Source organism: Lonchura striata, chromosome 22 (genome assembly GCF_050655825.1).
Source record: "Lonchura striata isolate lonStrDom1 chromosome 22, ASM5065582v1, whole genome shotgun sequence".
Taxonomy (NCBI): domain Eukaryota; kingdom Metazoa; phylum Chordata; class Aves; order Passeriformes; family Estrildidae; genus Lonchura; species Lonchura striata.
The window spans coordinates 3,852,199-3,923,027 of record NC_140724.1 but is presented as its reverse complement, the minus strand read 5'-3'; the positions used below and the strand labels follow the sequence as shown (position 1 = coordinate 3,923,027).

Here is a 70,829-nt window from a genome sequence, read left to right as displayed (position 1 = left end):
CCAGGACATCCAGTGGAAAATCTGCTTTGCCCTCTCCCTTAAATTCACCAGGTGGTTCCCCCACCCAGGGTAATCAGGAGGGTAAAACACGATTTTTCTGCTCCTGGGACCAGCAGGGTTTGGGTTGGGAAGTTCAAGGCTTGTGTAGGGGGAGGGACAGATCCTGGTTCCCACTCCCTGTTCTGGGACATGGGGGATGCTGAACATCTCAGCTGCAGCAAAATCCTGTGACCACACAAGTGCAGGAGTGGGTTTAGACAGAATCCTTTTCGTTTGGGCATTTCTGGAAGGAGCGGAGTGGTCTGGAAGTTGAGATCCACAGATGCTCCCAGTCAGGACGAGCCACTTAGGACAATTAAAGCAGAGTTTGCAAAAGCAGCTCAATTATGGTATTTTTTTCCCCCTGGAGAGGAACCAGACTGATTTATTTCCTTGCATCGTCTGAAAAATGAGAATATCACTCTCTCCAAATAATAATTAGACTCTGCAGTGCCTCGGTGTGGGAGGAATTCTCAGGCAGCTTTGCTGACATTTGGATGAAGGAGCTCCCAGAGTTCAGTGGCAGAAGGACACCTCCAGAGGGGACCTGGGGCAGGAATGACACCTCCAGAGGGGATTTGGGGCAGGAATGGCAGGAATGACACCTCCAGAGGGGACCTGGGGCAGGAATGACACCTCCAGAGAGGATTTGGGGCAGGAATGGCAGGAATGACACCTCCAGAGGGGACCTGGGGCAGGAATGACACCTCCAGAGAGGATTTGGGGCAGGAATGGCAGGAATGACACCTCCAGAGGGGACCTGGGGCAGGAATGACACCTCCAGAGAGGATTTGGGGCAGGAATGGCAGGAATGACACCTCCAGAGGGGACCTGGGGCAGGAATGACACCTCCAGAGGGGATTTGGGGTAGGAATGGCAGGAATGACACCTCCAGAGGGGATTTGGGGCAGGAATGGCAGGAATGACACCTCCAGAGGGGATTTGGGGCAGGAATGACACCTCCAGAGGGGATTTGGGGCAGGAATGACACCTCCAGAGAGGATTTGGGGCAGGAGTGTGCCTCTGGAAGTTCAGGACCCACGGGGTGGGAAATGTGGATTCAGCACCAGGTTTTGGTCCAGTTTCACCTTTCTCTGGGACGAGTGATGGTGCAGCACTTTGCTCCTCCTGATGGAATGGATTCCCTCCAGCAGGGATCCTGCCATCCAGAATAAATTGGGAAGATGCTTCAGGGGTGGAAGGGATCAGGTTTTAAGCAGAGGTGTCTTCTTCAGGGTTGGATTCCCATGGAACCAATGAGCTCCAAAGCCCCAAAGTTTGGGAAAGCCCTGGTGGTGTTTGTAACAAAGTCTGGGGTGTGGGAAAGGGGAGAAAACAAGGAATGCAAAAACTTCCTCAATTCCTGCTCCTTGAACACCTCTCTGTTGTTTTCATTCTGACTGATGTGGTGACCAGGAGCTCTAGTGACAGAAAATGTTGTTTACAGAGTGGTTGTGTTCAGAATTTATCCAATTGCCACTTGGCAGAACACAAATGACGAGTCCTCAGCAACTCCATCTTATCAGAATAAAAACAACAACCCAAGCACACGTTTCAGAGCACCCCATTGTGCTAAAAAATGGGATTTAGAAAGATGAACTCCCCAGCCGAGTGAGGCTGTGAGAGATTAATGCCAGGAAAGATGTTTCTGGTGTTACTTTTTGAGCTCAGTAACGTCCTCACACTTTGTGTTTTCCTTGTGCTCATTCCAACAGTTATTAATTTTGACTTACAGACAATTAATTTCTGATTCATTGGACTTTGTGGGGTTGCAGAAATGCTGTTGCTGCCCGTTTCGGTGAATGCTGCAATTTACCTTTTCCTAGACAAAGACTCATTAATCTCAGTATTTAATCCTTTGAAATAATGATATGAAACACTCTCAGTAATTATTCAAGCTCCCCCAGTCCTGGCAGTTGCTTCCCATATTTTCCAGATGTTATTGTGGGTTGTTTTTTTTTTTTTTTTTTTTTGCTTCAGTAAGTTCAGAATTTGGAAAACCTTCAGGTGGAGTTGAACAGAAATTTCATTTCTAAGTGAGTTTTATGAAAATTCACTTTCCATCACCCGAGTCTCAACACATGTCACTCACTGAAATTTGATTTTCAAAGCACCAAAGAGCATCATTGTGGGGAGGAACAGGATGTTTTGGAGAGGGGAGGCTTTGAAGGAAGTGTTTTCCTTGTTTGAAAGGAGAACATGAGAAGAAAGCCGAGGTTTTTTTGATGGGAAAAATTATTTACTTGGTTATCAGAAATAAAAACACAAGAAGAAAGTGGGTTTGAGGCACTCCAAGATCCAAAATTTCTTATCCAGGCTGAATTATTTTTCCATTTCATTGGGATTTGGCTCATTGGAGGTCACAGGGTGGTAAAGTTGGGAGTTCTGGGGGTGTCCTGAGGGCTCGGGTCAGGTTTGCTTTGTAGCTGGGCTTGTCCATCCCTGCAGGCTCAGCTGGATAAGGATGAAGGAACTTTCTGCCACCCTAATTAACACCTGGATTAATGAGGATTTCCAGAGAAGCTGTGGCTGCCCCATCTTAGAAGTGTCCAAGGCCAGGTTGGAGCATCCTGGGACAGTGGGAAGTGTCCCTGCCCAAGGCAGGATCAGAAAAGATGATTTTCATCTCTTTTCCAACCCAAACCACTCCATGTTTCTATGAATCTTCATTTCCAGGCAAAACCTGCTTTAGTTCCAGAGGAAATGCTGCTTTTAGTCTCGACTTTGGGGGGAACTGAGACAAAATAAAAATTTAACAGAGTAAAAATCCATTTGGATTTAGGGAAACTGTGCCACTTTTAAGCTTACTAACTATGCTGTTTAGTCTAGTTAATATGCAGCCCTAGCAAAACTAGAGAAAGAATGCAAATTTCCAGACTAAAAAATAAGAGATAATAACTATGCTGTTTAGTCTAGTTAATATGTAGCCCTAGCAAAACTAGAGAAAGAATGCAAATTTCCACACTAAAAAATAAGAGATAATAAAGACTCCTCAGACCTTAAAACTGACAGGGCAGAGTGACCCAAAGAGTTCTTTCTGTACTTTCTGACAAAAACTGAGTACAAGTGTAACTAGCTGTAAGTGTAATAAAAATCAGAAAAATGAATATGCATTACCCTATTGTGAAATTCTATGCATATAAAAATTAGTAATTTTAAAAAATCAAGAGTTCTCAGAAGTATGCATGTCCATTAAAAAGCAATGAGTCCCGACATGCGTCCACTATAAATAAACATACCCATTCCCTATAAATCTTTATTGAAATTGTGAGTTTTAATTTTCAGAGGCGTTGCAGGAACTCAGCGTTATCCAAAAACACCCCAGCCCCTGGGGCCGATCCCTGCACCAGCTCCAGCCTGGGGCCAGGAATTTCTCTCTGGCTTTCTCCAAGCCTGACTCTGGTGCCTGTGCCCGGGATGAAATGAAATCCTGGGGAACTCCACAGGGAAGGGATTATTTGGGTCACGATGTCACAGCTGAGGCAGAACTGAGGCAGCCGCGAGGTTTTTTCCGTGCGACTCTGGCTGGGGTTTTAGTTTTGATCAAAAGGTTTGGAGTTCTCTGATGGAAAGGCAATCTTTGGGGAAGCTGATTAAAGCCCAGGACTTTTTATGGCTGGCAGGGATGAGGCTGGGGCTGCTTTTGGCTGCCTTTGATTTCCCATCCCGAGGGATCCAACGCCCGTTCAGGGCTGAGCAATCCTGGTCCTGCTGCTGGGAAATGCTTCCCATCCTTTGCTTTACCCTCTTTTTTCCTTCAGAGGGGCCATGGCAAAGGTTTTTTGCAAGTGCATTGTGGGACAAATCCAATTCTGGGGAGTTTTTCCCCTTTCCCTGCTCAGACAAGGAGCTCCCTGGGGGTGGGAGCAAATCCAGTGCTGATCCTCCTCCTCCTGAGTTGGGAACGGCAAAATATTTTCACCACAATGACTCCTCGTCTTCCAAACCCACAGGACTTGTTCCTTGGATGTAAGAAAAAACAGCACCAGACTTGTGTTTTTTTCCTAATAACTTCATTTTTTTGCCACTCTTTAGATGAAAATAAAAAATATTTCACCCTCCGTTGTGTTGGTGGGTGGTATTTTGGGAAGGATCACTGGGAGATGATCCCTCTCCCATCCCACCCCTGCACATCTGGGTGTTGTAATTACAGGTCAGGGCAGTCCTTGTTGTTGTAAATCAAACACCCCCAGATCTTCTCACTTGGTTTCTGAGCAGAGATTCCCAAGGTTTTCCAGATGGAAACAAAGTCAGAGGTTTCCTGAACTCTCCGTCCTTCCCCATGGTTTCCATGATGAACAGTTTGTGCTTCTCCTGGGAGAAATGTCCCCAAAAGTGACATTATTTTGTCCTAATCAGGAGCTCCTTCTTCCAGCTGCAGTGCACAGGCCTTTAATTAAACACCATCCTCTTAATCAAAGCCTTGGCTTTTGGAGATGTCACCTTGCAGAGCTTGATTGGATTTTACTCTGCTGAGGATGGGATCAATTTTTCTCCTGGTTGTTGGCGGAGAGGGTTTTTATTAATAACACAAATGGAAATTGCTCTTGGAAGAGCTCCTCCTCGGGTGGATCTGGCAGCTCGTGCCAGGTCTGTGTTCTTGGCTCTGGAGCTGATTTGCTGATGGCTTTGGCGTGTTCTGGGCTTGGTTTTCCCTCCATCCCTTTCCTGTGCCAGTTCCTCCCCTGTGGAATGCCAGCAGCTTTTCCCTAAACTCAAAACCCAAAATTCTGGTGGGGTGGGTTAGGAGGGGCTTTAAATCGTCCAGTGCCACCCCTGCCATGGCAGGGACACCTCACATGTCCCAAGGGGTCCTCGGGCACTTCCACAGCTGCTCTGGGAATTCCCTCACAGCGAGGAACATCGCCCAGATATCCAATCTCCACCTCCCTCCTTTGCTTGAAAGTCCTTCCCTCTTGTCCTCTCACCAGGGAGGGACTTTAAACCAAAAGAGACACGGTTTTGATGAAATATTGGGAATTCACCTTTGCAAAAAGCCCCTCTCCAGCATCCTTTAGGCCCAGCAGCTTTTCCTAAGCCCCAATCCCATGGATATCACCAGGTGTCGAAACCTGAGGTATTGATGATGCTGAGATTGTAAAAGTCTCTGTCTGTCAGCCCGCTGCCAAAGCAGAAGCCAGAATTGGTCTGTGCTGGTTTCCAGGTTGTTTATTCTGTTGATCTCTCACATGTTCTGCTGCCCTGCCCAGCTCTGTCCTGCAGGGCAGCGTGTGGGGCTCTGCCCTCAGTGGGATGTGACAAACATTCAATACCAGAAACTCCCTGGGCTGCATTTACAAGAACGTGCCAATATCTGTCACCTCCGTTGGACAGTGTGTCCCCAGCCTGAACCAACAGAAAAATGCCAACACCACAGTGAGACATGGAGGGCATGAAGAAGGAGAAAAAGGACAAGGCACACCCAATTTCCTCCAGCTTGTCCCCTTTGGACCCCTCATCTAGAATCCTAAAATTTTACTTTTGCACCCGTGCCACACTTAATTATTGCTTGTATCAAACCCTCAGAGCTGGTAATTGATCCTGTGAGATTGAAAACTCTTTTCCATGGGCAGAGATCACAGCCAGTGTCTCTGGGGCTCTGTCCAGGGGGTTCCTGACCCCTGCCAGGGTCCCAGGGCAGCCAGAGGGAAGCTCTGGATTCCCAGAACCGGGCATCCCTCACAGGCAGTGCTGGGTGTGAGCAGCCCCATCCTGGCAGGGCTGTTTGGTTTCAGAGCTCACTGGGAGGTGGAAATGCCCAAGCGACCCCAAATCAGGCCATGGGAGCAGCGGGGTCTCCTTGGGTGAGGAGAAGCAGCTGCCCTGCACTAAGTGCCTCTGACACATTGCGTGACTCTCTCTTCCTGCAGCTCCCACTCACTCACGCCCTAAAATATTGATGGGTCACGGCAGCAGCAGCCAGCCTTGGGTGGAGTGAAGCTACTCAGGTAGAAAACGCGGCTCTGCAGCAGATCCGTGAGCGGATGTTCCTCAGGTGTCGGAACTCAAAATGTCCCTCAGACATTTTTGGAGGTTCTGGGCCCTGGTCAGAAGCATTTGAGACCCTGGCAGGCAGCTGCAAACAGCTGTGATTTTGGGTTTGAACCAGGGAATGAGTTACCAACCTTACAGGAAGAACAAGGAGTCACAAAAGTTTAGATATTAGAGTAGAAGTAGTCACAAAGTAGAGGGAAGAATTTTTGAGTGCTGTACAGGGGGGGTTTGGTTTTGTACACGGGGGTCAGAGGGTTTAAGATGGATTTGGGATTTGGGCCTGCCCTGTCCTCCCTCTTTCTCCTTCCTCACCTCCATGTTCTTGGTGATGTTGGCACTCACAGATTGGTTTAGAGTAGAAAAGCACCATTTAATATAGGTAATAGGCATTGGGGAAAAACTGTGAACATGTAACATGTAATGTACCATATAAAAGATAGAAAATCACCATTTAATATAGGTAATAGGCATTGGGGAAAAACTGTAAACATGTAACACGTAATGTACCATAGAAAAGATAGAAAAGCACCATTTAATATAGGTAATAGGCATTGGGAAAAACTGTGAACATGTAACACGTGATGTACCATATAAAAGAGAGCAGCAACCCTGGGTGGAGGGAGAAAAGAAGAAATTAGGGGACAGAGAGGATGTCAGGGTGTGTGTGTGCCTCTGCCTGAGCTGTGAGCAAACCACAGCAGCCCCAGGAGAAAATCTTTTAGATAACTTGCAATAAACTGCCTTGAGACCCAACAACAGAGACTGCTGAGCCTTTCTTTGGGAGCTTGGGTTGGAGGAAAAGTTTTTCCACCACATGGAGCCACCCTGACCCAGGGTGAGCTCTGGCAAGAATTGAGCCAATTTCAGCGTTTGTGGGGCTGACATCGCTGACAAAAATCTGAGCACCAGGGACTGCCCAGAGCTGGAGCAGCAGCGGGGCTGGGGCGGGGAGGGAGGAATTGGAAATGCCCAAATGCCCGAGGGTTTGTGTTTTTGTGCTTCACTGGGAACAGCCAGGCACAGCCAGGGCTCTGAGCAGCTCCTGCTGCCCCTCTGGGCTCTCAGAGGATTCCCACTGCCAGAGAGCAGGCTCAGGTGGGATTTTGGGAAGGAATTCCTGCCTGGGAGGGGTGGGATGTGTTGCTGTTGAGGCAGGATGGGAATGAGAAGACTTGCTGAGAGTAAAACTTTTGTTTGGTTGGTTTTTTTTTGTTTTGTTTTGTTTGGTGGGTTTTTTGTTTGGTTGGTTTTTTGTTTGTTTTTGTTTGGTTTTGTTTTGGTTTTTGGGGTTTTTTGGGTTTGTTTTTGTTTTTGTTGGTTTTTTTTCCAATTCCTTTGTGTCATCTGGGTGTTTAAAGAAGAAATATGGCTTTGAATCCTGACTCCAGGCACAGATGGAAATAATGGAATAGAAACCATCCCAGCTGGAGATCCCCAGTCTGGCCCCGGGGGAATGACTCAGACAGGGTCAAACTCCATTCCGCACCCAAAAATCTGCTCCTGCTCTGGAGTGAGGCAGGAAATTGGGGCTGTAATTCCATTAAATGGACATTTCCTTCCTGCCTGCTCCGCCTGGAGGAGCGATGGCTCCGGGGAGTAAAACACGACTGAAATTTGCACTTCAGTGGCAGCCAGGAGAGAAATGGAGCAAAGCAGCGCAGAGCAGGTGCTGAGTCAGCAGGGCTGGCAGGTGCGAAATTCTCTTTTCTGCTGCCACAAAAATGGGATGTGCATCTTCCGAGGGGCAGCAGGCTGCTAAAAATAAACCGAAATTCCCAAAGCGGAGCTGTCCCTCCTCTCTGCCAGCCCTGAGCAGGCGCGGAGTAAATCTGTAGTAGGATGGCTCATCCCCCCTGGTGTAAATGGCAGCGTGGTGAAGGATCAGCCCCGCAGCCTGCAGAGCTCGCAGTTGTGAAAATCGCCAATCGCTTGGTTTTTAAAATTTTAAAACTTTAATAATAATAAAATGGTTATAAAAATAGTAATACATTTAGAGTAATAAAGTTTAGAGTTAGGACAATTACAAGACAATAAAAAGCAAAGAATTACGGATGTCCGGATGCTCTCGGACACCAAGTCACAAAAATCATGATTTGTGAACAAAGGAATAACCTTAAACCAATACACTTGTTGCATATTCATACATCCTTCATGGTTATGCAGATATTTTATTTAAAACAAGAAACTCTGTCTGTTGTATGTCAACTGTTTCCTTTAATCCCCTGGCATCTTTGAGTCTGAGCAAGGCCTGAAAAAATTATTTTTTTCTGATAAGAAGCCATAAGTTCCTCTCCTTTGGAAGATTTTAGGTGTTCCTCAAAGCGAGTATCTCATCCCTAAAAAAAAACTCCCCCCACATACATAATCTCTATTTTAACATTATGTTGGAACCTAAAACTACACTTAATGCACTACATAAGAGAATTAATACAGCACAACTTTCTAACATCACACATATAATATTCATTGTAGCATTTGCGAAAAGCCAATAATAAATCTGCATTTTTCACACAGTTAATCTGACAAATCTCTTTATTCCCAGAGAATAAAGGCAGGGTGGGCACTGGAGTGGGAGCTGCGCTGTTTTCCCCGGGAGGACTGGCTCTGGTTTATTCTGGGACGCCAAACGCCAGAGAAAATGTCATTTATGAGCCTGCAGCATTACAGTTTGTACTCGTTGTTCAGTTCCTGCTGCTGATTTTCCCTCGCAGCCTGCCTGACCTTGAGGAGCAGCACACGGGCTCCAGGCAGTGCTTACCCAGGAAAATGGGATTTTTTTCCCACTGCCTGGGGAGTGATGCTGCACAGCCACAGCGGAGCTCCAGAAATTACCGAGCCCTTCATCAGCACCAGAGGCTGCAGGGTGGAGCCTCCCCTGAATTCCTTGGGTTGTTAAGATGGTTTGGAGTGGAGAAAAGAGCAGAGAGCAGGAATTAAAGGCACAGAAACGAGCCCTGATCTCCAGGGCAGGATAGGCAGAACCGGTGGGATGGAGCTTTTCCAAGGCTCCACACTGAGGTGGGAAAAGGGGAAAAAATATAAAGGAAATGCCTTTAACGAACCCCCAGAATCATCAAGTGAGAAATCAGTTTAAAGTGACAGAATAATCTTGGCGTGTAGATAAATTACTGCATAAAATGAAGTCCTGGGGGAGCTCTGCTGGCTGTGGTTTATGGTGTCAGAGGGGTTTTGTGCTCGCTGCAGCTCAGAGGTGCTGCTGGGGTGATGCAGCAGCTCCAGAACACGGGCAGGACAATCCAGGCTGCAGCTCCTCCTCTGCTCTTTGTGCCCTCAGATGAGGCATTAAAAAAAAAATTTATTTGGTGATTATTGCAATGAATGCAGCAGAAAGAATCAGTCCCAGAGGCAGTGATTGGTGTTCGTGACATTTAGTTTATTTATAAATTGGGTTATTTATGATGTCTGGATATCCAGAGCCTGGTGGAGATGAAGGGTGGTGGATTGAGAGAGAATTTTGGGAGAAAATCCTGTGGTACCTCTGCAGCCACAGCCTTGGGGCACTGAGCCTATCCCTTGGGCCAGGAAGCACGGGGAGGGTTAAAAATCCTTCTGGAAGTGCAAAATTCAGCCAAACTTCAGTACCCTGAGCCTGGGGATCTTCCACTGGTTTGCTTTTCCTCCTTCTGCTGGAACTCTGGGAGGGAGAAGCTGAATCTCCCTTTTTCCTTGGGCTGGGCTGGGAGAGGCTTTGGAGAAGGAGAATCCTGCAGGGCTGGGGCTGCTCAGAGCAGCCCGTTCCCAATCCAGGCTGGGCTATTGTGAGCCTTCATCCCAGGGATGCTGGAGCCAATTCCCATTCCAGCCAGGACTGTTCAAAGCCTTCATCCCAGAAATGCTGCAGGCAATTCCCATTCCTGCCACTTCTGTTCCTGATCCCTCATCCCAGGAATGCTGGAGCCAATTCCCATCCCAGGCTGGGCTGTTCAGAGCAGCCAATTCCCATTCCAGCCAGTTCTGTTCTGACCCCCCATTCCAGGAATGCTGGAGCCAATTCCCATTCCAGGCTGGGCTGTTCAGAGCAGCCCGTTCCCAATCCAGGCTGGGCTATTCTGAGCCTTCATCCCAGGGATGCTGGAGCCAATTCCCATCCCAGGGATGCTGGAGCCAGTTCTGTTCTGATCCCTCATCCCAGGGATGCTGGAGCCAGTTCTGTTCTGATCCCTCATCCCAGGAATGCTGGAGCAAATTCCCATCCCAGGGATGCTGGAGCCAGTTCCCAGTCCAGCCAGGGCAGCCAGTTCCCATCCCAGCCAGTTCTGCTCTCACCCCTCAGCCCAGGAATGCTGGAGCCAATTCCCATTCCAGGCTGAGCTGTTCTCACCCCTCATCCCAGGGATGCTGGAGCCAGTTCCCATTCCAGCCAGGACTGTTCAAAGCCTTCATCCCAGAAATGCTGCAGGCAATTCCCATTCCTGCCACTTCTGTTCCTGACCCCTCATCCTGGGAATGCTGCAGCCAGTTCCCAATCCAGGGATCCCAATTCCTGACCCCTCATCCCAGGGACGCTGGAGCCAGTTCCCATTCCAGCCAGTTCTGCTCTCACCCCTCACCCCAGGGATGCTGGAGCCAGTTCCCATTCCAGCCAGGACTGTTCAAAGCCTTCATCCCAGAAATGCTGCAGGCAATTCCCATTCCTGCCACTTCTGTTCCAACCCCTCATCCCAGGGATGCTGCAGCCAGCCCGGTCCCCATCCCAGGCAGGGCTGGGGAGGGATTCCCCCCACAGCCAGGGCAGAGCAGCACCTGCAGCAGCCTCAGGAGTGACTCGGCTGTGCAAGGATGAAAATCCTGCAGAGCTGCAGGAATTCCAACCTGGGAGTGGCTCCTCTGAGGAGAAACTTCGGAGTTTCTTGTTGATTCTGCAATTTGTTGCACCGGGTCAGGGTTTGGTGCTGCTGGCACATTCTGAGGGCATGCTGAGGGTGAAACCCCAAAATAAAAGCAAGTTTCTCTTGCAGGCTTGGCTCTGGCAGGGCCCCTGAGCAGCAAAAACCGTTCCATGTACATTCAAGTGAAATTTTACCCACGCAGAGCACTTTTCTTGCTGATCCCTGCTGCTGTGTTATTTTTAAATCTTCCTGGTGTCGTGGCAGTGAGGGAGAAGCTGCCTTAATTACTGCAGATAAAATAAATCAGGGGAATCTCATTGCAAATGCAGGGAGCTGAGACAGGCCCAGCTCCAGCTCCCTGAGTCATGCTGCCAATGAGATGATGAATCTCAGGGAACAGGATGCACATTCAGGCACTTTCGGGGAGGCACTGCAGGCTTTGGGATGCTTGTGCATCCTGATGGCTGCAGGAGCCAGACAGATGATGTCACCCTCTCCTGGACCTGCGCTGCCAAAAGGAAGAGATGTGCAAAGATTCCTAAGCAGATTTTAAGCCTGGTTTTACTTTGTGGTAAGACAGACTCCCTCCATCCACCCCGTGTGTGTATCTTTAGAAATCCTATTTGGGAAATGCAGTTATTGTTAGGTGGTCTGGCAGTCCTTGGGTTCAAAGGTGGTTTTTTTTTGCTAATTTGGGTGTGCAAATAAATGAACCTGACTGGAGCAGGGGTTCAGGGATAAGGGAATCTGTGTTCATTCCCAATCCTGGTGCTTGGGGAAGTCACCTTCTTTCTGATGGCCTCACTTTTTGCTCTTTCCCAATCTCGGGATCATCAATACCTCAGATTCTGACACCTTTCCATGAGGAAATTCCTGCTGGTTCCACCCTGAGCCTGCCCTGGCCCAGCCTGAGGCCGTTCCCTCTCCTCCTGTCCCTGGCAGGAGCTGTGCAGAGCCACAAGGTCCCCCCTGATCCCCCTTTGCTCCAGGCTGAGCCCCTTCCCAGCTCCCTCAGGAACTCTCCAGCCCCTTCCCAGCTCCCTCAGGAACTCTCCAGCCCCTTCCCAGCTCCCTCAGGAACTCTCCAGCCCCTTCCCAGCTCCCTCAGGAATTCTCCAGCCCCTTCCCAGCTCCTCAGGAACTCTCCATTCCCTTCCCAGCTCCCTCAGGAACTCTCCAGCCCCTTCCCAGCTCCCTCAGGAACTCTCCAGCCCCTTCCCAGCTCCTCAGGAACTCTCCATTCCCTTCCCAGCTCCCTCAGGAACTCTCCAGCCCCTTCCCAGCTCCCTCAGGAATTCCCCAGCCCCTTCCCAGCTCCCTCAGGAACTCTCCATTCCCTTCCCAGCTCCTCAGGAACTCTCCATTCCCTTCCCAGCTCCCTCAGGAACTCTCCATTCCCTTCCCAGCTCCTCAGGAACTCTCCATTCCCTTCCCAGCTCCTCAGGAATTCTCCAGCCCCTTCCCAGCTCCCTCAGGAACTCTCCATTCCCTTCCCATCTCCCTCAGGAACTCTCCAGCCCCTTCCCAGCTCCTCAGGAATTCTCCATTCCCTTCCCAGCTCCTCAGGAACTCTCCATTCCCTTCCCAGCTCCCTCAGGAACTCTCCAGCCCCTTCCCAGCTCCTCAGGAATTCTCCATTCCCTTCCCAGCTCCTCAGGAACTCTCCATTCCCTTCCCAGCTCCCTCAGGAACTCTCCATTCCCTTCCCAGCTCCTCAGGAACTCTCCATTCCCTTCCCAGCTCCCTCAGGAACTCTCCATTCCCTTCCCAGCTCCTCAGGAATTCTCCATTCCCTTCCCAGCTCCTCAGGAACTCTCCATTCCCTTCCCATCTCCCTCAGGAACTCTCCATTCCCTTCCCAGCTCCCTCAGGAACTCTCCATTCCCTTCCCAGCTCCTCAGGAATTCTCCAGCCCCTTCCCAGCTCCCTCAGGAACTCTCCATTCCCTTCCCATCTCCCTCAGGAACTCTCCAGCCCCTTCCCAGCTCCTCAGGAATTCTCCATTCCCTTCCCAGCTCTCTCAGGAATTCTCCAGCCCCTTCCCAACTCCCTCAGCCTCTCCTGGTGCTCCTGACCCTTCCCCAGCTCCGTTCCCTGCCCTGGACTCCCCCCAGCCCCTCCATGCCCTTCCTGAATCCCATCTCCTGTAACACCCACATTTTCTCCTTGCACAGCCACACGTGGCTGTCTTCTTGCCTGCTCCTGGTTTTTTATATTTTTTATATTTTTATTTCCACTGGTTTGTAAGTGTAAATTCTCACTAAGCATTTTTAATTTATTTTTTACTCTTTACTTGGTTTTTTTTTTCATTTTCTCCCCTTTCTCCCATGGCTTACAGGAAGTTCCCTCCCATCTGTTCCCTCCATATGTTTTGGAAGGCAATTTGCACGCTGAGTTAGAATGTGGGGATGGTTGGGATGTGGCATTGAAATATAAAAAAAAATTAAAAAAAAAAATCTTTTCTCTTGGCCAAGTGGGGTTAAGATGCACCAAAAAAAAAAAAAAAAAAAAAAAAATCAAAGAAGCAAGGAAAAAAGGAAAATTGGTGTTTTTCATGCACCTGCCTGGTTTTTTCACACATCCAGGGCCACCCCTGCCATGGCAGGGACACCTCCCACTGTCCCTGGCTGCTCCAGGCTGGCCCTGGACACTTCCAGGGATCCAGGGATTCTCTGGGAATTCCAGCCCAGCCCCTCCCCACCCTCACAGGACAGAATTCCTTCCCAAAATACCCCAAAATCTCTCCTCCTCCAGCTCCACGAGTCTCTGCATACCCGGGCGCTGCAAATGCCCCGCTGCAGCTGCATTAATTGCAATTATTGCATTAATTGCAATGACCACCACTTTTAAAAGCTGGCTGAGGGCAGGGAGAGCCGAGGAGCAATGGATGCAGGAGGAGCTGCAGCCTGGTGGATTCTGGCCGTGTTCTGCACCTGCTGCATCCCTCCAGCTGCAGCAGCAGCAGCAGCAGGGATTTTTCTGCAGCGGAACAAGAAAAGCCTCAATCCCCACCCGGCTGCTGCAGGGCTCCTGTTTGCAGCTTTTTCTGCCACTTTAATTGAGTCTTTCCACTTGGTTCTGGTGGGAATTTGCTGCTGCCGTTCCCCCTCTCTGTTCCTCCTCATCCCAGCCCAGCCTGGGCCTGTTTCTTTGCTCACATTTTGTTTTTCTGAAGCCAAAATCCAGCGGGAGCATTTCCACGTGCTAAAAACCCGGGTGGGGGTAGGATGGAGCAGAGGAAGCCAAATAATTCAATAATTATCCTAATTAGCACCGCAGAGCCCTGCCAGGAAACCCTCCTGGGCTGGGCTGGCTCCGAGTCCCAGTGAGAAATTTGGGGTTTTTGGTGAAATAAAGCCCAGCTTGGGGGCCAGGTGCTGCTTCTGCAGGCAGGGTGGGGATTTCTGCTTTAAACTGGGGTAAATTCTCTCATTCTTGGGGTGAGATGCCACTGGAAGCACAAAAAGAGAGACAAAATCCTTCTGGGCACCCCAAACCAGGGAATGAGAAATGGGAATTTGCCCAGCAAGAATCATCATTTATTCTAAAACAAACAAAAAACCTACTAAAAATGCGTTAAAAGCGAAAGCAAATAGTGTTGAAAGTGGAAATATTTTTTTCTTCTGTGGGAAGAACATTTGGGGTTGCTAAACCCTGTTCTCCTGCTCTTGTTTGCTGAATGCCACCAGTTAATTGGGAACTCTGTGAAACAGGAGTAGAAAACCATCTCCAGAACGACTTTTAAAATCCATCTGCATAACAGAAATATAAAAAATAATCTGCATATTCTCTCACTGAAGCACATTCGTCCAAGCCCACAGCCTCTGTCAGGCTGGGCAGCGTGTGATTATGTCTTAAACCTATTTATTCTCCACCAGGATTTTTTTTTTCCCCCATCCAGAAACCCCACCCATCTCTCTGCAGTATCTGCAGCGTGAATTAGAGAGTCCATGGGGACATCCAGGTCAGCATGAGCAGATCTGACATCAGCCTGCAGATGATGCCCACCACCAGCAGTGCTGCAGTTGTTTTTCTTTCCTCCCCCTCTTCGTGCCAGGAAAGAAAGAGAAAAGAAAACCCAACCCTGATTGTCCGAGGGGAATTGTGAGAGCTGGAGAAGAGGTTTTTGGCAGCACAAGGCCGTTCCCTGCCCCGTGAACCTGCCCAGAGGGGAGCTGGGGATGCAGCATCCCCTGGGGCTGGGCTGAGGAGGAGGAGGATGGGGCAGAGAGGAAGGACAAGGCTGAGCGTTCAGGGGTGGAGGAGGAAGGAAATGGGAGCTGAGGGTGATAAAGAAGAGGAGGAGGATGCAGAGGAAGAACAAAGGTGGAAACCCAGGGGTGGAGGAGAAGATGGGAGCTGAGGGTGATAAAGAGGAGGAGGAGGATGCAGAGGAAGAACAAAGCTGATAACTGAAGTGGAAGAGGAGGGACGTGGGAGATGAGGATGATGATGAGGAGGAGGAGAATTCAGAGAAGAATAACAAAACTGGGAACTCAGGTGGAAAATGAGGGAGATGAGGATGAGGATGCAGAGAGGATGCAGAGAGGAAGAGCAAAGGTGGAAACTCGGGTGGAGGAGAAGATGGGAGCTGAGGGTGATAAAGAGGAGGAGGAGGATGCAGAGAGGAAGAACAAAGCTGATAACTCAGGTGGAAAAGGAGGGAGGTGGGAGATCAGGATGAGGATGATGATGAGGATGCAGAGAGGAAGAGCAAAGGTGGTAACTCAGGGGTGGAGGAGAAGATGGGAACTGAGGATGATGAGGATGATGAGGATGCAGAGAGGAAGGAAAGGCTGATCATTCAGGGGTGGAGGAGAAGATTGGAGCTGAGGATGACAAAGAGGAGGAGGAGGATGCAGAGAGGAAGAACAAAGGTGGTAATTCAGGTGGAAGAGGAGGGAGGTGGGAGATGAGGATGATGATGATAATGATGATAAGGATGGAGAGAAGAAGAGCAAAGCTGGTAACTCAGAGGTGGAAGGGAGGGAGGTGGGAGCTGAGGATGAGGATGATGCCGAGAGGAAGAACAAAGAGGATAATCAGAATTTTTAGCAGAATTTTTAGAACCAGCCACTCCAGACACCTCTGACATCCCGAAGCCACTCCAGACACACCCCAGAGTCACCTGGAGCCATTTCTGTTCCAGGGCACTCAGGGCTCATCCTGGGGTCCGGAGGGGGTTCATGGATCCGCCTCCCTCTCCAGTTCACGTTTGGAATTGGAGCTGGAGCTGCAGGAGGAGGAGAAAGCTCGGCAGCTTCTCCCAGACCCCAGGCCCTGCTCCCTGTGTGCAGCTGGGACTGGAAATTCATCCACGGCAATCCCAGATCCCGGGCAGGCTCCGAGCTGCCCCTCCGTGCTCTGCTTCCCTCCCAGCTCCGCAGCTGAACCCTTTTCTCTCGAGAACTCTTTAACAGGAGCAGTTTTCCATTAAAAAAGATGAGCCTGGAATCCATGGGACCGTTCTTTCTTTGGCTCAGAGGTCACAAAACTCAATTAAAAGCTGCCCAGCGCTGCAGGAGGGAGCTGGGCTGTGCTCAGAGCGCTCCAAGGTGCCTCTGACATCCTTTACACCAATGTGGAATGTGGAGAGAAGCCCAGGAGGGAACGTGGCCACCCTGGCATATTCCTGGTAGCCACATTCCCAATGGGAGCATTGCCAGCACCCAGCGGGGAGAGGAGGGACTGAGCCCCCAGCTGGGGCTGCTCCTGCTCCTCATCCGTGGCAGAGTTGAGGCTTTTATGTTTTTATTGCAGCCAAAAAGACTTTGAGCGTGAGTTCCATTTGCATTTTCAGAGCAGAAAAGAAATCAGTTTGCAAGGATGCTTTATTTTCCCTCTCTGGTCTGAGCCCCAGAGCAGAGAGAGCTCTGGTAGTTCAAATCTTCTGAAATTCCTTTGAAAATGAGGCCAGAATTAACACGAAGCAGCAAAACCCCCGGGAGGAAAATGTGACATTAATTTGTGGTTGCGTCACACTCTGATTTCATCACTGCAGGGTTTGGAAGGGGTTGGGAGTTGAAATGAAATAGTGGGTGTAAAACTCGGCCTCTGGAAGGGGTTGGGAGCTGAAATGAAATAGTGGGTGTAAAACTCGGCCTCTGGAAGGGGTTGGGAGTTGAAATGAAATAGTGGGTGTAAAACTCGGCCTCTGGAAGGGGTTGGGAGTTGAAATGAAATAGTGGGTGTAAAACTCGGCCTCTGCATCGGGGATTCAAGGACAGGATCAAATCGTCTCCCAGCCACTGCCACTTCCAGGCCTGCGCCTGTCGCGTGGGAGACAAATCACCCTGAGTCCACTCAGCCCTAAATACATTTTCTATTTGAAAGGCCCAGCCAAAGTCTGGGGAGATCTGGGGTTGTCTGGGCTGGTGCTTCAATGCTCGTCAAGCCCTGGAGTTAATCAGGCTCCGGGGAAGGATGGCGTGGTGCTGCCCCTGAGCCCCATCCCTGCTCAGATACCTGCACCGAGGGTGGATTGATGGAAAGGGGTTTAATTAGCCCAGCCTAATCAGCGGGGCGAGCCCCCGCGGGTGTTCTTCCACTCAGGCGGGGCCCGGCTCCCTCGCGTGCTCTGAATCCCCCGTTACTACTGCAAACTCAAAATTCGGGGGGAAAACGTAATTTTAATGTATATTATGCTTTTACATATTTATATTAATATTATCAGTAGGGTTCTATTTCTATTTCTATTTATAGTATTTATTTTCTTCTTAAATTAATTGAATTAATTAGTTAATATATGTATATCTATGTTTATATTTATATAATTAATTAAGAATTGGATTGAATCTTAACTAATGAAAATATTTATTTAATATATTTATATATGTATTTTCTATTTATATTTTATTTATTGTATATTTCTATTTAGTATTATTTCTATTTCTATTTCTATTTCTATTTCTAGTTCTAGTTCTAGTTCTAGTTCTAGTTCTAGTTCCAGTTCCAGTTATAGTTATATTTATAGTTATAGTTATAGTTATAGTTATAGTTATAGTTATAGTTATATTATGGAATAATTTATCTTAAATTCATTAATTGAATTATTTATTTAATATATTTATATATATGTTTATATTTCTATAATTATAAGAATTTGATTACATTTTAATTAATGAAAATATTTATTTAATATATTTCTATATGGATCTTTATAGTTATATTTTATTTATAGTATATTTATATTTAGAATTATTCTTTATATTTATTATTTGTATTTATTGTTTATTATATAGTATTTATAGTATTAATTAATTAATATTTTTCTCAAAATAATTACTTCTTTATTTAATATATTATATATATATTTATATTTAGTATTTATAATTATTATTTATTATATATTATTTATATTTAATAGCTCCAAGCAGGTGAGAAACGGGAATTTTTCACCTTTCAGCTCCTCAACGGAAGGGCCCCACAAGGGCTGAGCAATTTTATGGCTCAGTGGAACCAAAATTCCTCATTGCTCATCCCTGCTGCTCCTCGGAGTAAATCAATAAATCGAGTAATCAATAAATAAATTGAACCCCGTCCCTAATGGATTGCTGTCCATTATTAAATGGGCACAAATCGAAAATCCAGCGGCAGTTGAGCATTAAAAACAAAATAAAAATCATCTTATCTAAGGGCTGGTGGGCCCAGAACTGCTGGGAAATCCGGATGTGATTTAGGATTATTGTTGGGTGTCAATGCTTGGGATGGAATTTTATTATTTTTTTCCCCCCCAATGGATTTTTCGAGGAGTTTCTGGATGTGGAACTCGAGGCTCTGGTCTGGTTAAAAAAGTGGGATTTGGGCAAAGGTTGGGTTTGATCTTGGAGGTTTTTTCCAGCCTTAGTGATTCTGAGAAATCCAAGCATCAGTGGGAAGAGTTTTAATGCAAGATAAAGAGTTTTAATGCAAGATGAGGAATTTTAATACAAGAAAAGGAATTTTAATACAAGAAAAGGAATTTTAATGCAAGAGAAGGGTTTCTAATAATGAAAAAGCAAAGCTGGGGGAGGGTGTCTGGAGACAGGAGAAGGGAAGGAAAAAGATTCTTGGGGTGTCCAAGGAGAAACCAGGAATAAAAAGCAAAAAAAAAATCTATTTCAGGTCTAAATGCTGAAGTCCATCAGTGCTGCAATAATTTGGGGAGATATAATCCTGATAAAATAAGAAATAATTTGCTTTAATTCCTGGCTATAATAAGATTTTCAGCATTTCCATCCAGAAACTTCTGTGTCGGGCTGCTCCTGCCAGGGTTTGATTCTCTGTTCTCCCCTTTGCCCCGTCAGTACACAGAAATACACCGAGTTTTTGTTTGGAGCATGTTTTATAAATATCTCTGTGGATTCACCGGCTTTTCCAGGAGGCTCAGGTTAGCAGGGGCTGGATCAATGGATGCAGAGCTGAAATTCTGTCTCAGAGGTCAGAGCTGGCAGCAAAACCTGCCAAATTTGGGATCGAGGGGGTATTTCAGAGGAACTGCCCACTTTGGGGGATTTCGAGCTGCCCCAGGTCAAATATCCTCCAGTGCAGGGAATTTGTTCTCCTTCCCAAATTCCTTTTGGAATGAAAAATGCTGGCGGAGGTTGTCTCATTTGTCCACCTGTCCAAATCCTGCTGTTTCTTCATGCAAACAAAGCCTGGCTTTGTACTTTTGTCTCTTCCAGAGGAACCGCTCAATCTCTTTAATGAAAAAATAAGGGGGGAAAAAAGCCAAAAAAGTGACAAAATTCCCAGTGATTTCTGTGGCTCGCTGCCACCAGCACTTGCACCAACCTGTCCCAAAGGCTCAGCTCATCCTTCAGGCTCACTCTCCATCCCCCTGCCACGCAGGAATGATTTTCCCTGCTCTTCTGCAGACAAAGGGGTTGTTGTCTGTGCAGCAGATTTGGGATGGCATTTGGGAAAATGGGAATTTTGGATGCACACGGCTTCTCCAGACTGTTGTGTTTGGTGGCACCCGTTTTAATTTTATTAGCATTTGATTGTTTGCGCTGTAATGAAAATGTTTTCAGAGCCTGAACCTCACCTTTACGTGGTGGAATCCCAAGTTTTCACTCAATGTGGTGGATATTTAGCCAACAATTGAATTTCTAGTAAGGATAATGTAAAAGAACATAAAGTGGGGAGGTGGACGTGATTTCACAGACTGAGCATGTGCTGGGTCTGCTTTGCCTGGGGATTTAACAAATCCCAGATTGGCTGTGAAGAGAGGGGAGAGCTCTTGGAGAACGGCTCCGAGTGTTGGACAGCAGCTGCTGGTCCTGGCTTGTCAGACGTGGTTTGGGGGTTTGTGTTCCATTCCCATCTGTCAGGGCTGGGGCAGTTCTCTGCTGTTCTTTGGGCAGTTTTTCTTTATTTCTTCCACCGCCAACCCTCCCTGCAGGAGATCTCTGCTGTTAATGGGTCATTAATAATTAATTATCTGCTGTTCATGGTCACTGAGTGTCCCTGCACGGCTGAGAAAATTCCATTATCCCACTGGGATGCTCCGGCCAAGGTGGAGCAGCCAAGCATTCCTACCTGGATACAATCTGACCTGGGACCAGCACTTGCTGTCGAGGCAGGACAGGAATGAGAAGACTCAGACTCCAAAGGCTGTGAGAGTAAAACTGTGGTTTATTCAAAATACCCCGCTCTTTTATACCGAGCTTGTGAGGACCAAATCCGTTGGTCCTGAAGTGAAAACAAGTCACTCCATTGGTGTACAGTGCTTGACGCACAGCGATAGAATTAACTATAAACAATGTGAATAACAAGAGAGATAAAGAATTATTTACATTCTTCTCCAACTCTTTTCCAGGCTTCTGCCTGGATAGAAACTCTCGTTTCTCTCTTTGACTGAATCTGAGACCCACACAGCACAGCAGCCTTTGCCCACTGCATTCCCAGAGGAGCAGCTTTATCCCCACTGCATTCCCAGAGGAGCAGATTCCTTCCCCCTGCATTCCCAGAGGAGCAGATTCCTTCCCCCTGCATTCCCAGAGGAGCAGCTTTTTTCCCACTGCATTCCCAGAGGAGCAGCTTTTTTCCCACTGCATTCCCAGAGGAGCAGCTTTCTTCCCCCTGCATTCCCAGGGGAGCAGCTTTCTTCCCCCTGCATTCCCAGAGGAGCCCAGGCCCATCTCCCCCAGCCCTGGAGCTCCAAGGAAAACTCCCCCCTTGTGCAGGATCCTGCTCCAGCAGAAGCACAGCTGGCACTGCAGGAGGGCTGAGCCCCCCTGGGATGGGGCTGAGCCACCTCCCTGACCCACAGGGGACAGGGCTGCTCTGACTCTGGCAGGACTGTTTTGTATTACTGCATTGTTAATTTTATTTCTATTTTTTTCCCTAATACTATTATTCCTATTCCCATATCTTTGCATGAGAGCCCCTTAATTTCAAAATTATAACAGTTTGGAGGGAGGGGGTGAAACCAGGATCCTCATAAGACAGGAAAGCTGGACAGGACAGAACACATGTCAAACCAATCTGTTTAATCAAACGTTCTCCCTTTATTCGAGAGAAGATGGCAGTTTTTATACACTTCTATTTAGTTTACAGTTTACAAAGGCACTCTCATTGGCAAGCCAACATTGTTTGTCTTTGTCTTAAGGTGGCCTAAACCTCACACTATAAACCTGTGCTGCTTCACACCCCGACAGCCCAGTGCTCCCCATCACACCTTAATACAATTTCTAATTGTGCCACAAACTCTTAATTTCTAATTGTGCCACAAACTCTTAATTTCTAACTGTGCCACAAACTCTTAATTTCTAATTGTGCCACAAACTCTTAATTTCTAACTGTGCCACAAACTCTCAATTTCTAACTGCGCCACAAACTCTTAATTTCTAACTGTGTCCCAGGCTTGGAGGCCTCACAAGGCCCAGATCTGAGGTCTAGACTGGAGCAGCTCAAATCTCACTCCAGACATAAATCGTGCCCTCTCTCTCTCAGAAATGCTGCAACAAGGGGCTTTGCATTTTCCATTTCAGGAGAGGCTCCTGCCTTGCTGGAACCTCTCTGCCAAGTGTCAGTGTCCAGATTCCTGCAGATTGAGGAATTTGGGTGGAAAAGTCATCACCTGGGGGTGTGTCATGGTTTGACACTTGCACAATGCCAGCGCCCCCATGAAAATGCAACCTCTCAGTTGAATGCTGTGAAATGCGATCGAGAACAGAGCAAAAGCAGGCCCAAGCTTAATAACAAGGGTAAAAACTTTATTAAGCTACTACTACTATACTACTATAAAAGAAAAAAAAAGAAAGGAAAAAAGAACACACAAAATTTAAAATGAAAACCTTGCAAAGCATTCCTCCCCCCACCACCCATCTCCAACAAACCACAGTGAGACACAATCTGGATCCCAATCAGGTTTCCACCCTCCAAGCAATCGATACTCAGCCCATCGAGGGAACGGAGTCTCTCCTGTGCCACAGACCCCCCAAGAAACACACTCCACATGCTGTGTTTCCATGTCACACACGGCACCGCCCGGAGGAAAAGTTTGCCATGGTGACCCTTCTCCTTTCCATGCACAGTGCTCTCACCACCAATGCATGGATGGACCGACTGCTTTTAGGATTTTCCTTTCAAGGATGCCCTGCCAAGAGGGGAGAAAACAACAGTTCAGTTTTTCATTTTTGGGACCACAGTCCTCCCCATTTCCCCCTGGGGCCGAGGGTCCAAGAACAGAGATCTTCTCTTCTCCTTCTCTGAGGACAGGGGGCGCCACCACAAACCCCCTAACTTTTCTTTGTTCACTCCACTTCTGTCTTTTCCCAGCTGAAGCAGGTCTCTTGGCTCACTGGCACCTTCCTAAAATACAGTCTCTCTTGGAGGAGAAAATCAGTTCAGTCTGTGGCTACCAAGAAGAAGTCCCAGGTTACTTTGGTTGAAAACTGGAGGTTCCTGGGTGTGAGGGAAAATCTCTCCACAGGGTTGGGTGTGGCTCTGACCTTGCTGTGGTTTATGAGTGAGGAATTGAATAATTGCAGCTCGTTAATAATGAAGTTTATCACTTGTGACTCCTGCTGGTTTGGAGACCCTGATTTCCCAAATTAGCAGGAGAAATCTGGGAAATTGAGAAGATTTTCCAAGTTTCCTGATGAGAACCACGTAGGAAAAGTGGTGACATCCCCTCCCTTTCCAGGCATGTCGGGTGCCATCAGCCCCGTCCAGACAATTTTCATAATGAGCTTTTTTTCCTCTGTTTTTCCCACTTTTCCTCCCAAGCTTTCCCGTCTCTTCAGAGCTGTCATTTTTAATCCAATCCCCTGGAGCGTTTATTTTCAGCATGGTAAATATTTGTGTAAATATGATGCACACAAGGAAGCTGTATCAGGAAAGGAGCCTGAACTGGGGGAAATATTTAGGCAGGGACTGGATGTGTAAAGATTTAATGAACACACAAAATTTGGAATAATTTCTTTCACAGCAAGAGAAATTCCAAGTGCACAGTCAGTTCAAAACACTTTTATTTGGTAGGACCCCAGCCTGCTCAGAGGGAAAATGAAGTTCAGGCCCTGCTTAGAGCATTTCAAAGGTAAATGTTGATTTCTGCCCTGCAGGCCTTGCTGTTATTTCTTGAATTTATCACACAGCTGATTCGCAAACTTTAAAACAGTTTTGTGTGTATTTGAGAATTAATATTTGGCTGTAGGTGGCTGACTCCTAATTAAAATGTTTTCTCTAAATGCCATTAAGAATATTAATAATTAAAAGAACAGCTGGAGTTGCAGTGTAATAAGTTACAGCAAGGATTCGGCTGCAATGCAGAATGAAGAAAATTCTGTGCAGGGGGATCCCTGGTGGATATTTTATTCAGAATTCACTTCCATCTCTATGCACAAAGCAGAGAATTTCAGTCCATGCGCCTTTGACATCAGGAGGGATTTCCCCCTGTTTTGAGAGAAGAAAATGCCAGTTTTATTTGAGAATAAAAAGTGGTTTAGAAGGTCAGGCTGTGACAATGTGATGTCATTTGTCCTTTGGTGGGGGACACGGCGCTGATGCTCTGCTGTCCCTGCCAGGGAGGGGGCAGGGGAGGAGGAGGAGATAAAATTGGCTTTAATTAAAGGCTCAGTCCATGCTGAGCTCCTGCTCCGACTGAGAAATTTCAATTTAAACCTGAAAAACCTCGGGCTGTGCTCAAGGGCAGGGCGTGGTCAGGGGAGAGACGCCTGAGGGTTTGGGATGAAGGGCACCTTAAAGATCAGCAAGTTCCTATCCCCAGATTCAAACCAAATATTATTTTCAAGCAGTTTTAGGGAAATAGAATAATATTCGCAGCCAGTGTTTTGCATTTATAAACCTTTGTCTCCACCAGCAGAGAGTGATGCTAAATGGGATACTTCTCATGGGATAATTCTCATTTTCCAGCCAAGGAAAAGTGCCTGAACTTCAGGAATTGGCTGATTTCCACTCAAAAACGCAGATGCCATGGACACACGTGGAATTCTGCATCAGGGCTCGTGCATTCCCTGAATTTTCCCTCCCTGTGCCCAGTGCCTGGAGGCTCTGGCAGGACACAGGTTTGGGGGTCCCACCTCAAATGCGAGCCCAGGGGGCAGTTTGGGGGTGTGGTAAGCAATTCCAGCCCGTTCCCACCCCACAAGCTGCCCTTCCATCGGGCAAAATCACAATCTGTGACTGCGCCTGGCCGGGCGAGGTTTGCAGCCAAATCGCTGCCAATTAACCGGCCCTGTTAAATGGGAGTGTTGGGAAACATTTCCATCTGTCGGCATGCCTTTGATTAATGCAGGAAACAAAGCAAATATTAGGGCAGAACACTCCTGCTGGGTTTGCCTGGCTGATTTTTTCATCCATCTCCCCTGGAGTCAAGTGCCATCAATTTTCCAAGGAGGTAATTGGAGTGTGCTTCCATTTAATCCTGCCATGATTTTTAACCTTGACATGAAGTTTCTTGATGATGCTTTTCCCCCACACACACACCCTTTTTTTTTTTTTTTTTTTTTCCTGTTGGTTTTTCTTAATTGCTTGTCTTGGCAGCAGGATATTTCAGCTGTCCCAGTGTAATCTCCAATTCCCTCTGGGAACGTTCCAGCAGAGCTTTCTGCAGAGTCAGCCTTTCTGAAAATAAAGCAGATCCCGAGGTTAACACCACAGGAGCGTGCCTGGAGGTCACATTGAAGAGGATTTTTTTTTGTTCTCAGCGTGTAGGAAGGACAAGATTGCCTTGAAATCCCTGTGTACCTTGAAAAGAAAATTATCTTAAGGAATTGGTTGGTTGTTTGAATCTAATTTTTGTTTCTAAAGTTATAATAGGGGATAGTAATAATAATAGTGATAGCTAATAACCTTGTGGAATAATCAAAAGTTTAAATCCTGAATTTATGTGAAGAAGAAATGTTTTTATCCTATTTGGACACAAGATGAATCCTGTGATGAATCCTCCTTCTCTGACCACTGGTGGTGGTCACTTCCTGACACCTTGGTCAGCTGTTGCCATGGTAATGAGCCAACCCTCCCAAATGTCCCAAACCCAAACCAGCCCATAACAACAACACAAGGGGGGTAAAACATAACTATAAATCTATAAAACTTCTCTTAACACAATATAATATAATATAATATAATATAATATAATATAATATAATATAATATATATAATATAATATACAATGCAATGCAATACAATACAATACAATGCAATACAATACAATACAATATAATATAATCCTTTTAATTATGGGATCAGCTATGGCATTACTCATCTGTCACAATTTCAAGGTCTTCCTGTGAGTCTTCCTGGGAAACCTCTGATCCAGGTGTTTTCCTGCCGGAGCTGCTCCTTCCCCTTGTTCTCACAATGTAACCACAAAAACGTGCAAGGGAGTTTATGAAATTCAGCTTGGGTGAGCTGGGAAATCGATTCTGGGGTTAAACGAGGCGTGTTATTAAAATGAAGTTGTTGTGTGCAGCCCTGGATGGGGATAAATTCAAGCAATAATTTAAACAACAGCATGTTTTTTGGGTGGGAAACAACTGGGAACGGCAGAGCTGCTGCTGCTTTGACACTGGGCTGTGTTTGGGAGGATCTCACCCTGCACAGGCTCTCAGACCTGACTGGAGTCATTCAATCAATAATTTAAACAGTGGGATTTTGGGGCGTCAGGGATGATCAGGAACGTTGGAGCTGCTGCTGGTTTGATGCTGGGCTGTTTGGGAGGATCTCACCCCGGTTTGGGAGGATCTCACCCCGCACAGGCTCTCAGACATGGACTGGAATAATGCAGTAAATAATTTAAACAGTGGGATTTGGGGGGTCAGGGATGATCAGGAACGTTGGAGCTGCTGCTGCTTTGATGCTGGGCTGTTTGGGAGGATCTCACCCCAGTTTGGGAGGATCTCACCCCGCACAGGCTCTCAGACCTGACTGGAATAATCCAGTAAATAATTTAAACAATGGGATTTTGGGGCGTCAGGGATGATCAGGAACGTTGGAGCTGCTGCTGCTTTGACACTGGGCTGCGCTTGGGAGGATCTCACCCCGGTTTGGGAGGATATCACCCCGCACAGGCTCTCAGACATGGACTGGAATAATGCAGTAAATAATTTAAACAATGGGATTTTGGGGCGTCAGGAATGATCAGGAACCATGGAGCTGCTGCTGCTTTGACACTAGGTTGTGCTTGGGAGGATCTCACCCCAGTTTGGGAGGATCTCACCCCGCACAGGCTCTCAGACCTGACTGGAACAATCCAGTAAATAATTTAAACAATGGGATTTTGGGATGTCAGAGGCAATTGGGAACAATGGAGCTGCTGCTGCTTTGACACGGGGAGGATCCAGTCCTGCACAGGCTGGGATCATTCCTGGGAATGATCCTTCATCTGGATAAGGGCTGGAATGAGCAGGGAAGAGCAGATAGAGCTGAGCTCAGGCTTGGGCATCCCTCAGTCACCAGCAGAGCTCTTCAGCAAGATTTATCCCCGTGAGCCGAGCCCATCCTGACAAGGAGAGGTCACCACGGGGGTCCCTCTGCGCTGGGTTTGAAGCACCCAGGGCTGGCTCCCTGCAGGGGAGGATGATTCCCTCCTGTGCGGATAATTCCCTGCCCGGGCCAGATGGTGCAACTCACAGCTTTGGTTTGCCAGGATTTCCCTCTGCAGGCTCCCCTTGCTGCAGATCAAAAGGACTCCTCGTGTGTGCTTTAATTTAAATACAGTAATAATAAAATCATTACTGAACTCACAATATTTACTATTTACTGGTGCCTGCAGATACAATCAGATCCCAATATCTCCCTGACATCACGCCGAATAAATCCATCCCTGCAGCTCCCTGGGGTCGCTGGTTGGAAAACAAAGCTCGTGCTGGGGCTCCTTCCCCTTCCCCTTCCCCTTCCCCTTCCCCTTCCCCTTCCCCTTCCCCTTCCCCTTCCCCTTCCCCTTCCCCTTCCCCTTCCCCTTCCCCTTCCTCTTCCCCTTCCCCTTCCCCTTCCCCCTCCCCCTCCCCCTCCCCTTCCCCTTCCCCTTCCCCTTCCCCTTCCTCTTCCCCTTCCCCTTCCCCTTCCCCTTCCCCTTCCCCTTCCCCTTCCCCTTCCCCTTTTTTTTCCCTTTTCCCTTTTCTTTTTTTCCCTTTTCCCTTTTCTTCCCCCAACCAAAACCTCACTGCAGCTTTTGGGTGGATTTTGGGCATTTTTGGAGCAGCTCCACAAACCTTTCCAGATATTTCTCGTGTCCCAGAGCTGCTGGAACTGAAATTCTTTTTTCCTGCTGGCAGCTCCAGCTCAGGGGTTGTCTGGAAAGGTCACCCAGGGCCCTGCTGCAGGTCAGCAATTCCCAGAAAAGCTGAGTTTATGGAAAAAAAACCCTCCTGTCCTGGGCTTGCAGGTGAACACAACACCAGGCACAGCCCAGCTCGGCACTTCTGCCCCGCCAGGACACACAAAGGGATTTGACAAAGGTTAATGGGATCAGCTCTGAATCCAACCTGGAGAGCAGCGAGTGCCTTCCCTGCTCCCACCAGCTTCCCTCAAAATCCTAAAATTCATGTACAATCCCAAATTCACACACAGTCCTACATTCACACACAGTCCTACATTCACACACAGCCCCACATTCACACACAGCCCCACATTCACATATAATCCCAAATTCACACACATTCCCAAATTCATACACATTCCAAAATTCACACATAATCCCAAATTCATACACAGTCCCAAATTCACACACAATCGTAAATTCACACACAGTCCCAAATTCACACACAATCCCAAATTCAAACACAATTGTAAATTCATACACAATTCCAAATTCACGTATAATCGTAAATTCACATGCAGTCCCAAATTTATGTACAGTTGCAAAATCATGCACAATCTCAAATTCACACACAACCCCAAATTCATGCACAATCCCAATTCACGTGCAATCCCAAATTTGTGAGTTATCCCAAATTCACACGCAGTCCCAAATTCACACACAATACCAAATTCATGGCCAATCCCAAATTCACACACAATCCCAGATTCTCTCCTCTCCTGTCCTCAGTTTAAATCATCCAAACATGAGTTTAGTTTAAATACACATTTTTAATTTAAAACTCCCTGAGAAAGCTGTGTGGCCCTGGGATGTGCCTTGGTGGGTGGTACAAACCCAAACTGAACCCTCCTCACTGTGCTCAGGTATTCAAAAACACCTAAATGATTAAATCCCTTCATAAATATTCTGATTCATCTGAACTCCTTTGATTTGGATTTTGTAAGACTTTAATATTTGGTTTTTCAGCTAAATAGGACATTTCTTCTTATTGCTCACAAAATAATCCCCATGCACTTTGAATTATTAATTCCTCTTCATGTCCTTTCAAGTGCCTTTCTCAAGAAGGGTTGAATATATTTATTTTCAGGAGGTTCTGTCCCCACCTGCTCAGGGGTTTAATACAAATTTCCTGCGTGTCCTTGCAGATTGCATTAAGCAGTCTGGGGCTGATGGACTCTTTAATAAAGTGAGTATCAGAGTCAGTTTTGATAAAAGACATGCCACTGCTAACGATGCTTAATGAAAATAAAAGCTTTGGGGTTTGGTGTCCTGCCCATCCAGTTAAGTGGGATTGTATTTATTGGCCATCAGGCAGCTCCACACCAGCTCGGGCAGAAAATGGAATTTTAGCATTCCAGTAAAAATAGAAAACAGGCTGGGGCTGGGGGACACACAGGGATTGACAGGGACACATAAATCCATGGAATTTTGCCACCGGCTCCAGCAGGGATGGGCTGGGGGTGATGTGGCCAGGCAAGGGACAAGTGGATGCTGGAAATATTCCTGCTGCTGGCTGAAGGTTTGATGTGTAACAGAATCCTGGTGTTTTCCCCACTTGATTCTGGGCAAATGGGGATGCCGGACATGGATTTTCCCTCTTTTCGTGAGGTTTCCCTGGCTGAGCGATCCCGGTGTCTGTGGCAGTTCCAGCTGTGTGACACAGGTACCTCCTGCAGCCCCTTCATCCTCCTCACCCAAGTATTCCAGAAACCCCAGGGTTTCTCTGTGTGCTCTGCACACATCCCTGCACAAACAGGAATTCAATCCGTGTCAATCCATAAAGCACCTCTGAATCTTTCAAGCCCTGGGGCTCTCCAGAACACAGCAATATTTGTGATTTCCAAGAGAAATGTGTTATTCCGTGAGCAGAGACAGCATCCATGCATCCATCCATCCATCCCCACCATCTGGCAGTGGGAGCCATTCCCTGTGTCCTGTGCCTCCATTCCTTGTCCCCAGGGAATTTTGGAACGGTTTGGGTGTGACCTTAAAAGTTATTAAATCCCACCCAGTGCCACCCCTGCCATGGCAGGGACACCTCCCACTGTCCCAGGCTGCTCCAGCCTGGCCCTGGGCACTGCCAGGGATCCAGGGGCAGCCACAGCTCACTGGGAATTCCATCCCAGATCCTCCCCACCTATTGGGAACAGCTCCTGCCCAATCTCCCACCCATCCCTGTCCTCTGGCAGTGGGAGCCATTCCCTGTGTCCTGTGCCTCCATCCCTTGTCCCCAGTCCCTCTCCAGGGAATTTTGGAATGGTTTGGCTGGGACCTTAAAAGTCTTTAAAAGTCACCCAGGGCCACCCCTGCCATGGCAGGGACACCTCCCAGGCTGCTCCATCGGGGCCTTGGGCACTGCCAGGGATCCAGGGGCAGCCACAGCTCACTGGGAATTCCATCCCAGCCCCTCCCCACCCTCTCAGGGAGGAATTCCTTCCCAAAATCCCATCCATCCATCCATCCATCCATCCATCCATCCATCCATCCATCCACCCATCCCTGCCCTCTGGCAGCGGGAGCCATTCCCTGTGTCCTGTCCCTCCATCCCTTGTCCCCAGTCCCTCTCCAGCTCTCCTGGAGCCCCTCCAGGCTCTGAGCTCTCCCTGGATCCTTCCCTTCTCCAGGTGAACATTCCCAGCTCTCCCTGGATCCTTCCCTTCTCCAGGTGAACATTCCCAGCTCTCCCTGGATCCTTCCCTTCTCCAGGTGAACATTCCCAGCTCTCCCTGGATCCTTCTCCTCTCCAGGTGAACATTCCCAGCTCTCCATGGATCCTTCCCTTCTCCAGGTGAACATTCCCAGCTCTCCATGGATCCTTCTCCTCTCCAGGTGAACATTCCCAACCCGGCTCCAAAGGGGCTCCAGCCCTTGCGGACAGGAATTTGGGTCAGGTAGAGCTGCTCCCAGGGTGGGTGGGTTTGCAGGGCAGAGGAGGCTGCAGGAGCAGGAGGTGCCCTCAGTGGCAGCCACAGCTCCCGGGAAAATGAGCAGTGCCAGCTGGGATGGCTCCTGCCCAAATCCACGGCGGCAGGACAGGCAGCACCTCCCACCTCATCTGGGGACTCGGGGTGCTCCAAACCCTCAGCTTCCTTCTGATCCTCCCACTGCCCGCCGTGGCTGCAGCTCCTGGGGTGGGATGTGCAGAGATAATTTGCTTAACCTGTCAAAACCCATCCCAGCAAAGAAAAACACAACATAAGGGACACCCAAAAATCCCATCCTGCAGAAACCCAGCAGTGGCCAGAAATTCCCACCTTCCCTAATCCAGAGCAGCTTCCTATCAGGTTTATTTCGGGAGCAGACAGGCCCATGAATTTTTTAAACCAATATTGAAGCTTCACTTCTCCGTGCTGGGAGGGGCTCTGCAGATGGGCAGGAGATGGAGATATGGAAGAGTTGGGGGGGTTTTCCTCCCCTCTCTTCTCCACTTGGACATAATTTGGAATGTCTTTCATAAATGTCTGTGAAACCAGGCACGTTTTAGATAAGAGATGAGGAGCCCCCACTCTTCTGATGGCAGCGTTTCTAATGGTGGCAGTGATTAAGGAGAGGAATCTAAACCTGGGTCAGGGCGGCTTTTAAGGCAAGGAAATGGGATGTGAATAAGGAATAGGTGGGAAATGTGATCATTCCAGGGAAACTAAACCCGTGGTGTTGGTGAGAATCGGAGCTCTGCTCATTTCTGTCCCCACTCAAGCTAAATTTAAAGAGTTTGGGGTCAGGTTTCATCAGTGAGAGAGGGAAGTCTGACTGCTGCTTTGTGGTGTCTGGATGGATGCTGAGATTCAGTGATAAATGCACCATTAAATCCCCCTCCCTTCCCATTCCCCGTGGGCTTTGTCCTGCCCAGACAATGAAATTCAAGAATAAAACTACTTTTGGCACAGGGGTGTTAATCCAGAACAAATTGTGCCTCCGAAGCTCCAGTGACATCCTGAAAGGCTCAGCTCACCCAAGCTCCTGATGTGTCCTAAATCCGACCCCTGGACACCCCAAATCTGGAATCCAGTGGTTTTCCTTCATTTTAACCCACCTGAGTTTTGGCCAAAGAAAGGGGGGAGTTACTCCCTGGGCTGTCTGAGGTTCCCTGTCCTCATTTGCATCTCTCTTGCTGCTTGTGCTCTGCAGAGGCTCATGAATATTTCAGGATTCTCCTCCATCCGTGCGTGCCTGCAGCGCTCAGCTGATTCCAGCATGAAAAATTCACAGCAAAGTGCAGAATCCCGAGCTGGGCTGATGGGGACGAGCCAAGCCCGGGGTCCCACTGAGGCTCCTCTTCTCACGAGCTGCAGCACCAGAGGAAACGGCCTCAAATGGTGCCATTGTTTCAGTTTTTAGGGAAAATCCATCGTGGAAAGGTTTGTTCAGCCCTAACAGTGGAGTCTGCACTCCTGGAGGGATTGAAATCCTGTGGATGTGGCGCTTGGGGACATGGGTGGCACTGCTGGGGATGGTTGGACTCGATGGTTTTGAGGGCTTTTCCAGCCTCGGTGATTTTATAATTCTCTTTCTTTCCCCCTGTTTGGGGGCCAGGCTCTGGAGAGTCCTTGGAGCTGTGCAGGTTCTTGGTTTTCCTTTGCAGGGATCACTTCAGGGGTGGTCAAAGATCAACCCCAGCAAAGCAGCAGTCACTGGGTGAGGTGTGGACATCAGGGGGGTGAAGAAATGTGCTTTGGTGCTATTCCTGTGAGTCCTTCTTGCTGTTAGAGCCTAAAAAAACATCACCATGGGTGCCTATCACGGAATTGCTGAGTTACTGAGGCTGGAAAACCCCTCCAGGGTCATCAAATCCAGGTTTGGCCAAATCCAGCACACCCAGAGACTCTGTCACTGCCCAGGGAAGGGAGTGGGGCCCACAGAGGTCCCCCAGAACGGGGATCAAATAAATCAACCCCAAACAGGGGGCTGAGCATCCCCTCTGCAGCCGGAGCAGCCCAGAGAGGGCTCTGAGATGTGGGACATGGGTCAGGGGGGAATGACCCCAAGTCCTTCTTGTGCACATTCCAAGGTGAATCCTGGGGATCTGGGGCTGGGATGGAGCTCCCAGATCCCAGGTGAGTGAGCTGAATGTGCTGGGTGGGGCAGGGGGTGGAAAATGCTGGATTCCTGTGCAAATCCAGCCCTTGCTCACAGCTGCCAGGAATGGGAGCACTGGAATGTGGGGGTCAGCCCCATCCCAGCATGGAAAAGGGATTGTGCCCTTGGGATGTGGCTCCGGCAGCAATGTCCCTTGGGCAGGGGGGGTTTCCTGCTGTTCCCAGGTGTGTTTGGGGAGGGAAGGTGTCCTGAAGGGTGTGAATCGTGTCCTGAAAAGAATCATGTCCTGAAGAGAGTCGTGTCCTGTCCCAGTACTTCACCAGGAGACCCCAGCACAGGGTTTTTTAACTCTATTAAATCATCTCATGCCCTGAAGCCCCATCACGCTATGGGGCTGGGCAGGAGGGATTTTTGGGGTGACCTAATTCAGGAGCACGTTCAGGAATTCTCAGCAGCTCTTTACCGTGCCTTTCCCACCACTGGGATCCTGGGATTTTCCTCTCCATGAAATGGAACATGGAAAACACATTACTGCAGTGCACTCCAGGACAGGCAAAAATAGACCCTGGCTGTGCAGCAGCTCATCCGTGTGTCCATGTAAGAACAGCTGTAAAAGGGATGTTTTGTGTGGCTGCAGCCCCACGCAAACACACCTGAGCTCTGTCCTCACGTTTCTGGCTGGAAATCTCCTCCAGGCCTGGTGGAGGAGCAGGTTTTTGCCTCCATTTCCACATTCCTGCTGGAACTGTGTGGCGTTTATGATTCCTCCTGCTACCTGGGGCTGAACACCCTGATCTGTTTTGTCAGGGTGTGACCCGGGGTCCTCCCTCCTCCCGGTGCTGCGGCTCAGCCCAAGCCCATGGAAACCACTTTCCCTTCCCTAATGGCTCCTGCAGACACATCCATCAATATTTCAGCCTCTGCTGTTTTGCCCCGAGACCTTCTAAAGGCCTGGGCCGCGCTTTTTGTGGAATTATTTATGGACCTCGTGTCAGGAGCAGCCTGTTAATCTCTGCCACTTTCCTGAGGGCGGCTTCGGGGGGATGCGGGGACCCAGAGGAACGAGGGGCTCCTGTTTGCTCAGCCCCAGAGGAAGGCCAGAGGCGCCCAGCAATGCCATACCTGGGAAATTATCGTTAAAGGGATGATGAATGGCACTTCTCAGCTGTTATTAAAGAAATTGAAGTGGCTGAGGTTCACATTTCAGCTCAGGGTGGGTTCTTGGGGTGTCAGTGCTGGGCCAGGGGTTGGTTGATGATCCTGGTGGGTCCTTTCCAACCCAGGATATTCCATGAGTCTCTGGTTACTGATAATATTATTGTTGATATTATTATTACCGATACTTTTACTGATATTATTACTGGTATTTCCAGCCAGTGGCACAGGCTGGCATGGCTAGAACCAGTTTTTGGCAGCACTGGGGACCATTAAGCCCCGTTTGGTGGCAGACAACCAGCAAGGTGTGAGTTCAGGGACCATCAGCTGGGAAACCTTCACCGTGAATTTTCCCCATGAATTTTCACATCAGTGGGCTCATCCTGCAGCCTTTTATCTCCTCCTTTGTGCAGAAGGTGATGATTTGTGCATTGCTACAAGGCTACAGAAAATCTGCTGGCACAGGGAAGCAAAATCCTGCATTCCACATTGCCAGTGACACGAATTATTCACCTGGACAAGGGCTGCTAGGAAAATATTTTAGTTTAAACCTGACTCAGTTAGACATGAATTGTTCACCTGGACAAGGGCTGCTAGGAAAATATTTTAGTTTAAACCTGACTCAGTTAGACATGAATTGTTCACCTGGACAAGGGCTGCTAGGAAAATATTTTAGTTTAAACCTGACTCAGTTAGACGTGGCTCTGTCTGTGAGGAGCTCTGGGCCTGGCCTGGTGTGGAGTCACGTTTGGAGGGTTGGGATCAGCTCATTCCCTGTCTGGTGCCTCCGTGTCTGCAGATCCGACGTTCCCTGGACACAGCCCAAGGTCAGGAGGTGCTGGCAGTGCAGAATTGATCCCCCAGCACCTCCTTCCCCACATCCCATTGCCATCTAACGGCCAGCACGGAATTTGCACGGCAAAAATCGGCCCCAAAATCCTCCTGAACCATTTCATCAACAACGAAAGAGAGAGGAAACCCCAACTGAGTGCCTAGAAAGATTGAGGGGGAAAAAAATGAGGCAATATTCAGGTATCAACCCCAAAACAGCAGCTGGACAGATCTTACTAAGAACTTGTTTTGTCACCCATGTGTGGCTAGATATACAGAGAAAATTGGAATAAATTAGACAATTGGCAAGAAAGGGAATTGGAGGTTTTCTTAAGTGAGGCACAGAAAATAACATGGGGAGGGATGAAGAGAAAGCAAAGGAAAAGGCCAGAGTAATGTTAACTGCTATTAGAGAAGGACAAATTTGTTTTTATTGTAAGAAAAGTGGACACTTCAAGAGAAATTGCCCCCAAAGGGAAGGGAACCTGAAGGTTTTTAAGGATGAGCAAAGAGGGGAGGTAGAAAATTAAAGATGTCAAGAGCTCTGCCTCCTGGGGGCAAAATATCATCAAAAACCCTTAATAAAATAAGTCCTAAGAAGAAGAATTTTAAAAATGAGCAATTCCGAGGGTGGGAGAGGAATTCCAGAGGAATTTGCTCTGTTGGGATGCTCTGAATTTACAGAACTCCCTAAAAACCTTCACAGAGAAGATTGGGATTGGGGTGCAAAGAGAAGAGGGGTTGGTAGCACCACCCTCAGGAGCAGATGGAGGGAAAAGTGGGATGAAGAAGGGTGGAAAACTGGAATGGGTTATCCCGGAGAGGCAGTGGATTCCCCATCCTTGGAAGTGCCCAAGGCCAGGCTGGAAAGAGCTTGGAGCATCCCGGGATAGAGGGAGGTGTTGGGGTTGGAGCTGGATAATCCTTCAGGTCCCTTCCAACCCAAAACATTCCAGGATTCTGTGAATTCAGAGCTTGAAAAAAAACAGGAAAACAAAAAATTTTTGATTTCCTGTGGAGTGAGGGAGAAGGAGGAGTGGAATATTCGCTCATACTAAAAACACCTAGCAATAAATGTCATAAATAAATAAAGAAAAGCAGTCATAAATAAAGAAAGCAGTCAGAAACTGCTTTTTGGGGGGCTGGGAGCAGGGAAAGGTGCAGCCCACGGCTCCTGCACAGCAAATTCCAGGTAATTTGGGGATCTTTTCCTCCTGCAGTGGAGGCTTTTGAGCAGCAGATGTCACGTTTGTACAACACAACTAGAGGTTGTAGCTACACACGGAGTAACCAGAGTGTCCTGTGGCAGGAGGGGCTGGAAATCATAACCTGCTCTGGGTGGGAATAAATCAGATATAAAACTATAGAGAAATTATAAATAAAAATAGAATATTTTCCTGAATTTTCTACTCCCAGTCACTCTGGAGGAGGATTTTTGATCTCAGTCCAGGGCTCACCCTCTGCTCGGGGCAGGGAATAGAGGAGCTCAGGTATGAGGAGGTCAGGACTTGGTTTTCTGCAGGAAAAGGCAGCCCAGGGGCCTGGTTTGGAGCTGAACCTCAGAAGATAATGAAGAAAAAAACCAATTCTCTAGATTTGCTTCAAATCTCACTACCCTTGGAAAATTCTGGCGTGCTCCCAAGGGTTGGAAATCAGGAAGAAATAGATTTGACGGTGGCAGAAAAGCTGTGTTGGAATATCCTGTCAAGCCTCATTATAAATGGAATTCAGCTTTCCTGGCTGACTTGGCAGGGCTGACAGCACCGGGAATGATCTTTTTGCTGTAAATTGGGAGTTTTAGGGCTCTGGCAATGTCAGAAATGACCCCACTTCACCTTGTTTTTCCTGTGCTTCAAGATGGGTTTTAAAGAATGCAACAATTACTTCCTGTTCAGATGGAACTTTAATACAGAAATCTTTGTAAATACATTAATTACAGCTCATAAAAAATAACTTCTGGATTTTTACACCCCAGTCAAACCCAGGTGGAGATTCCAATCTGTTCCTGGCTCAAATAAAGCAGCAATTATCCAAAGAGGAAGGAAGCTCTGCTCTTCCAGTAACATCCATCCTCATCCAACACAACCTCAAAGGAAGGACAGAAATTCCATCACATCCATGTTTTGCAGGGAATGGCATCCTCAACAGGGAATTTAAGGGCTGTGGAGAGAATCCAGTGCAAAAGATCTTCCCAGAGCCATTCCCAGTGTGTCTCGTTATTTATTCCATGTCCAGCTCAGACCCTGAGGACACAACTTCTCTCCCAGGGCAGGAAGAGTTTGTTTTTCTCCATGACTTGCACATGAAGGAGAAATCTTTGTATTACTGAGGGCAAAAAGGGCTGGAAAAGATCCAGAACTGGAGCAAAAAATAAAAAAAAATTTAAAAAATTGCAATTCCCAAACCTGCAGCAGCCAGACTTTCCTGCTCCCCTCATCTCTGGTCCCAGAGGAGCAGAGGAGGAGCAGCCTCATCCCTCAGTGCTGGGGGTGCCCAGCAGCTTTTGTAACTTGCTCCCAGTTTACACCTCAGTGCAAGGGGTGACTCTGCTCTGCTTCCCTCGGACAGCAGCTCCTCACTGCCTGAAATCCCAGATATTTCCAAGCAGCTCTCAGTCAGTTCTTAAGGAGGAGAGGGAGATGGTCCAGGATACCTTTGCCAAAAGTGGAGGAATCGAGGGATAAATTGTCCCTGGAAACTTCAGGTGTCCCAGCCAGCTCTGCTTGGGAAGCCTCAGACTCTGGGATTCATCGGGGGCTTTAAAGCCTGCATGGAAAAGGAGCAGTTAAATCCCAGCAGTTTCGAGGAATTCCATCCCCAGGGAATTGTTATTGCCACCTGAATTACCTGGGGTGGAGGTGGGGGTTTGCCCTTGAGCACAGGCACAGGAGGAGCTTTTCTCTCTGGAGCCTGGAACAAAACAGGGTTTAAATGTCACTGGGGTTGTCTGAGCAGCTGCAGAACCTCCCCAGCTCCAGGCAGCCTCATCCTGCAGCATTTTCCTGCTGCGAAATCCCAGGAATTCCCATCTGTCCATGTGCAAGGGGGCAGCAAAATACAGGGGGGCCAGAACACACTGAGCTATTCCCAAGACTTAAATATCGATACCCAAGCTCACACAATGGGATTTAAATGTGGTTTATAATCGATACATGGGGGTATTCTATATTTTATAATTTATATTTTATATTTTATATTTTATACTTTATACTTTATGTTTTGCATTTTGGATTGTCCTGACCCTGTGCTCGTGCAGGCAGCACCCTGCTGTTGTGTCACCAGGGTGAAGATGGATTTTACACCCTCGTAGCAGGGGCCTCAGATGTTGAGATGGCGAACATTTGAGGCAGGTATTTCCTTTTAATTAGGATGGTTTAGGTTTATCAAGGAGAAATAGAAATTCCTGAGTTCTTACAAATGCAAGACCCACCACATCTCTGCCATACAAGGACCCTCACAGGCACCCGCAGTAGCAAAGTTACTCATCATTTAAATTGTGTTTACACCTGAAATCCCTCTTGGTTTAAACTCCAGCTACTGAATGGTGCTTCTGATGCCTCAGAGGACTCTCTGTCTGATGGGAGATATGTTTGTAATTTAGTATTACATGGGCAAAAAGATGACTCCTACCCTAAAAATCTGTGCTTGGAATAGCTGTGATTTTAAATTTTCACTTTAAATCACAGTCAGAAACTGCAAATATTAATTGGAATCTTATAGGGATGTGAGAAACTGCAGGGTTGTACTCACAAATTTCTCCTCCAGGTGGGAAGGGCCGGGTTTGGTGGTGGGAACGGGAGGTGGGGGACCTTTGGGCCTCAGGGCAGGCTGGAAAACAAACAGAATATAAACCACTTTAACCCTGTGTGTGCATCCACGTGTTCCTTGGGAATGTGCAGGCTGGAGCTGGATATAAAAGTGCTTCAGGGGCTGGGAGGTGCAGGGATGCTGTCTGAGGAAACATCTGGAGCTCAGGGATGTCCCTTTGGGATCAGACTGTCCCCAGGGGTCTCTAGGAAAGGTTTGTGATGTTCCCAGATCCAGCAGGAAGGCAGGGACATTCCCAGAAATACTCACATTCTGACGCTGGGGTTTGTTCTCCTGAGGAGGAGGCACGGGAAGAACTTTCTTATCGGTTACCTGCGAACGGAACGGTCACAAACGGGCTGAGCCCTCATCTCACCTCCAGCGCTGGGATCCCTCCCCTCAGCGTTTTGGGAATCTCGTGCTGGGATCCCTCCCCTCAGCGTTTTGGGAATCTCGTGCTGGGATCCCTCCCCTCAGCGTTTTGGGAATTTTGTGCTGGGATCCCTCCCCTCAGCATTTTGGGAATCTCGAGTTGGGATTCCTCTCCTCAGCGTTTTGGGAATCTCGTTCTGGGATCCTTCCCCTCAGCATTTTGGGAATCTCATGTTGGGATTCCTCCCCTCAGCATTTTGGGAATCTCAGGCTGGGATTCCTCCCCTCAGCGTTTTGGGAATCTTGAATTGGGATTCCTCCCCTCAGCGTTTTGGGAATCTCGTGCTGGGATTCCCAGCACTTTCCCCTCAGCACTTTGGGAATCTCATGTTGGGATTCCTCCCCTCAGCACTTTGGGAATCTTGAGCTGGGATTCCCAGAACTGTTCCTCTCCTCAGCATTTTGGGAATTTTGTGCTGGGATTCCCAACGCTGTCCCCTCAGCGTTTTGGGAATCTCATGTTGGGATTCCTCCCCTCAGCGTTTTGGGAATCTCGTGCTGGGATCCCTCCCCTCAGCGTTTTGGGAATCCCGTGGCAGTGCAGTCCCTGGGGCTGGTGGGTTGAGCCCTGGGACAGTCCCAGCTGTCCCTGTCTCACCTTCTGGGCAGGTGGCACCAGCACAGGCTGTTCTCTGCAGCTCTGCTCCTGATCCACAAAGACCTGGTTGGTGGCTCCGGGTCCCCTCCTGGGCTGGTGGCTGTCAAGGATTTCAAATCATGCTCAATTTTAATTAACTGAAGAAAAAACCTCACAGCTGAAGCCCTGCCTTACTCCTGCTGCTGTTTTGTTCCCATGTCCTTGATTTCTTTCTTCCCTCTATTAATTTGGGATTATTTAGGATTTATCAAAAGCTCCATTTCCACTCTTCCATCCCCTCCCAACCATGGGATTTCTGGAGCACCTCCACAGATCTCATGGGCCATTTTCCTTCCTTTCCAGAGTCTAACTCCCCCCACCCTCACTGCAACCTCTGCAGGGGTTTCCTGGCTTTGGTTTGTGGGTTTTAGGTGATGTGGGAAGGATTCACCTCTTGTGGAAGCCTCGGAAGTGGGTGAGCAGCACAGCTGCAGCTGCAGTGACAGCCAGGACAGCCAGCACCCCGGCAGCCACAGCAATGCCTGGCAGGGACAGAAACAGTTCTTAAACACCAGGGATCACTGACGGCAGGGAGAAAAACAGTTCTTAAACACCAGGGATCACTGAGGGCAGGGAGAAAAACAGTTCCTAAAACACCAGGGATCACTGAGGTCAGGGAGAAAAACAGTTCCTAAAACATCAGGGATCACTGAGTAGGGACAGAAACAGTTCTTAAATATCAGGAATCACTGAGGGCAGGGACAGAAACAGTTCTTAAACATCAGGAATCACTGAGTAGGGACAGAAACAGTTCTTAAACATCAGGGATCACTGAGGGCAGGGAGAAAAACAGTTCTTAAACACCAGGGATCACTGAGGGCAGGGAGAAAAACAGTTCCTAAAACATCAGGGAGTACTGAGGGCAGGGAAAGAAACAGTTCTTAAACACCAGGGATCACTGAGAGCAGGGACAGAAACATTCTTTAAACACCAGGGATCACTGAGTAGGGAGAAAAACAGTTCCTAAAACATCAGGAATCACTGAGGGCAGGGAGAAAAACAGTTATTAAACATCAGGGAATAACTGAGGGCAGGGACAGAAACAGTTCCTAAACATCAGGAATCACTGAGAGCAGGGACAGAAACAGTTCCTAAAACATCAGCAGGGACACAAACCATTCTTAGAACATCCCAGAACCACTAAAGGTGGGAGACCCAACAAGATCCACCATTATTAAGAAGTTTCCCGTCACCACTGATGAAGGAAATTTATCAACTCGGTTCTCATTTTATGGCTTCTCCTCCTGCCACAAATGGTGATGGAAAGGGGTGAATTCCTGCTGGTTTTGCCATGTTTGAAGTCAGTTGTTGTTGCCTGAGCTGTCTTTGGGCTAAACAAACCCTGAACAAACCCTAAACCATCCCTGCCCTTTCCATTCACCCTCAAAGATCCTTCCCTGTCCTTCCTCTCCTCTGTCTCAAAGGCTGTTACTCACAGAGGGGTGCAGACCTTCAAATTGCCCTGAAATAAAGTTTCTTCCACAATTTTCAACAAAACTATTCCAAAACCTCAACCAGAAGTTCAGCGCTAACAATGCTCTGGTGAGGGTGAAGAAAGGACAAAAATATTCCAAATATTCCATATTATAAATTAATTAAAGCTTTTTTTTGCTTCCCTAAGACATGGAAATGTGGACATGAATTATTCTCCCTCAGAGATGGATCGGTTAAGGACCATGCAGATGATAAATGAACTTGTCCAGCTCTCTCACAGCAAATCCTCCGGGATCCTGGCTCCACTTTGAAGGGACAGAGAACTCGTTATTCCAAGAATAAACAGGAGGAGCCTGTTGCTCTCATCTGCAGGGGGAATCACTTGTCAGCTTAGAGAGAAGAACACCTTCTCTACTCATCCCTGCAGGACTGAGAGGTGCTCAGGAATCAGCTCCCTGGAGCGTTGGCAAAGAAACAGGGATTTAGGTTGGGTGTGAAGAGAAATCTCTTCATGGAAGGCGTTGTCCAGCTCTGGGACAGGCTGGGGTTCCCATCCCTGGAATTGTTCAAAAAACCCGTGGCTGTGGCAGCTGAGGACATGATTCAGTGCTGCTGGTCTGCTTGATGAGCTTAATGATTCCAATTAACAATGCATGAAGCACTCTGGTGCTGGGCTGTTCCCCTGGAGCAGCCCAGCTCCTTCGGATGCCTTTTGGGGCAGATTCACAGAATTCACAGAATCACTGGGCTGGAAGAGACCTTAAAGATCGAGTCCAGCCCAGCCCCAACACCTCAACTAAACCCTGGCACCCAGTGCCACATCCAGGCTTGTTTTAAACATGAAGCTCCTCAGGTGCTGCACCCAAAATGGATGACGGGTCACGGGTTTTCACACTTTTATAAGTTTGGTCCACTGGTATATTTGGGTTAATCTTCCAATTGCAGCTTCATGTGATGAAGTCATTTACCCCAGATTTGCTGCCCACCCCACTTTTGTTTCCATTTTGGGTCCTGAGGCAGTGAGGTGCCCTTGTTTCCCAGCCTGGAGAGGAATTGTTGTGTCTGCCCAAAATGGGGAAGCAGCAGCTGACACTGAGTGTGGAGTTCAGAGTTGTGCACTCAAGAACTGCAGGGTTACAGATAGATGGAAAACAGAAAATCTGAAATCCTCCGGCATCCCTTGCAGGCAGGAAAGGAGAGATTCCAGGGTGTGGCACTTACTGGTGAGGGCTGAGGAGCTGTCGCAGTTCGGGGGTGCCCACCCCTCCTCACACTGGCACTGCAGCTCGTGGTCGCACACCTGGGGGGCACAGAGCAGGGACAGCCTCAGCTGGGGGCACCAGCGAGTTTGGGAGCTCGGGAAGTTTCTGGGTGAGGATGCTGAGAAGTTTTTTCAACCTCTCTGTTTAAAATTTAGCACAACAAGGAGTGTTTCGGTGTTAAAGTACAGTCCTGATGTCATGCACCTTTTGCTTCTGCAGTGAAAGCTTCACTACAGACTTCATCCATTTATCTGTAGGTCTCTGAATGGTCAAATATGAGCAAAATTCTCTTCCACCAAATCAAAATAACATAAAAGAGAAGAGCTGGATACCATGGCTCAGGGGCAAGGTCAGACACAGGGGCTGTGTCCAACTCCTGGGCAAAAATATTGATGTCACATCAGGTGAGATGTGTTCTCATAAAAAATGTTTAAGTTTTTGACTCCCCAAATTTGACAGACTCATATCAATGGCTTAAACACTTTCAGCAAAGACGTCTGAGGCTGATCTGCACAATTTTCTTGGGGTTTTGAAGTGAACAACATCAAATGCTGGTGTCTTACAGCATGGCCAGAGCACTTGGCAGAGCAGTTGGTGGATCTGAAGACCTCCTCAGCGTGGACACACTCCCCATGGCTGCACACCTGAAAGGAGAGCAAACCACGGGGATTTGGAGCTTCCAGGACAGGCAGAGTTTGCACTTTATCCTGTGAGGGGATGGAGAAGAGCTCTGGAAATCCCTCAGACCCCCTTTAGGAGTGGGAGGTGCGGGGTTAATTTTCCTTTTGGGTATTTTGTAGAAAGGGGAGTGACAGAGATGTGCAGCCATCCCTGCTTCCCACTCAATCCCTCATCCCTCCCTTCCAGGTGGGAATATCCAGGGAAGTGACTGGAAACAGCACCCAGCGATGAGGGGCATCCATTATGGGAATAATTAAATACAATAATTAAATGCAATAACACATTAATGATCTCCCAACCTCTCACACAAAGCTGTGTTTCTGCTGCCACACATCTTTGTGTCAGTAAAGGGAATAAGGCAGCAGCCAAGGCTAAGGAAATGGGAATGCTGCCAATTCCTGTTTGCCTTGCTGCTGGGTTAGGATAAAAGTTGGGGAAAAGATCAGCAGAAGTTTGGAGTCCAATCAGTCCTCCCTGTTTAAAATTTTCCTTGTACAAGACAGAATTCTATGAACAAGACTGAAAGAGGGGGGAGAAGAAGTTTTTCTCCACTCACCATCCCATTGCCACACTTGGTTCCATCCAGGATCATCCCTGGGTCCTCCTCTCCGCCCCTGGGGAAGCTGCCTTTGCAGGAATTGAAGGACAGCAGGCTCCCATCCCGAGGCATCTCCCTCCCTCCAGAACAGTACAGCTTTCCACACATCTTGTCCCTGCAGGGAGGGCAGGAGCTCTTACTCCAAGGACACGGCCCAGCAAACCCCTCTCCTGCAGCCTGAATTCCAAGGAAACGGCTGCAGCAGGGAATGCTGCTGTGGGCAGCTTGGTCTGAGCAGGTGGCAGCTGCTTAAATCCTGCGGAGCTCAGCAGGGAGCACAAATTCATTCACAGAAATGAGCATTTAATTGATATTCCTTCACATCTGAAGTTCAAAGTCCCCATCCCAAAATCCCTGGAGTTCCCTGCGTGCCCTCACACTCGTTCTCCCCAGCAGCCCTGCACTGATCCCTGTGCACACCTTTGCTCTCTCACCTCATGATTTAAATACACTTTGCTTAGAAATTATTCCCCACACTTTCCAGACAGAACCAGAAGGAACACATGGCTGTGCCACTAAAACAGGGTGTTCCTGGCTTCTGCCTCCTGCTTAGAGCAGGAATGGCCTCTCTCCCCAAATCCCAGCACATTCCATACTCCAGTACATGATTTAAATCCACTTTTCTTAGAAATTATTTTCCAGACAGAACCACAAGGAACACATGGCTGTGCCACTAAAACAGGGTGTTCCTGGCTTCTGCCTCCTGCTTAGAGTAGGAATGGCCTCTCTCCCCAAATCCCAGCACATTCCACACCCCAGGGCTTACTTTTTCTTGCACGGGAGGTGCGTGCCCTGCTCCTTCCTGCAGTACCCGAAATACGCCCCCCTCTCGTTCATGTGGTAGCAGGAGGCTGGGCCGTCGGTGGCCTCTGTGGGGAAAAACAGCGGGATGAGTTTGGGATCTCTGCCTGGCAGAACTGGGAATGTTCCAGCTCCTTCCTTTGCTTAGGGAACAGCCTTTCCCAGCATAAATGACTTTGTGGCACTTCAGCCTGGAGAAGGGAAGGCTCCAGAGAGAGCTGGGAATGTTCACCTGGAGAAGGGAAGGATCCAGGGAGAGCTCAGAGCCCTTCCAGGGCCTGGAGGGGTTCCAGGAGAGCTGGAGAGGGACTGGGGACAAGGGATGGAGGGACAGGACACAGGGAATGGCTCCCACTGGGAAAGGGGAGATTTGGGTGGGATATTGGGAAGGAAAGGTCCTTCCTTAAGGACTTTCAGGCACCTTTCTCCATGTCCAGCCTGGATTTTTCCCAAATGGAAAAGTTTAAAACCCTGATGTGAGGCTCCCTGAAACTTCAGTGTCTGCTTTGTGTGGGATGTGTTTCAGCAGGGACAGGGGATGGATTCCCACTGCCAGAGGGCAGGGCTGGGATTTTGGGAAGGAATTCCTGGCTGGGAGGATGGAGAGGGGCTGGGATGGAATTCCCAGAGCAGCTGAGGCTGCCCTGGATCCCTGGCAGTGTCCCAGGCCAGGCTGGAGCCACCAGGGACAGTGGGAGGTGTCCCTGCCATGGCAGGGGTGGCACTGGGTGGGATTTAAGTCCCCATTCAGCCCAAAGCACACCCCAGCTCTATGAAATTCTGCTTTCAGAAGCACCAGATGTGCCAGATTTGGCTGTTAGGGACATGTTAAGGACAGATTTGGCTGTTAAAGTCTGAAGGACAGACATTTCCTCTTCCTATCTGGCCAAAACTACTTCCCCAGCTCCATTCCAGCCACCTCAGACATGTTCTGCAAAAGAGGAATGTGCTCCCCACTTCTTCCCATTTCTCTGGAACCACAGAGCACCCCAGGCCCTGAGATCCAGCTCACGAGCTGCAACCACTGACAGTGGGAAACGGAAAAATCATCATTAATGATGCTGCAAGCTGGAGTTTGTTTTTGTGGATGGGCTGTTCCTGAGCTACAACGGATCTGAGGATTTGGGGATGCAGAATTCCCTTCCCTGGCTATCCTGTGCCCAAGACAAGCTGATTTTTCAGGTGGCGCGGGGTACTCACGTGGCCCAAAGGCAGCTTTGCACTGGCTGTCGCGGGTGGGACAGGTGCCCATGTAGCAATATCCCTCTCCAGAGTTGCAGGGGTGCCCGTTGACCCGGAATCGATCCTCGGGGCAGCTGGAGGAGTGCCCCGTGCACATCTCAGCCAGGTCACACTCGTGTTGCACCGCCCGGCACACCCAGCCCGACTTCTTGTACTGAGGGAGGGAGAAAACGCCACGCTCGGCACCCAGCTCCTCCACGCTGCTCAAAAACCCCCAGCTGAGGGCTGGGAACGGGCTGGGAATCTCCTCCCTGCGCAGCCGTGGGAGGAGCAGTCGGTAGAGCATGGGACTCTTAATCCCAGGGTTGTGGGTTTGAGCCCCACGTTGGGCGCCGATGCGGGAAGAACACGCTCCAGCACGGTGTGGGTGGAGGGAGGCAGAGATCTCTGAAGCTTGCTCTTGGGGAAAGAGGTTTATTGGGGGTGCAGGAAGGCCCGTGCTTCGTGATCCTAGGTGTAGCACGTGGCCGGGTTTAAGTGCATGGGCGAGGGGAGAGACAAAAGGAGGGTTTAGGAGAGGGGAAGCCCCAACAGGGGAGGGAGAGGTTCTAAGAGAGGGGGAGAGGTCCAAGAGGGGGAAGGAGTTCCAAGAGGCCTCATGGCCCCTCAGAGCCCCCTTGTCAGGGGCTCCCAGGTGGGCTGGGACAAGGCATGGGACAATGGGGTTACAGACTCTGATGTTTTAGGGGCAGGTACAGAGGTGCGGGATGAGCCATGATCTTTTGGGGGGTGGGATGGAACAGCCCATTTCACTCCAGGATTCATCCAAGGGCAGAAGTGACATCCGGCTATCTGCAAGAACAATCATATCTATCTATCACCTGCAACAGAGCAGGATCTGTATCTCACTTCGTGCCCCCCGTGCCAGCTCACAGGGTTTGCCTCTGGTGCCACAGCTTTTATTGCCAGGAGAACACGGCCAGGCAAAGGGCTCAATCCTGCAGGCCGGGGGAACACGGAGGGAGCTGATGGTGGGGGTTTGGGATGGGCTGGTGGGCAGTGACGGGACCTGAGGGAAAATATAAAATCTGAAATCCTGAGGGGCCATTCGGTGGCTCCTGGGTTTTTCTCAGGGAACTGATTCACCTCTCTCCAAACCTGAGGACACAAACCTCCCTTGGATTGACTCATCCCCAGGAGGTGCCTTCACCTTCTGTGGGCAGTGACGGGACCTGAGGGAACGGCTGGAGCTCTGCCAGGGAGGGTCAGGCTGGAGATCAGGGAAAGGTTGGATTTTGGGAAAGGCTCTTCCCCCAGAGGTGCTGGCACTGCCCAGGCTGCCAGAGCTCCAGGAGGGCTTGAACACCACTCCAGGGATGCACAGGGTGGGATTTTGGGGTGTCTGGGCAGGGCCTGGGGTTGGATCAATGATCCCACATGTCCCAGCCCAGGACATTCCAGGATTCCATGACAGTTCCATTCCACGATTCCAGCGTCAGTGCTGTTACACACAGAGGACCCGTTCTGGTGGAAGGTGAGCTCCTGCTTGATCCCAGGGGGATGAGGAGCTGCAGATGGAAAGGGTCTCACCTGGAAGTTCTTACCAGGGAGGGTAGGGGTCTCACCTGGCAGTTTTACAGGGGAGGAGAAGGGTCTCACCTGGCAGGGTTACAGGGGAGGGTAGGGGTCTCACCTGGCAGGGTTACAGGGGAGGGGAAGGGTCTCACCTGGCAGGGTTACAGGGGAGGGTAGGGGTCTCACCTCGCAGGTTTACAGGGGAGGGTAGGGGTCTCACCTCGCAGGTTTACAGGGGAGGTGAAGGGTCTCACCTCGCAGGTTTACAGGGGAGGGGAGGGTCTCACCTGGCAGCTCTCACAGGGGAGAAGAAGGGTCTCACCTGGCAGTTCTCACAGCAGTCCCCGTGTGCACAGGCAGCTCCCGAGCTCAGCTTGCAGCTCTCGGCGTCGCAGCACTCGTTGGTGCACTCCTGCGACAGAAGCAGCAGTCAGAGCTGGGCACAGGGACACCAAGTCCTGCCTGGGATGGAAGTCTGGGACTGCCTTTGGCTTTACTGGGGAGCACCTTCCCTAACATGGCTGGGTTTGGGGGTGGAAGCTGTGCAGGGAACTCGGGGTTTGTCCAAGATTGAAGCACCAAGATGTTTCCTATCCCCATCCAGTAGCAGTTGCCTCTGGGCAGTTTTTTCCTTTTCTCCTGTTCATGGGCCCATCAATGCCTTGCCACCTGACTCAGAGATAACTCCAGGAGCCCGTTCTGGTTAGCAGGTGATTAAGGACACAGCTCCTGACTCAGAATAACATCAGCCCATTGTGAGATGCTCCGCCCAGGGGGAGGAGCCAAGGATTCCCACCTGGATAAATCCGGGGATTTCCAGACTGAGAGGCAGCCTTTCCACAGGTTTCTGAGAAGACACAGAAACCACATCTGCCATCCCAAGAGTTCTGCAGCCACTCCAATTTGGACTGGCCAGAGGGTGTCAGGTTGTATTCTGACTTTGTCAGTGGTCTTCCTTTTGTCTCATTGCATGTATTTTTGTTTTTTTTCCCTTTTCCCAATAAATTGTATTTCTGACTTGGAGTCTCTGGTTTTGCTTTCAAACCAGAACAGGGCGGCTTTGTCCCACTCTCGGTTCCTCTGTCCCCTCATCTTTCCCAGCACTCAGCACATCCCCAGTGCGACGACCACAATTTCTCTCAGCAGCATCTGAGTGCGGCCCAGCTCAGGAGTGGCAGAAAGCAGCTCCGTCCCGCTGGGCCGAGCCCTTCCCAAGGATTCCCTGGCCCCGGGTACCTCCGGAGCGCCGCAGTCGCACTCCTCGCCCTTCTCCAGGAAGCCGTTCCCGCAGGAGGCCGGCGCCACGATGCTGCCCAGCTCGGGGACGTTGCTCAGGCAGCGGGGCATGTCCGCCAGCATGAACTGCTCGAAGCTCTGCAGGCTGCAGGAGCTGAACTCCCGGGGCACCACGTAGCTGCGGTGGGACAACAGCAGGACTTGAGGTGGGGCTGGCACGGGGGAGAAACGCAGAAACGCCCCGTGGGAGAGAACTGGAACCGGTGACTGCGCCCACAGCGCTTGGTGCAAAACAGTTTTCCAAATATCCATTTAACATTTCATGTTCATTTCATTTTGTTAATTTAAAGTGTATGTAACATTTTAGGTGTTAAATGTACAGAATTGTAAAAATAAATAAAGAAATGTAAATAAAGAAGTGTAAAAATTAATAAAGAAATGTAAATAAATATGCGTCTAAAAGGCATATCTATAAATAAATGTACCTATAAATAAGGTATACATATAAATATACATATATTTACATATAAATAAATATATTTTGTAAGGCATACATATAAATACACATATATATTTATATATAAATAAATGTATATTTTTATAAGGCATACGTATAAATATATATGTTTACATATAAATATATATTTTTTAATTTGGCATCATATAAATATATACATTTACATATAAATAAATATATTTTATATAAGGCATACATGTAAATATACATGTATATTTACATATAAATAAATATATTTTATATAAGGCATACGTATAAATATACATATATTTATATATAAATAAATGTATATTTTTATAAGGCATACCTATAAATATATATGTTTACATATAAATATATATTTTTTAATACGGCATCATATAAATATATATATTTACATATAAATAAATATATTTTATATAAGGCATACATATAAATATATATATTATATATAAATATATATTTCTATTACATATAAATATATATTACATATAAATATATATATTTACATATAAATAAATATATTTATTTCAAAATATACAGGGAATAAAGTAGTTTTGAGTTGGGTTTTTTGTGGGGTTTCCATCTGGGAACATCTGACAACGGCCTGGGGTTTCAGCCATTTTTAAAACCTTATTTTTTTTAACATTTTAACTGGAACAGCCCGACTGGCCAGCCACGCTGTGGCGCCCCGGGGGCCGGCAGCTCGTGCAAATCTCATTTTCGGCCCCGTTTCTGCGCAGCCCCACCTGACGGTGTCGGTCATGATGCAGACGTCGTCGCTGCACGAGCACGCCTCGGTGTCGTGGCTCATGCCCAGGTTGTGCCCCATCTCGTGGGCCATGGTGGCCGCCACGGCCACCTCGTTCCTGTTGTGGTCCTGTCGGGAGCCAAGCAAAGCCCCTCGTTATTTCCCCGTGTGCTTTGCAGCAAGCAGCGACCACAGAGAAAACAACAAAAAAAAAGAGATAATTTTATTTTTTTCTTCAAGCGGAATTATCCTCGCGGTGCACGAGGGGGCATGTGGTGCTCGGTCCATCTGGATTGTATTTATTATTGAATATTTAAAGGTATTTATAAATAGAAATATGTTTATTTTAAAAAAGGTATTTATGAAATAGATACCATGGAGGTGTGTATATCAAGTGTTTGCTTTCTTTACCCCCTGCACTTCATTCAAAATAAAATCCCAGAATGGTTTGGGTTGGAGGAGACCTTAAATCCCACCCAGTTCCAGGCCAGGGACACTTTCCCCTATCCCAGCTTGCTCCAAGCTCTGTCCAGCCTGGCCTTGGACACTTCCAGGGCTCTGACTGTGAATTTTTACAGTCTAATAATGAACCAGAGAGCCAAAAGTGCCCTAAACCCAACAGCATTCACACAGGTTCTTCATTGGCAGAGTGAAAAAAACATAGAAAAGCCTTTTAAAAAAATGAAATAAAAATGAATCAGACCTGAATAATACCTGCAGAGTATAAATCACTGCATATGGATTTGAGGAAGGCCAGCCCAATCGTGGTGCCCTCGAAGTCCAGGCCTCTGGAAGGAAGCACAAAGGACAAATCAAAAAGGCAATTGAAGCGCTTTTCATTTGAATATTTACTGAAATTCCCTGGTGGTGCATCAGATTTAAAGCATCCATGGGAGAGTAAAGAGCTCCAAACGCAGCAAAGGGCTGGGATGAGTCAGGACCTCTGGACACGAGACAGAAAAATGAGGTCAGTGCTGGTTGAATTTGGCTTTTCCCACATTTCTGGGGAAATTTAATTCATCGTTCCACTGGTAAACTTCATGTTATGACTCTTTAAGTTGTCAGATTTCACTGCAGTCCCCAGGACACTCAACTTTCGTGAACAAAACCAGAAGAGTCTGATATAAGGGACAAGTTCCCATCTCCTGTTTTTGCAGGGATTCTGTTGGAAGGATTGGATGCTGTGTCCTGGCAAGAATTTATTCGTGCTCCATGACAGGAAAAAAAAAAAAAAAAAAAAAAGAAAAAAAAAAAAAAAGAAAAAAAAAAAAAGGAGAATTCGGATTTTTTTTTTTTTTGTCCTGAAATTAGTACAAGCTGGTCATGGGATGGGTAAAATGCAGGTCAGGTTTATGCCACTGATTGGTGACCAATTTTAAGGAATAAAAAGTGCCTTGGTTGTGTTTGGTGAGTAATTTTTAAGGACTAAAATGTGCCTTGAATGAGTTTGGAAAGTGATCTTTAAGGAACAAAAACTGTCTTGATAAGGTTTGGTGAGTGATTTTTAAGGAATAAAAAGTGTCTTGAATGCATTTGGTGACCATTTTTTAAAGAATAAAAAGTACCTTGATTGTGTTTGGTGAATGTTTTTTAAGGAATAAAAAGGACCTTGAATGTGTTTAGTGAATTTTTAAGGAATAAAAAGGGTATTGAGTGAGATTGGTGAGTGATTTTTAAGGAATAAAAAGTGCCTTGATTGTGTTTGGTGAGAGACTTTTAAGGAATCAAAAGGTCCTTGAATGTGTTGTTGACCAATTTTTAAGGAATAAAAATGGGGAGGGGAGGGGAGGGGAGGGGAAGGGAAGGGAAGGGAAGGGAAGGGAAGGGAAGGGAAGGGAAGGGAAGGGAAGGGAAGGGAAGGGAAGGGAAGGGAAGGGAAGGGAAGGGAAGGGAAGGGAAGGGAAGGGAAGGGAAGGGAAGGGAAGGGAAGGGAAGGGAAGGGAAGGGAAGGGAAGGGAAGGGAAGGGAAGGGAAGGGAGGACCCACGTGATGAGCTGAGCGTTGTCGTTCCGTTTCCTCTTGAGCAGATCCGCCAGGCGCCACTTGGAGAAGGCGTCCAGGGTGAACCCCGCGTTCCTGCTCACGGGACACTTGTCCCCATCTGTCCACACCTCCAGCCCCACCAGAGCCACGTGGGTGTTGATGGCTTTATAAACCTGCGGTGGAGAATTAATTACAAATTAACAAAAATTAAACAAATCCTCGTCCTGGTACTCGGTCATTTTTCCACCCCAATATCCACTTCAGACCCAGCAAAGCTTTTCCAAGCTCTGAATTCAAAAAAAATCTCACTAAATAAACCAGAAAATCTCATTTACCACCATATTTCAAACAACTTTAAAGTGGGGTTAAAAGAAATTTGGCTTGCCAAGGAAATCAAGAATCAATTTATTCTTTTTGAAGTAATCATTCACTTGATAAGTGATTAAAAAGTATCTTAAAGTATTGGTAGAAATAATTGAAGTGGGAGTATAAACAATTAAAGTAGAAATGGAAATAATTCTTATTGAAAATCTCATATCTGAAGGCAAAAAACAGGAGAATAAATTACCGTGAAGTTGAGCTTTCATTCATTCCTACATGTCATAATGGGAATTTATGATGTTCACAGTAGAAAGAATTTATAAACCACTTGGGTTTCAATGGTTTCCAATAGAAAAATATATTAAATAATTTGGATTTCAATATCTTTCAATAGAAATTACAAACCACTTGGGTTTCATTGCAACTTGTTTGCTCTCACCGTGTTGATGTAGTTGACTATTCCAAATATCCTTTGTCTTATATTTTTGACATCTTCATCGTATTTCTTGTACTGAAAAGGCAAATGCAGCGTGTCAGGAAAAAGAGAGGGAAAAGGGGATTTATCAGAAAATAAATATCCCACAGAAGGTTGGTTTGCAAGCCATGCCATGTATAAAAATTCATGCTTTATATAAAAAATTATGTTTGATGCAGGATTTTATCAGATGCTGGGTTTCAGTATCAGCCCTTTCTAAAATGTGAATTTCTGTGTAGGGTGCAGAGAAGGAGTTGGGCTCAGTGATCCTTGTGGGTCCTTTCCAGCTCAGGACATTCCCTCCAATTCAGGATATTCCCTTCAGTTCAGGATATTCCTCTCAATTCAGGATATTCCCTTCAACTCAAGATATTCCCTTCAAATCAGGATATTCCCTTCCAGCTCAGGATATTCCCTTCCAATTTAGGATATTCCAAGAGGACAAGGACTGCAAGGTCTTTTCTGAATTATTTTCACCTCCAGGTTGGAATTTCAAATTAAATCCCCTTTGGAGATCCCATTTCCCAGCCAGGCTCAGAGTAACCTGGTCACCGTTGGGAATGTGAGTTGGGATACCCTGGGAAGCTGCTGTGGGGCTGATCAAGCATGAAATAATAATTCCAAAACTCACCAAAGCCTTGTCTGCAACGACGTAGAGCTCCAGGTACTTCCTTGCTTTCAGGTAGGCTTTCATCTAAAGGAATAATTTATTTTAAATTACTTTTAAGAGGTTTTCCCATCCCAGCCTCTGCAGTTTCAAAACTCTTTATTAATTACTGAGGGGATTTCTTTGGCCAGCTCATTCAGAAGGGACTGGTTTGGGTTTAAAGGATAAGAAGTAGGCTGGATATTTAAATTTTTATTCAGCTATGAAGGTAAAATAGATTTTAATGGCTATTTGGGTGTTAAGGTGCACTGGGCACCTGTTAATAAAGGCAGAAGGGTTTAACTCAGCTGGTGACTCTGAAATCTCAAATCTGGAATATTTTATTCAGGTTTTTAAGGCCTGACCCCACTTCCCTGTATTTAAACAGCTCCTTTGTGAAGGTGCCACCAGGCCAAGTGGGATTTGTGCTGTTTCGAGTTCTCCAATGGCCACAAATTCCCTTTTTGTGATGGGCCAGCCACGTCCTTACCTCTGGATTGTTGCTGGACTTGAAGATGTCGTTGATGGGGTCGCTGGAGTCCTGTTCCCAGGAGTTGTTGAGCAGCCCACAGGTTTTGATGGGCTCTTGTTTCAGAGCCTCGTATTTATAAACCACGTGCTCAGCCCCATCCGAGGCTCCCAGGGGCTCAATGAGGAACTTCTGGCCACGGGTCTCAAAATAGCCACTAAAAAATGGGTTGGAATGTGAGTTTAGGATCAAGGGAGCATTTATCCCGAGCAATAGACCCTCGGAATATTCCAGCAGCCTGAGGCAGCGGGCAGCAATTAAGAAGCAACATTTAAGAAGCAGAAATTAATTAATTAGTGAGTCAACTGAAAGATTTGGGTGCTCACAGTCAAAGAGAAGCTGGATTAGGAATTAATTTGATGTAAATTTTGGGGGGTTTTGCTGACAGAAGTGGTTGAAAAGTGGATTTAATTCCAGTGGGAAATTCAAAGATGTTTTCATCCTGATTTGAGGTGAAAAGCTGAAATACTGTAAGGAAGCAAGAGTAATTATTTTCCCTTCTTCTCCCTATGTTTTTCTTTGGGAAACAAGTTTCCAAAGCCTGAATAAAAGATCACAAAACTTCTTTCCATCCTGATTCTCTCCTGTTGGAACCTTCATGCCAGAAGCTGCACTTTGTGCTGCTGGGACCCAGCCCCTCTCACCTCAGCCCTGTGCAGGTGCTGATGCTCGCCACAGACTCAGCATCACCCTCCACGTGGCCTCCATAGTAACAGTGATCCTGGTGGGAAAAAAAACAGGATCAGCTCGGGATGTCCATGGACTGCACTGGATCCAGGGATTTCAGAAAACAAATTAAACTGCCTCCAAATTACAATGAAGTGCACTACTTGAGGAAGTCTCCCACTAGGAGATGCTTAAAAGGAATTTCAAAAGTTCATGATCATTTCCATGTTGGCTGTGGACCCATTATTTTTATCCTTTGACATACAAATTGTGACAAAAACCAACAATTCCGGGCTCTGGTCAAAGCACAGCACTGAAAAATAAGAATATTCCCAATCCTTGCTTCAAATTAAGCACACCTGCTGGGTTCTGCTCAATTAAAGTCCACAGCAAATGGTTTCCTTGAGCCCACATTTCAAGAAAATGCTCTTTAATTATCCAACAATTAAATGCATTAGTTTCAGTGAGATTAAAGTATTATATTAAACATGGGTAGGGGAAACCATTTTGGGACTTAATTGGCTTAAGGATTTAAGGTTTCTGTTTCTGTGTTTAAAGAGACTTCAAAGTCACTGAGGGCTTGTGGAAAATTTAACCCACAGCATTTTCCTGAATGGAATTCTTAAGAATCTGTAACCAAACCTTCATTCCCTGTGCTTCTTGTTTTCTTGTGGATTTTGGTTTAATTTTATCATTTATTTGTTTTCCACCACAAAATGCCAACTTTGTTTCAGGGAAAAAGACATCCACAAAGGGAAAGTTAAAGAGGAGGATTTATCTCCATCCTTTGAGGAGAAACTCCTGATCACAGTGCAATATCCCCAGGGTAGGAATTCTCTGTTCAGCACAGGCAGGGCTGTTGGACTTTGTCTTTATCCAGGTTTTTCACTGGATTCATTCAGGGAGTGGAAATAATAGGAGCAATCAGAAAAAGAAAAAAAAAAAAAAAAAAACCAAAAATAATCAACCCAGAGTTATTTATGCACATTTATTTCATTCAGAACCCTCCTAATCGCTCCTAACAAAGAAAATTTGGCTTTGAATTTCAGATTGTGTTGTTAAAACACGTCTCGTGAGCTTGGAGGAGAACTTCAGGTGGGAGCTCTGGGGAAGATGCGTGCACAGTGAATTGAAAAGTCCCGTTTGCCTGCAGGTGCAGAAGTGATGTGTCAGGGCTCAGAGGAGGCAGCTGGGCTCCCGAGCGTGGCTGGAAACGTGATCCAGGAGGAAATGGGGCTTTATCGGGCTCGGCATCTCCTTTGGATCAGGGTGGAAATCAAGTCACGGGGCTGGGCAGGTGCAGCAATGGAGCAAAGTGTACCCGGCAGAGTCAGGAGGCTGAAAGCTTTGGATGGCCCTGGCTCCTGACAAAAGGCTGGAATTTGACCCAGAAACTGTTCAGCAACCACGGAGGTGGTGCCTTCCTGGAAGCCAAACCCCGGAGCTGATTCCCAACAAGTGACCAACCCCAACTTCCCTGTCCCTTCACCCTAAGCTGGATTTCAAACCTCTCCTTTCTGACTCTTAAATCCCATTATTTCACAGATCCATGAATAATCTCACGTGGCCCTCAAGACTGGAAACAAAAGGGAGAAACCCTTCCAGTGTTACCTTGATGCGAGGAGTTGTGGTTATCTGTTGGCCGTCGGCAGAATAAAGAGTTTCAGAATAATCCCCAGCCAGGAGATCCCTGCAAGGAGCCAAGCACTCATGACTGCAAGGAAATTGTTGCCGTGTAGAAATGAGGGGATGACACAGCACACCGAGTATGTGGGAATTCAAACGATTACTCAGGTTATTCTTAGTATCGGAGAAACTGCAGGGAGGGGAATTCTGCTTGTTCATAATCCTTACTCAAACAAAAAGATCTTCCTAAAAGAATACAGCAGTTAAAGTCTGCTGATTGCATTGGGATGAACTCATCTCCTGGCAGATCCGGATACAAATGCATAATTACATATTGATTTTTTTTTTTTTTTGGCCCTTTTTACATCTTCCTAAAAGCAGCACATCTGCAGTGATTCCCATTTGGGCAACTCTCTTCCACTGCCACAGTCTCATTTCTCTTCAAAGAACAGAATTTAGTACAACACCATTTCTCTACCCCCACTTCAAATATTTGGATTAGATTAAAACAGGGGAGAGCAGTTAATTACAGTCTATATTTAACATGAATTGATTATGGCACTACTGTATTTGCACAGCCTCTGGAAAAGCACCCATTCACCCAGACTTGTTGGAGCGTGTGTTAATGTTCTGCTGGAGCCAGACTTTCAATTTCCAGGAAGATTTGGCCAATGCCAGGTTATAATTGGTTATTCCAGGTTCAAGAGAAGTAGTGCTAAGGTAAATACCTGTATGAGTTTATCTATCTATCTGTAATCTATCTATTTATTTATCATTTATCTATTGCTATATCTGTTTATCATTTATCTATCTCTAGATCTGCCTATTTATCATTTATCTATCTCTATGTCTATTTATCATTTATCTATCTCTATATCCATCTATAGTATGGGAATATATAAATATAGAGCCACAGAATGATTAAAGTTGGAAAACACCTCTGAGATCATTGAGTCTGTCCTAGGCTCATGGAATGGTTTGAGTGGGAAGGGACCTGAAATTTCTTCCACTTCCATGGGCTGGGAACTTCCCACTGTCCCAGGCTGCTCCAGCCTGGCCTTGGGCACTTCCAGGGATCCAGGGGCAGCCCCAGCTCCTCTGGGAATTCCATCCCAGCCCCTCCCCACCCTCAAAGGGAGAAATTTCTTCCTAATCTCTGATTTAAACCCTCTCTCACTCCGTTTTAAACCATTCCCCTTGTCCTGTCACTCCAGGCTACAATCCTATAACCCACACACTCTTCACGGTCACAGAAAACTTGTGAAATAATAGAAAAATATTAAATATGCATCGGATTTAACGATTTAGGAAGGAAATGGGGCAGTCGAGGTAGCAGGAGGGGAAGTCCCTCTGTCAGGGCAATGATTCATCACAAGCACTTCTCCCACATTCCCAGAACAGTGACAGGATTCTTTCTCTCCCCTTTTCCTTCCTTGCCACTGAAATGCTGCGATACCAAACCACTTCTGTTCCACAGGGCTCTAATTCCTGGGGTTTGGCATCCTGAGCACCCTGCAGTGGCTCCCAGCGAGGAGAGAGGGCAGAGCTGAACTGAACCCACCGATTTTTTCGGAGCTGCAGCACCACTTCCTCTCCGTTGGCTTTGATCCCATACTTCACTATGTCATCGTGTTTGCTCTGTAAACAGATTTAAGTGTCAGAAAATGCTCTGCTGCAGCTCCTGGCCTCAGCAGTGGTGTCATTGGAATGCCAGCCGTGCTCTTTTCCTCCTCTTCTCACCAAAACCAGGGATTCTGCCAGGAGCAGGAAAAGTAGGAGGTCACTCTGTTTGAGGGGTTTTATGTAGAGGAGCAAACTTGACTTTGAAAATTAATTTCTGCCTCCATAAGCACAAATCCTGTGTGCTTGGGAAAGGGCTGAGAGGGTGTCAGGGTTCAGACACTTCCATAACACCCTTTGGCATTGCAGAGACCATGGCTGCTTTTAATTATTGGTTTGATTTAATCCAAATTAAAGCATCCACAGGCTATTAAAACTGTGAGTAGTATCAAACCCCACATCTTTCAGAGACACAAGATGGCCTTAGGGATTCTCTTCACCCTGAGCACACCTCAGCTCCTCCTCACTGAACACCACCTCACTTCTTTTTCTTTCTTTTGGAAGATCAAATGTTTGTCCAGATTCTCTTACCCTTGAAACCCAAGGGTGTTTTAGCTCCAGAAATCCTTCTCCATCTCCCAGAATCACCCAAGGAATGATCTCCTTTCCTACCTCTGAGCTCGTTCCTGCACTTCTCCTGTGCACCGCGTGCAGTTTCTGCGGGTAAACGATTTCATACTGCTCAGCTCCAGGGAACTTCCCTCTGCTGCTTCCTGGGGATTGATGAAAACACAATTGTGATTTATTAAACACCCAATCTCATGGCTGGCCAGGTGATTCTTTTGGCTTCTTGCAGCACCTCGGGCTCCCCTGCTTTGCCTCCATCCCCTGGCCCAACACCAGAGGTTTTCACATCCTGAATTTTGGCCGAGTTGCCCTCCCTGGCTGCTTGCAGGTGTCGAAATTTCTTGCAATTCCCTTTGTGTTTCTTCCCCCAGCTCTGAGCAGTTCAAGTCCCAACAAGCCATGCCAGTGCAGCCTTTCTCTCTGCACTTTCCGTGACATGAATGGATGGATTTGGGTTTGTGGAATGAGCGATCTCCAAACCTCAGCACGTGACAGACAGGCCCAGACTGCCCCTGCATCAGCAAACAGACTTGCACAATGTGAGCTTTGCAGCAAGATTCCTGCTTTGGCACAGAAATTACTGTGGCAGAACTCTAAGAGAGGGTGGTAATAAATAATTACAACCTTTACCTCTTGAATTGGGTTGAAGGAGGGACAGCAGAAGGTTGGGGGAGACATTTGGGCATGGCCAGGTGAATTATTGGTAGATATGGAAGAAAATCAGGAAAATCTTCACAGTGCAAGGAATCCAGGAGGTTCCTCCACACCCTTTTGAGTGTTCTCTTAAGGTCTAGAAAAGAGCTGGGTAAGGATATGCAATATGATAAAAAAGAATTTATTTTTGTTTTCTGCCCTGAAGCTCAGCAAATGCAGAGCAAAGTTAATTTGGGGCCTGCCCTGCAGGGTGGGTAAACCCTGGGGCTCATGCTGGGTTTTGGGAAAATGGGCTTGGGCAAGGCTTGTGTTGGTTTGCACCACAGCAACAGCAGCTTTTAGATACCCCTGACCTCTTTAATCTCCTACAAAAGGGAATTTCATCTGAATTGGTGAATTCTTGAAGACCTGCATTTCAAAAATAAACCAATAACTATAAAAAGCCCCCCTAAGCTGCCCAGAAATGCAACGAAATCCCCCAAAAACAAAGGAACAGAGCACCTCCCATGGTAATTCCTGCCCCAGGGCCAGGTTTTTCCAGGAGAGAGGCTTCCAATTACTGCAATTTTCTCTCTGGAACAGGAGAGCACATCCTCGTGCAAATTGTCGCAGTAAAACAAACGGATCCATTCTTTTATCACTGATTTATTTGATTCAACCCTTTCCAAAAGTTAATTGCAGAGCAAACCTGGTTGTATCTTGATAAAGCTGCTGGTTTAATGGTGCAGAGGGATCCTGTGTCAGCTGAGCTGTTGCACCCAGCACGTGTAACTTTACTCCTGCCACTCACAACCGTGGTTTATTGGCTTTTTAAGCAACTCATTATGTTTATTTTCCAAAAAAATTGCTGCTTTTCAGATTTCTCTTCACAGGCCTCAAGTGTGTCCGAGTGCAGCAATCCCAGGAATATTTCAGAGATTCCCCAATTTTATCTCTCCACATCCTTTGTGCAACTCCAACCCAGAGAGTTCAAGTTAAGGCAAGGTTTAAAGGGAGGCTCAGGACTAAACTCATCCCTTCCCTGCAGTCTGATGCAGACAGAATTTTGAGGAAAACTGGTTGGTTTTGTTTGGAATTAATTTCTTCGAGGGTGTTTCTTAATCAGTGTCTTTGCTACCTTCAGGCTTTTGTCTCCAGCTTGAAGGAGGAAAGAAATTCCTTGGGTCCCACAACAACTTGCAATAAGGAACAAATAATTGGGTGCTTTTCCAAGGGCCTCAAACAGCAAAAAAAAAAAAAAAAGCATTAGGGAGGATTTTATTGACAAAGAAATTGTGGTTTTGTCAAGGTAAAAAAGATAACACCTTAATGGTGTGCACGTTTTCAGATATTCTGTGCAAAAAAAACCCAAATTATAGATTTGTGCCTGACTGCTAATTATATGTTTAATTTTGGGTATAAATCCTTTACATGTTTGTGCAGTCCAAGCCCTGAAAAATTCAATTTCCTGTTGACAGGAATTAAAAGAAATTGTGAGGAAAAATAAAAGTGGGTTTGCTCAGGTGGAGTCCCTTGAATATGACCTGAAGTACTATACAGACAAATAAAGGGTGATCAGTACTTTAAATCAGGTAACGTTGCAATTGAATTAATACAGAAATCTGTTATTTTATGGCCAAAATGCTGATAAATTGGTGTGATTGGGTGAATTGGCCTCTCACTTGCAGGGTAAGTATTGCTTTAGAGTCTCACTAAACCAACCAGTTGTGGGTCTTTAGGCAATTTATGGCCACTTTCCAAACAGGTAAATCCTGCTCTAACTAAAGAATTGCAGAGAATTGCTTTGAACAGAAAATCCCAAATATCCCTGACTCCATTTCCCGATGGCTTTAACTTGCTGTTCCTCCCGATTATCTACCAGTTAATAATTAAAACTTCATACAGCGTTATCCATAGCAAAACTGGTAAAGGATTAAAACAAAAAGTGCAGTACCTTGTTGGAGGAGATGCAGCAGAAGAGCAGAAACGAGGAGCATTTTCATGGTTTGGGGTGATGGAGCTCCCTGGGGTGGGGATGTGGCGATCCCAGCCTGGCCCCGGCCGGGAGCTGCTCTGGGCTGGGGCTGAGGGTTCAGTTTTATTCCTGCTCCTGCAGGAGGAAGTGTTTGCTCAAGGTGTTGCACAACACCCAAGTCACAGAGGGTTACAGCAAGGGGAGTTCCTGCTGCTGGGTTCGTGCCCCAGACATCGGGACAGGCATGGAGCGCCGCTTCCCTAAAAACAGGGAAAAGGAAATTATTAACACCAATAAATCAATAAATTGATAAATCCGGAGATTGGAGCTGTCATTGAATTATAGAATGGTTGGGCTGGTTCTAACTCCAGCTATTCACGGTCTGGCTGATAAAAGCTGAAATGAAAGCAGTGCAATGTCAAGGAATGGGAGAGTTCCCAGCAGGTTTGGGGTAAAGCAGGTCAGCAGGGCTGGGGGCGAAGCTGTGCTTTAATTCTGGGTATTTCCCCCTGAATCTGCCCCGTGAATCACCGACAGGATAAACACTGAGCAGAGCCTGTGCTGCCCTGTCACCTCTGTTAGCAATGTTTGCTTCGGGTGATTCAAGGGATTCGAATGATCCAGGTGAGCTCTGTCCCATCATATTCCAAAAATCCCTGCCAGAAAAGGACCCCATTGACTCAGCTGCAACAAAGCAGTGATAAAATCGCTCAGCTTACAAGTGGCAATACGGAGCTGCTTTAGAGAAGGTGAACTTTCCATGGGTTAAAATAGGGGTTACAGAGTATAGAAAACTGGAGTGGATCATCTGGGTATAAATTTATATTCATATATGGCAGTGTCAGCGATAAACATGACAAAGTAATTTATATATTCATCATTTATGTTAATTTATAAATGAGTAAATATATCTGCATAGATCTACAGGGGAATTGTATCCATAAGAAAATTTTGCTGCCATTACTCTTCTCATATAAGCATTAGTAAATAACTATTTCTCTGTTGAAAAATTCTGATTTTTTGAACATTTTTTCAGCCAAACTTTCCCTTTAGATTTTTGCCAGATCTCCAGACATTCTGAGACAGATTGGGAGCTGCAAACAGATGGGTTTGGGCATTTATTAAGTGTAGGATGGTGCTAATGGATAACAATTTTTGGCAGCTGCTTGTTTGTGACTCTTCAGTCAAATATTTCAACTCATGTTGCCATCCCAGGTTAGGAAAGCAGCCTCCAGGGAAAGAATTCATGCAGGATTTGGACATCTACCTGCCCAGGTGCTCATCTGAGTTGCTCCAAATCAGACAGGAGCTGCGTCATGAAATTTAGGTTGGTGCCTTTGAAATTCTGTGGAGATTAAAGGTGGACAATTCAGTGCTTTAAACGTTCTATGAATAAAAATAAACTGGGCATTCTTGGACTGCATCCTTGCCTCGCAAAAAAAATTATAAATAATTAAGAGAAATAACTGTGAACAACTGGTTTTAAAAACAAGTGGCTGCTGGCCAAGCGTTGATCTCAGCTCATTCTCTCAGCATGACGCACGTGAAAATGATGTGTGACCCCCCCATCTCCAGAGCTAATGCTCTCAATAAGCCGTGCTTTCCAGCAGGATGGAAGGGAGAGTTCCATCCCAGCACAAGGCGGGCAGGAAGAGAGGAAGAGGGGAATGTGAGGTGATCAAGATCTTGGGGAGACTTGAAAGGAAATGGGATGTAATTTCCTTTAGTGACTGGAGAAGCTTTTGATGTTTCTGCCCTCGCTTCAGCGATTCTGGAATAACCTGATCCTGGCTTCTTCCCCTGGAGGTGCTCACAGAGGTGTCCCTGAGGTCTCAGCTGGATTGGGATTTTTTGAGTCCACTAAACAATTGGGTAAAGTCCAAGTGAGGAGTTTTGATGTTCCTGGGGGGGTTAAATTGGAGGGAAAATTTGTCTCAGTATCCAGTAATTGATTATCGGTGGGTTTAACCCAAATGTTCCCTGAGCAATTAAAAGATAGAAGCAAAGGGTAAAATTGGAGGGCAAATTTGTCTCAGCATCCAGTAATTGATTATCGGTGGGTTTAACCCAAATGTTCCCTGAGCAATTAAAAGAGAGAAGCAAAGGGTGAATTTCACCCCTACACTGAGGAGCTGCACAAGTCCTGCCTGGATTGAAAGCAAAAGGAGAGTTGTATGGGCAGCACTTGGCAGAGCTCAGGAGAAATCCAGGTGTGAATCACTTCTCTGCTTCTGCCTTGTCCCAGAGTTCGTGTTGAACGAGGTTTGGAAAGGTAGTGAAGCACCAAACAGGGATTTTCAGGAGTAACCGAGGTCTCCTCCACGTTCAGCCACCCCTGAGACAGAGCTCAGCAGCCGAGGGTCGGGATTGTGCCTGGTTCTGCTCCTGGTTCTGCTGCTGCCCCCATCCACCCAGCACCGCTCAGCAGCTCTGCCCCAACCCCACATCCTGTTCCTCGGGGAGCAGGGGAGGGATGTGGGGTTGCACAGACAGCCACGGCTCCATGGCACCACTGCTCAGTCACCTGCCTTCCTCCTGCCTCCATTCCCCTCTCCCAGGCTGCAGCCCAAGCCCTCCTGCAGGTTCTTTTTCTCCAGAATTCAAATAAAAGCGCACAGCTTCACCTCTGTGCTCCAGCCCTTCTCTCCCCTTGGCTTCCTCCATCTATTCCCAGCTGCATTCCAGTGTCCCCACAACCTGCCTCTCCCTGGAGCCCCATCCTTCCTCTCCACTTGCAGAGTGATCCAAAACCCACTGGAGTCAACAGAACACTTTCTGTGCCCTTCCAGGACCCTGAATCCGCTCTTGGATAAGCTCCGTTCCTCTTTAAAACCTCTTCTTTTCATAAAGCTTTCCCTTGTGCTTGCCTCTGTTGTCTCACACGTTCCCAAAGTGAATAATCCTCTTTTTCCTCAACGACCAGCCCTCAATGTTTTGCTTTTGGGGTTCTGTTGAAGGAAATGATCCAATGGTTGCTTTTGACCTGACTGTTTGTAAAAGTTCTTTCCCTTGCAGCTGTTCATTACCTGCCCCTCAGCTTAAGTGCAACGCTGCCTCTGTTTGTACTACCAGGTTTTAATGTAAAGTAAATATAATCTTTTCTCACTGAAATTATGATTCCAACTACCTTAGTAAGCACCAGCTGAGCTGTTTTTGCTGTGTATTTAATCAGGTCTGTCATCTGAGCCTGACTAATGAAACCTCATCACAAACATTTTACATCTCGGCAGCACTTTTTGCCATGGGAAGATCACAGACATATTTGGTGTTACAAGTGTGTGGCTTCCTTCCTTCCTTCCCTTTTCTTTGAAATGGAAGGCCAAAAAAAATCGGTTACTTCATCTTCCCCCTTTGTTAGCTGCATTTTGCTTAATTATCCTGCCCCACGGTGATGGAGGCTGTGCAGCTCCAAGCACTGCAGGCTGCAGGGAGTTAACTGAAGGCATGGGACCTTGCCATGGATTTCTCAAGAGTCATGAACTTCTTGAAAGTTCTTAACTTGAATAAAGTGATTTTTTTGAAGGTTGAATTCACCTCAGAACACACCTGCAACCCATTTCTGGCCGTGGCCCCTGTTGTGTAATTGTGTGCACACGTTCGAGCTGTTTAATGTTCTCCACAGCACGAGTGACAAAGCAGATCATGGTGAATTAAGGAGCCTTTTTGTTTTGTTTTGTTGGGTTTTTTTGGTTGTTGTTTTTTGTTTTTTTTTTTGCAGGTGCTACTTCTGGTATTGTTTATCCTGGTCCTACGTGAGGGCTGTTCCCTTTTCCCAAGGGACAGGGAATTCTGCCTGCTCTACGTGGGGTTGAGCACAATTCTCTGCTGGCTGGAATCCACCGGGGTTCTGCTGGCCATGCACGTTCTCAGAGCTCCGAGGGGTGTGGGCAGACCCAGAATCATGGAATGGTTTGGATTGGAAAGGATTTCAAACATCATCCTGCTCCAAACCCCCTGCCACACCAGGGACACCTCCCAGTGCCCCAGGCTGCTCCAGCCTGGCCTGGGACACTTCAGGGATCCAGGGGCAGCCACAGCTGCTCTGGGAATTCCATCCCAGCCCCTCAAGGAGGAACTTCTTCCAAATATCCCATCTAAACCTCCTTTCGATCAGCCTGAAGTCATTTCCCCTTCTCCTGCCCTCCAGGGCCCTGTCAATAGTCACGAGTGACAAAGCAGATTGTGGTGAATTAAGGAGCCTTTTTGGGTTTTTTTGGGTTGTTGTTTTTTTTTTTTGCAGGTGCTGCTTCTGGTATTGTTTATCCTGGTCCTATGTGAGGGCTGTTCCCTTTTCCCAAGGGACAGGGAATTCTGCCTGCTCTATGTGGGGTTGAGCACAATTCCCTGCTGGCCACGCACGAGGGCTCCACTCTCAGAGCTCCGAGGGGTGTGGGCAGACCCAGAATCATGGAATGGTTTGGATTGGAAAGGATTTCAAACATCATCCTGCTCCAAACCCCCTGCCATGCCAGGGACACCTCCCAGTGCCCCAGGCTGCTCCAGCCTGGCCTGGGACACTTCAGGGATCCAGGGACAGCCACAGCTGCTCTGGGAATTCCATCCCAGCCCCTGAGGGAGGAACTTCTTCCAAATATCCCATCTAAACCTCCTTTCGATCATCCTGAAGTCGTTCCCCCTTCTCCTGCCCTCCAGGCCCTGTCAATGTCCTCTCCTAGTCCTGTAGGCCCCGACAGTTCATCATGGGGAACCACCCAAGGCTTCTCCCCCCCAGGCTGGACACCCCCAGCTCTCCCAGCACAGCCACCCCATCCTCTGACCCCCGGTGCCTCCTCGGGACCCTCTCCAGCACCTCCAGGGGTTCCTGTGCTGGGCCCAGGGCTGGGGCAGCTCTGCAGGTGAGGCTCACCTGAGCGGATCCAGCCCTTGGCCTTCAGGGGTGGCTCTGGCCAGGCTGGACGGGGCTTGGAGCACCCTGGGGCAGTGCAGGTGTTCCTGCCCACGGATGGGCTTTAATGTCAGCCAGAAACCAGCTCTGATCACCAGGTGAGGGATCGCTTTCTGTGGGAGCTTGGATTCCAGGAGCTGTTCCCACAGAACTGATCCCTCCATGGCCAAACCACCGGGCTCTGCTCATTTACCTCCATTTCTCATCTACTCCACTCAAGGACTTCTCCTCTCCTCTCCTCTCCTCTCCTCTCCTCTCCTCTCCTCTCCTCTCCTCTCCTCTCCTCTCCTCTCCTCTCCTCTCCTCTCCTCTCCTCTCCTCTCCTCTCCTCTCCTCTCCTCTCCTCTCCTCTCCTCTCCTCTCCTCTCCTCTCCTCTCCTCTCCTCTCCTCTCCTCTCCTCTCCTCTCCTCTCCTCTCCTCTCCTCTCCTCTCCTCTCCTCTCCTCTCCTCTCCTCTCCTCTCCTCTCCTCTCCTCTCCTCTCCTCTCCTCTCCTCTCCTCTCCTCTCCTCTCCTCTCCTCTCCTCTCCTCTCCTCTCCTCTCCTCTCCTCTCCTCTCCTCTCTGCAGCCCAGGTCACGCCGTGTTTGTGTCCTGGCAAACAAGAAAGGGGAAGCAGAACCTTCTCACCCAGATAATCTCAGCCTCCAGCCCGGTGGATTCTGAGAGCAAACAGAGATCGTTCATTGAGTCATCCTGGCCCGAGCTCGAGGCCAGAACAGAACAAAGCAGAGACTGTCCAGCCTGGGCTCCCTCTGCAGCTCCAGCTTTTCCTGCCAGTGCAATCAGTGACCCAAATCCCCCTGTGGACAGGGAGCGTCCAGCTCGCTGCTCAGGACCAGCAGGGAAGGTGCTTGAGGAAAAGAGAGAGGAGAAATGGAGGTAAATGAGCAGAGCCCGGTGGTTTGGCCGTGGAGGGATCAGCTCTGCAGGGACAGCTCCTGGAATCCAAGCTCCCACAGAAAGCGATCCCTCACCTGGTGATCAGAGCTGGTTTCTGTGGCTCACATTCCTGGGCCAGTCCCCTGCCCTGGGAGCAGGACAGGCCCCGGGCACCAGAGGAGGAACAAAGGCCAAGCTCAGCCCTGTTTGCTCACTCCACGCACTGTTGTCTTCCATCAGATAAGCCCCTGGCCAGAGGATGGAATATTTCCAGCTCCAAATCAGCCAGAAAAGCAGTGAGACTGCGAGACAAACAGCAGAGCTCTCGAGTTTCATCTGTCTGAGGAATGTTCCTGTCATATGATGGGGAGCAGGCTGCCATTCCCAGGCGCTGGGAGCCTTCTGGTTCCATCCTGCTCTGGGCTGTGCCTCTTGCTGCAGGTGGATTTTCCTGCAGCAGGATTTTACTCATGAAACAACACAAGCGAGGGAAACAGCAAAGGGGAATTTAGGTTGGATGTTAGGAAAAAGTTTTTTACTGAAAGAGTGATAAAGTTCTGGAGTTGTCTGCTTGGGGAGGTGGTGGAGTCCCCATCCCTGGATGTGTTTAAAACCAGACTGGATGTGGCACTGGGTGCCAGGGTTGAGTTGAGGTGTTGGGGCTGGATTGGACTCGATGATCTTTAAGGTCTCTCCCAACCTGGTGATTCTGTGACTCTGTGAAAGTGGCAAAGGGGCATGAAGGAATCAGTGCTGGCAGGAAAAGCTCGTGGCTGGGCTGTGGCTCTGGAACTGCCCTGACAGGAGAGGTGGGAGGGCTGCAGGTGACAGGAGCCAGCCCTGGGGGACACTCTGGGGGCAGGTGACAAAATCCCGTGGTGGCTCTCCACAGCCACTCGTCCAGAGAGGAGCAGGAGGTGATTCCACTGGCCTGCTCTGTCAGAGAATCAAAACCTTTGCAGCTTTTGCCTTTAGTTTGCTTTCTAAACTGGAACAAAGCCAGGATTTAATGGATGTCATTCAGCCAAAATATATTTACCAGCTTTTCCTGCTTTCCCTGTGACTTTTGGCCAGCTGGATTATTTTAACTGGAGACAAAGCAAAGACTGCTTTAAAGCGCTGTGGGTACGGGAGCAGTTTTTAACCTGCCTGTCCAAAGAGTGCCTGTGCTGAGAGCCAGCCCAAGTGTGCACAGGGACATTCCAAAGAAAATCTCCTCCCCAGTTATTACCTGCAGAAGGCAAAATTCTGAAAATTAAATGAAGTAAAACAAACTTCTAAAAGCATTTAATTGAATTTGGCCAGGTTTACAGAATACCATATTTATTATCTGGCTGCTTTTGAACTGCAAATCCATTTTTTTCTTGTTATTTTTCCTGTTTCTTTGTAGAAAACAATGAACACCATTTTTACAGGGCAGAGTTAATGAAGGATTTAAAGAGAAGGCAGGAATTTCACTTCATCTTCACGCATCCCATCAGCACTGCAGGAGATATTCCATGTGCTCCATGGCAGGAATTCCAAGGTCAGTGGCTCGCACTGTCGTTGTCTTTCCTTGTTTTATCCCAGCTCATGCTGTGGCTTTACAAAGCTTTGTTTGAGGTCCTGACAGCAGCAGGAAAGATTCCCAAATCCCGCTCTGGATGAAGGTGCTGTCAGCAATCACCGGGCTTGGCAGACAGTGGCAGAGCTCTTGGGGTGTTTGCTCATCCTGGTCTAACACAGCTATAAAAACATTAATAAAAAGCAGAGAGAAAACCTCAGGAATTCCTTTCCCACTGCTTCCAGTCCAAAGCAGGGACGGCTTTGAATTTGCACCGCTCTGAAGGAGGAACAGCAGAGGCTCTCCTGGAGTTGGAGCTTTAAATCCAATTAAAAGTTTGCAAAAAACCCTCCAAGATCATCAAATCCTACCTTCAACCAAACCCCACCATTCCTGCAAACTTTGCTTGAGTTTTGGACACTTTTTTGGATTCTTTTTGGACATTTGTTCCCTTGGTACCACCACCATCCCTAAACTGAGATTTTTAAGGGTTTCCTGCTGCCAAGGATGAATTTCTCACATCCACAAAGTGCATTTCTCACATCCAGCCTGTGACCTGGTCCTGCTGGCATTGCCAGCTCAGGGGGAAGGATTATGGAGAACATTCCGGAAGAAGGGTGCAGCCAGGCTCGTTTTGTGTCAGGATGAGAGGAAATGGCCTCAAGTTCCCCCAGGAGAGGCTTAGATTGGATATTGGGGAAAATTTCTTCATGGAAATGGTTGGAAAGCCCTGGAATGGGTGGTGGAGTCACCATCTCCAGCAAAGTTCCAAAAATGCGTGGATGTGGCACTGGGGGATGTGGTGCTGGATTTGATGATCTTAATGGTCTTCCCTATCCTCAACAATCCCACGATTCAATGGGCTTTGACTTGAACAGAAAGACAGAATGAAATATCAAAAGAAACTACAGGAATATCAAAACCAACCACAGAAATACCAAAACCAACCAATGAAATATCAAAACCATCCACAGAAATATCAAAATCAACCACAGAAATATCAAAACCAACCAATGAAATATCAAAATCAACTACAGGAATATCAAAACCAACCACAGAAATAGCAAAACCAACCACAGAAATATCAAAACCAACCAAATAAATTTTAAACCAAACCCCCCAAAAAAACCTGAAATTCTGCTGTGAACTTGAACCTGTGGGTCCTCACGTGAGTCTTGGTTTTGTTGGAATCCAGAGCCAACTTCTGGAGCCTTCCTGGTGTGTCTGTGTTGATCAGAGAGGAGAATTGTCTGGAGAGGATTAAACCCCTGAGCAAATACCCCGGGCAATCTCTGCCTTTGTGCCCGTGGCCATTCTGGGTTAAACATTTCCAAGCTCCTTTCTTAAAAAAGATCAGGAAGAGATTTCTGAGCTCGGATCCGATTCCCACCAAAATCAGTGTGGGTTTTTTTTCTCTTGTTTTCAACCATAAAAATGTGAGAAGGGCACAGTAACCTTGGAAGCTTTTAAAGTTACAAATCTGAAGCCATAATTTATATTTTTTTTTTATTTCTGAAAACTTCAGGCAAATATATATTTTTTTTTTTTATTTCTTCCGAGCATTTTGGCCTTGGGCAGTCCTGGGCTAAAAGGTGCCAGAATGCTCCAAGAAAAGCTGATTTTGCTCTATTTCCACATTTACTGGTGCCATGAAGTGATAAAACAGAGTTAATGAGAAGAAAACATTAAGGAATAAGATGTTTGGAGATGCGGTTGCCCAAGCACTTACTAAATGAACCCTGTAACTTTCAAGGACTCTTGTCAGCTATGGAACACAAAAAAATAAAATTAGTATTGTTTATTTATGCTACAGGCATCCAATTTTATGAAAGATTCCAGGGTGAGTCCAATGAGGATGTGAATAAAAGTGGAAAAACATCAGAGAAAATTCTGTTTTCTTGAATTGCAATGGGTTCTTACTCTTTAATACATAAATAACTCCTAGGACTTTATTCCTCAGTATGGGTTTTCATTTATTTTGCACTTGATTTTATATTTACATTTCATTTAACTTTTTATATACTTTTTATTGCATTTTAAAAGCAAAAAACAAACCACTTTTTCCATTTCCCGAGTATGAAATTCTACTGCATGTGGTGGAACAGTGTCAGCAAAAGTTCCTCTGTGTGTTTAACCACTGGGGCTGTCACCATTCAGGAGAATTTGCAGTCAAGGGTCGGGATTTGGTGTGGCAATTCCTCAGATACTGGGATGTGGCACCGGGATCCTTCCGGGCAATTGCTGTGGCTGAGCCCAGAGGGGAGCCAGGCTCAATATTTGGGAAATTTGGTGTGATTTTTGGGAAAACTGGTGTGATTTTTTTCATCCCCAGCTCCTTTCTGTGACAGCCAGATGTGTCATTCCCAGCCACAGACTTCTCTAAATTCTCTGGTGTCACACTACGGCACAAAATAACGCACGCATTCACTTTAGATGAAAAAGACAGAAAATAGGAAGTTTTATTTCTGACCTCGTAATATCTAGAATTCTTAAAGTGACAGTGGATTGGAGGGTGGAATTGCCACCTCTCCAACCACACCGCTCAAACCAACAGTCCATCAATTCTCTCTTCTTACCAAGAATTCAAAATAATTATTATTTACATGAACAGCATGTGAGAATTCCAGTAGAAATAAGTAAACATCAGAAGGTATAGAAAACTTTTAAAGGAACTTTAAAACTTTTAAAAGAACTCTGGTTTCTGCTCTTTGGAGGTGTTTTAGTCGCCGCTGGAGCAGTTTGGTGCTGTGGAGTCACCAAGGCAACAGGGATTTGGGCAAAGCTTGGATGGGATGATCCTGGAGGTCATTTCTAGCCTTGGTGACTCTTCATTAAAATCTGAAAATTTAAGCCCCACTTCTGTGCCCTTTTTAAACTGAACCTCAGGATTTT

At 47.4% G+C, this 70,829-nt stretch overlaps 1 protein-coding gene across 1 annotated transcript; it reads right to left on the bottom strand.

Moving 5' to 3' along the window:
* Nucleotides 1-36,559: 36,559 nt before the first annotated feature.
* On the bottom strand, nt 36,560-60,746 carry LOC110480151 (zinc metalloproteinase-disintegrin-like NaMP). Its single transcript, XM_077789218.2, has 24 exons — nt 60,588-60,746; nt 58,046-58,146; nt 57,375-57,451; nt 55,799-55,877; nt 54,166-54,242; nt 53,483-53,678; nt 52,978-53,040; nt 52,311-52,382; nt 51,554-51,723; nt 50,271-50,355; nt 49,566-49,696; nt 48,321-48,498; nt 47,407-47,496; nt 45,528-45,723; nt 44,293-44,395; nt 43,485-43,641; nt 42,811-42,891; nt 42,207-42,285; nt 39,943-40,033; nt 39,513-39,612; nt 38,753-38,815; nt 38,426-38,503; nt 37,523-37,585; nt 36,560-37,441 (listed from the first exon to the last, which is right to left on the bottom strand). The coding sequence occupies exons 1-24, from the start codon at nt 60,634-60,636 to the stop codon at nt 37,409-37,411; spliced, it is 2,412 nt and encodes an 803-aa protein (XP_077645344.1). The 5' UTR covers nt 60,637-60,746; the 3' UTR covers nt 36,560-37,408.
* Nucleotides 60,747-70,829: the final 10,083 nt, after the last annotated feature.

Excerpts from the sequence above, each read along its gene's own strand:
- LOC110480151 (XM_077789218.2), bottom strand. The coding sequence starts at position 60,636 with ATGAAAATGCTCCTCGTTTCTGCTCTTCTGCTGCATCTCCTCCAACAA. Across the intron at positions 53,679-54,165 it reads AGCACCTGCACAGGGCTGAG|TGGCTATTTTGAGACCCGTG; the intron begins GTGAGAGGGGCT and ends CCCATTTTTTAG. Across the intron at positions 44,396-45,527 it reads CAAAGCTGCCTTTGGGCCAC|AGGCCACCGACGGCCCAGCC; the intron begins GTGAGTACCCCG and ends TTTTCCCCACAG.